Source organism: Phycodurus eques, chromosome 15 (assembly GCF_024500275.1).
Source record: "Phycodurus eques isolate BA_2022a chromosome 15, UOR_Pequ_1.1, whole genome shotgun sequence".
Classification (NCBI taxonomy): domain Eukaryota; kingdom Metazoa; phylum Chordata; class Actinopteri; order Syngnathiformes; family Syngnathidae; genus Phycodurus; species Phycodurus eques.
In genome coordinates this window covers 8,802,308-8,856,846 of record NC_084539.1, presented here as the reverse complement: position 1 = coordinate 8,856,846, position 54,539 = coordinate 8,802,308, and the positions used below count along the sequence as shown (strand labels likewise).

Here is a 54,539-nt window from a genome sequence, read left to right as displayed (position 1 = left end):
TTTTTCCCCCGAAGACGTCTGATGAGGACGTGAGCTTGCATATGACCGAGTGCAACGAGTACGTCATTTAGAAGTCAGGTGCATATATAGTTTTTAATAGTAAGATGAGAAAACATTGGATGTGTTCCGTTGTAATTATCCTCATTTACGTGTCACTCAAACTGAAACCTTAATAGCTGTTAAAAAAAAAAAAACTCTTTTAGGAGTAAAAGTTACTCTGAAAGCATCACAGTAATAATGCTGAGCAACGATAGCTTGCAAGTTTATCGTAAAATCACAACTTAAAATCATTTTAACGACCTGGAATCGCCAACGAGACTGGTCATTTGTTTTGCTTAAGCGCTAACGTCAGAGCTAATGTAACGATTAGTTTTGTATGAACTTCGCTGCTGCATACTGAAAAAAAGGACAAAATTGCTTAAGCACTCGCGTTGAAACAGAACCTAACTATTAGTTTCGTGCAAGCTTTGCTGATGCATACTAAAATGATTGGTAAAAGGTTTAGGACATTTTCTTATAAAACAATTTTTGAAAACGTTTGTTAGTTGTCCAATATAAAGCAGTAGCTGAAAAAAATTGCTAAAAAAAAAAAGGACAAAATTTGGAGCTCTTTGACCGCGATGATTTGTTGGCACAAAAAACTTAAACCATCAGTTACTGCACTGGCATAGGCAATATTAGTGGTTCTTTTGTGTTGTTTTAGCACCAACATCAGCGCTAATGAAACATTAGGTTTGTACAAACTTTTCCGCACACTTAAATAATCAGAAAACATCTAGGCTACTGTAAGTCATGCATCCCCAAAAGGTATTTGGCTCCAAAGGATTTCTTTAATTCACAAAATTTGGAGACAAGTATTATTTTATTTATTTATTTATTTTCACTCAACAGCGATGACTTGTTGGTTAAAATAACTTTGAATCATTTTATGGTCATTTACTGCTACGGCATAACCAAAGCTAGTGGTTCTACTGTGTTGTTTTAGCACTAGCGAGAGAGCCAGTGGAACATATTTTGTTGCGTACTGAAATGCTTGGCAAATGTTTAAGACATTGAAATATTTTATTATAACTCTGACAGCTTTTGTTACTGGTTTGAAACAATTTGTCGCTGTCCAATTGAAAGCATGGAACTCGAAAACAAAAAAACTAAAAAAAAAAAAAGTTTTTTTTTAAATTCAAAATTCGGAGGTCAAGCCAAAATGTGTTGGTTCAAATACAAACTAGCAATTTTAAAGGGTATTTACTGCTTCTTAAAATTTACTAAATGTATTTGACTGCGACAATTTGTTTGCTCAAATAACTTCAAATCATTTCTGTCATAGCTACAGCTAGTATGCCGGATTGCCCACGCTGGCAGCCCTCTCGTGTTGTTTTAGCAACAGTATGAGAGCTAACTATTGTATCATGCTTATACGGACTGCATACTGACATTTTCCACAAAATATTTTAAAGATTTAGTGCCTTTCTAAGTTCCCCCTTACTAATCATTGCTACTTCCTGGTCCACCACAATTGCATCTTCTACTCTTCCTTCTCTCTCATTTTCCTCATTCATCAACTCCTCACATTATTTTTTTCCCCATCTATCCAGCACACTCTTGGCACCAGGCAACATGTTTCCATCTCTATCCTTAATGACCCTAACCTGCTGCATATCCTTCCCATCTCTATCCCTCTGTCTGCCCAACCTGTATAGATCTTTTTCTCCTCCTTTAGTGTCCAACCTGGCATACATGTCATCTTATGCTTCTTGTTTGGCCTTTGCCACCTCTACCTTCGCCCTATGTCGCATCTTTGTATTCTTGTCACCTTTCCTCGTCCTCTCAGTGTCCCTTTTCTTCTTAGCTAACCTATTTCCTTGTATGATTTACCGTACTTTGAGGTTCCACCAGCAAGTCTCCTTCTCCCCTTCCGTAACATGAGATACACCAAGTACTCTCCTGCCTGTCTCTCTGATCATCTTGGCTGTAGTAGTCCAGTCTTCTGGAAGCTCCTCCTGTCTCACTTTGTCTCGAAAAGCTGCACAAAACTCTTCCTTTCTCAACTTCCATCACATGGTTCTCTGCTCTGCCTTTGTCTTCTTAATCTTCCTCCCCACCACCAGAGTCATCTTACACACCACCATCCTATGCTGTCTCGCCACACTCTCCCCTACCACTACCTTACAGTCAGTAACCTCCTTCAGTTTATACATCGTCTGCACAAGATGTGATCTACATCCGCTCTTGTACGTCACCCTATGTTCCTCTTCTGGAAGAAAGTGTTCACTACAGCCATTTCCATCCTTTTTTGCAAAGTCTACCACCATCGGTCCCTCCAAGTTCCTTTCCTAGATGGCGTACTTACCCATTACTTCTTCATCACCCCTGTTTCCTTCACCAACATGCCCACTACAATCTGCACCAATCACGACTCTCTCTCTGTGTCTGCTCAGAACTACTTCATCTAGCTCCTTCCAGAATTTCTCTTTCACCTCTAGGTCAAATCCTATCTGCATAGCCACTAATCACATTATACATAACACGCTCAATTTCAAGTTTCAGCCTCATCACTCGATCTGCCACCCTTTTCACCTCAGAGACGCTCTTAGCTAACGCTTCTTTTAAAATAAGCTCTACTCCATTTCTCTTCCCATCTACACCATTGTAAAATAATTTGGACCCTGCCCCTAAATTTCTAGCCTTACTGCCTTTCCACTTTACGCACACAATTTTGAGCTTCAATTTAATTGCTCATTGAACTACAGAAGAAAATGCAGAACAAGGATAAGCTGACTTTGGACAAGAGGCGTTATACATCTTCAACTGCAACCCCAATTTCAATGAAGCTGGGATGTTGTGTTAAACAAATCAAAACAGATAATACAATGATTTGCAAATCATGTTCAACCTATATTTAATTGAATACACTACAAAGACAAGATATTTAATGTTCAAACTGATCAACTTTATTGTTTTTAGCAAATAATCATTAACTTAGAATTTTATGGCTGCAACACATTCCAAAAAAGCTGGGACAGGGTCATGTTTACCACTCACCTTTTCTTTTAACAACATTTAATAAACGTTTGGAAACTGAGGACACTAATTGTTGAAGCTTTGTAGGTGGAATTCTTTCCCATTCTTGCTTGATGTACAGCTTCAGCTGTTTAACAGTCCGGGGTCTCCGTTGTCGTATTTTTTTACGCTTCATAATGAGCCACACATTTTCAATGGGACACAGGTCTGGACTGCAGGCAGGCCAGTCTAGTACCCGCACTCTTTTACTACGAAGCCACGCTTTAACACATGCAGAATGTGGTTTGGCATTGCCTTGCTGAAATAAGCAGGGGCGTCCATGAAAAAGACATTGTTTGGATGGCAGCATATGTTTCTCCAAAACCTGTATGTACCTTTCAGCATTAAGGGTGCCTTCACAGATGTGTAAGTTACCCATGCCATTGGCACTAACACAGCCCCATACCATCACAGATGCTGGCTTTTGGACTTTGCGTCCATAACAGTCCGGATGGTTCTTTTCCACTTTGCACCAGTCCATCTTAGATGAGCTCGGGCCCAGAGAAGCCGGCGGCGTTTCTGGGTGTTGTTGATAAATGGCTTTTGCTTTGCATAGTAGAGTTTCAAGTTGCACTTACGGATGTAGCGCCGAAATGTATTTACCTACATTGGTTTTCTGAAGTGTTCCTGAGCCCATGTGGTGATGTCCTTTACACATTGATGTCGGTTTTTGATGCAGTGCCGCCTGAGGGATCGAAGGTCACGGGCATTCGATGTTGGTTTTCGGCCTTGCCGCTTACATGCAGTGATTTCTCTAGATTCTCTGAACCTTTTGATGATATTATGGACCGCAGATGATGAAATCCCTAAATGCCTTGCAATTGTACGTTGAGGACCATTGTCCTTAAACTGTTCGACTATTTTCTCACGTACTTGTTCACAAAGAGGTGAACCTCGCCCCATCTTTGCTTGTGAATGACTGAGCAATCCAGGGAGGCTCCTTTTCTACCCAATCATGGCACCCACCTGTTCCCAATGAGCCTGTTCACCTGTGGGATGTTCCAAACAGATGTTGGATGAGCATTCCTCAACTTTCTCAGTCTTTTTTGCCACCTGTCTCAGCTTTTTTGGAACGTGTTGCAGCCATCAAATTCTAACTTAATGATTATTTTCTAAAAAAAATAAGTGAACATTAAATATCTTGTCTTTGTAGTGTAGTCAATTAAATATAGGTTGAACATGATTTGCAAATCATTGTATTCTGTTTTTTACTTATGTTTAACACAACGTCCCAATTTCATTGGAATTGGGGTTGTAGTTGTCAGCTAATCGCAGGGCCATTTACACTGACATTCACACCTTTGGATAATTGAGTGTCTTCAATGAACCACACATGCATGTTTCTGGAATGTGGAAGGAAGCTGGAGTACCCGGAGGAAACCAACAAAAGCCGAGATTCAAACCGAAAACCTCAGCGCTGTGAGGCAGCGTATGTATTGGATGATGATAACTACAAATAAAAAAATGTATTTATCATTTTTCTCTTTATAAATAAGACACCAGGCTGTCCTGTAACTGCTATGGTGTTGATTGCAACAAAGGATGCAATAACCACTCTTGTGTGATGCCTCACAGCAATAAACTTAATATACACTATGGCTGATTGTCTATGAATCAACCCTATTTATTAAAAAAAAACAGGCCAAACACAAGTTAATATTTTTTTATGCGCCTGTTCACTTACTGTCGCACACTTGTTGCATCAGTTTCTGTGGTCTGAATAAAAATTACTAACGTCTCCATTTCTAGTGTGAATAATAAAAAGAAATATTTTATATATATTCTTCCAAGGGTTGTCATGACCGTCCCGCTTATGATGAATCGTATTTTTTTTTTTCGCAGATGGCCAACTCTGCTAACGGTTTCCATGGGTTTGTGTTTTATGGACATTTAGGAGCAAGGGAATTTCTACTGTAATTCACTGCTGGATTACACTTCTGTTGATTAGCGTTTGGATGGTATGGCAAATTCAGTGCCAATGATTCCCATGTGAACCTTTAATTTATTTAATATTCAAAAGTCAGTAGCACTAGTTGGACATTTTTGGGAATGGGAGGGAGTTCTAAATTAAATGATTAATGATTTGTTGTTAGCTTAGCAGCGCATCAACATTGCAAAACATGGCAGCGATAGCAAAAGCCATCGAACCCTTTGAACATGCAACATAAAATGCAGTTTTCCAAATTAGCTACGACAGGCTGGCGAGTTTTCCGGGCAGTTTTGGTTTCTTTGTGGTCTAAAGCCGCCTCGCCGAATGCTAAGCTAAGCAACCGAATCGCTGGCTAGCCTTTGAGATTTAGCATGCAAACATAAGAGAGATGTCATGTCACATTTCCTGAAGCCGCTGGTAGCTGGCCACAAGGCAGCGCATCAGATGAACCGCGACGACCCAGCTTTAATTTATTATCAGGGTCCTCACTGCCGCTGCTAACTGCTACCCACTAATCGCCTTAGCCCATTTGCAAGCTAAAGTTCTTCTTCTTTTCTTTTTTTTTTTTTTTTTTTAAATGGAAAAAAAAAATAAAAATATTGAGTTTCTCTGGACGTATTTAGCAGCGTCCTTAGTTCAAAGCACATCCTCGCTGATGTGCACAACTTCCAGTACAAACGTAGCTGCGCACAGTGTGGAGAAATTTTACAAAAACACTCAGAATTGCCAAATTAGTGACTGTTTCTATATTTAGCAACTTTTTTGACCCCTTTACCAATTATTGTTCAATAAAGCCATCACCGACTTTAATTGCTTTAACAGGATCATTTTGACAGTGTTCCGCATATGACAAGAAAGCAAAAGGAGCGATACAGCGACATGTTGGATGTGCTTCCAAACCGCAAATATTGTCCTGAGGTTGCCTTGCCTCCACTGTACAACTCTACATGTGAAAGTGTACAAATGTGTGTTATATACATTATTGGCATCCATGAAGTTTAAATACTGAAGAAAACGAATCAAGTGAAACAACATTTCCCCCCCTCCCAACAGGATCCATAATGCTGTGGGGCTGCTTTGTTGCATCTGGTACATTTCCATTTATTTTGAAGATATTATACAGGTTATGCAAAAAATGAAGGGGTGCCAACAATGGTGAGCAGGACTGTATATATCATGGGAAGGATCAAACTTAACATTTAAACATTCTTTCTCACCAGCTTCACATGTTTTTTATGACTAATGGAAAGGTATCAAATGATTACAAGCAGTATAAATTGGACCGCAAAGGTCTACTTTACGACATTGTACTCCGTGTTTAAGTATTTCTTTGAGCCAAAATGCTGCGACACCGTGAGTGAGTTCACGAGCTGGTGGCCCATCTGGTTTGAGTCACCCCCAAAACCCCCCTAAAACTCCCCTTCCTTCTCCTTCGCATGATGTCAATAAAACGTCAAAGCGGAGAGGCGATCACTTAAATTGGGCCTGTCAAGCGATCGTTCTTTACTCGGCATTCCGGCGGGGACCATTCGTCTGAGATGATTTGTAGTTTGATTAAGGTTACCGCAAAATGCCATGTCCCATTACAAAAAAAACCTGAGCTTTCTAGCCAATTACTGAAGGGATACAGTAAAAAAAATATTGAGCAGGGAACGAAAAGTGAAGATTTGGACGTCAGATTTATGTCGCAACATTAAACTTTAAACCGTGGCGGTTTGAAGAAATGTCGTTGACATTTCGTCTCTCTTATTGCCCATCGGATTTATTGCGGAGTCTAAACTGTGGCTCTTTCTGCAGCGCATATTAAAGGAGACAAAGAGTATTTATTTCAGCCATTTTTCACTGCTCACACTGTCCCCCTCTACTGTGGGGTGTGTGCTTAGGGAATGGCTAATACTTACCTTGGGCTCAGATGTTTCAACCCCAAATCTTGAGTTTTACTTGAAAGTGCGAAGCGCATCCGAAATCCGTTAAGGCAGTAAAAGCATACATTGTATTTTGACTTGTAAGAGGCAGCACTTTATCACTGAATTACACTCGTCAAACCACGTGCAGATCTGTGCATGTGCCGCACGCAACGGACACATTGTCAACCATGAATGCTCCCACTGTCCCTGTCTAAAAATGTGCCCAGCTACCACGTATGTGCCGGTTATCGGAAGCTAAGCGATACACGCGGTTAGATAACTTTAATTTGTGTATCCGACGACACTGCAGCTCTGCTGAAGGTTTGGCTTTAACGTGTGTGAGCTAAAATGGATTGAAAATGTTATATGACAACTATAGTGATTTTTCTATTGTTGTCAATATTCTCATGACATAACATATACATCAACAACACCATAGATCTACTGTTTTCACCAAAGCTTTACTGTTTGAACTGTAATTTGTTGACAGACCATTTTTATTGCAAAACAGAAAGGAAAAGACGTCCCTGCATAGCACAAATTAAAATAAAAATAAAGTAGAATTGTTCATGTAGTACAGTCTCCTTAGGAAAAACTGTTTGCATGCAGTGCTTTAGGAATTACAGTGCAGGCTTCCTGCACCTGACGTTCCTGGCTGTTGGGCCACAAATTCTCATCCAAAGTCAAGATTCACCTGGTAAAAAAAAAGTGTACTGGAAAGTCTGACCGAAATCGATAGAAAAATGCTTGACATATTATCACAACTTCTTCAACCATTTTGAATGTAAAGACTTATGTGATGAACAAATCTAACCCTAAATATGTTTTTTTTTTTTTTTTTTTTTTCCAGAGACCCATTACAATACATTTCGCTCAACATGAAATAAGCAATTGATCCCGTCAGAAACAGTACAGAATTGTACATAATCATTTGCATGGATGTTGAATAGTGTTTGCAACTTGTTCAAATCAACGATAAACTGCTAAGCCACGTATTTAATTTGCCCAGCTGTGGAATACTTGTTTCATAACGCTCAATGTCGTTTGTGCTGTATGTGTGCGCATGCATGCATGTATGTGTGCGCTCTTTTGATTTTTTTAGCGGTAATCTGTGCCCCCCATCGGATGTGCTCTGGAGTCGACTCTGGTAATGATGTGAATCGATTTTTTGAGCATGATTGTCCTCTTTGTTGAAAGCGCCCCCTGACCACTGTGCGCCCCCACTCCACAAGTTGTTCCGCCGCCTCTGTTTACCAGCGACCGTTTTGCGCGGTCAAAAGACGACGTATTTGCCTTTGCCTTCACTTTATTCTTGATTGCTCTGATTATGAGGTAATAATCTTGAATTACCTGTCAAACTGCAGTCTTATAAAACACGGCCGAGCTTTGAGCCGAGTCATCTTGGTCGGAGCTGCTTCGTCTTTGGCTTTCTCTGGTGGTTTGACAACCACTATTCTCAGAAACGCTAAATATGGTAGGAACGATAATTCACATTTGTAATACCAAACTGATTTTTTGTTTTTTAACCACTCCAACTTTTTTTCAGTGTAGTGTGAATAGGAAAAACAGCGGATCTTTGCCTGGTTAGCTACAAACTCTGGGTGGAGAAACGCAGTGAAATTGTGACGTCACAATTGGGCTAAAATCTGAACGGTTTCAAAAGTGGGGTAGACACATATCGATTTTTTGCATTGCAACTGATTTTTTAAATGGGAGGTTGATTGGTTGATTAAAGGAATAGTAAAATCTTCTGTCTAGCAGAAAACCATGGAGGTGAAAGTCCAGCCATCGGTTCGTGCCCTTTAAGGTCAAGCGCTCTTAGATTATGCAGCAGGACAACAACACCAACCATACCAGCAAGTCGATCTCAAAATGGCTCAAACAAACAAAAAAGGTTGTAGTGGCCAAGTCAAAGTCTGGATTTGAGATGCTCCAGTATGACCTTAAACAGGCAGTTCAGGATCAAAAACCCTCTAATATGACCGAGTTAAAACAATTCCGTGTATACCAATTTGCCAAAATTCTCCTTGTCCTTTTTATCATGGTCAATGACTTGCGACACCAACACTCAAAACAATCAGTTGCTCCCCTATTTGTGCCAGGGAACAATGCAAGCTTTCTAACTGGCTATCGTTCTGTTTCATATCACCACACACATTAGGATTTGTTATAGTAAATATTGACCAGTTTTAACATTTACGATTGTTTTCCGAGCAGATCGAGAAGGAAAAATAACTTAACACCCCCCAAACCCGGGGCTCACTCAGGATAGAGACTAGAGGCATCAGATAATCATGCTTTTGCGGACATTGATAGGGAGTGGAGGAAATGCTCAGATTCGGCCCAATCATCGGTATACATGTATCCTGCTTTACCAACAGATTTGTTGGCCTCGGCAGCTCGCCAAAAGACGGACGTGGTTGTGTAGTTTCACACTTGATGGAATACCAGAGCCCCAACTATTTGTACGCAAGCATTTCAGAAGCCGATGTACCCTTCTATAGCCACCAATGCTGTTGTATTTGTTAGCATTTCACTTGATCGCTTCGCGATCGAAGAGCGGTTGCCCCCAATTTGCCGGCACGTTTCCAGACAAACCTGGAACAAAATGAGGATACATGGAAAAGGTCACACACTCCCAAGTGCTCCCTGCGGGAAAGCAGGCGAGTCCGCCGCGCCTGCTCTGGAACGCAGAGGGCCTCGTACGCACTTCGCAATCTGACAACAATTACCGCATGGATGTCAGCGTATCATAATGCCACTTGGAGATGGTCCGCAGATGATTTGGAACTGGAAAAGCCATCCAGAATTCCAACGTCTCCAATCAATCAAGTCAACGTGACAGCAAAGCTGCATCAGGAGAACGTCGACACCTGATTAGCCCGCCTTTGGATCTGGGAATACTTGTGATCTCCCGCAGAAGCACAACTTGAATACTCGTATGTTTCCATAGGAACCTTGCTAACGTCGTAAAGATGTGGTCTCGTTTTACTGGCAAGCTTGAACATAGTTTTTTTTCAAATTAGATTGTTCGAATGGAGCTCTGGAAGAAACTTTTCTTTTTTTTTTCATAACAGCATGCACGCAGGCCCTGGGAAGAATAATGGCAACATTTAGGGAATGATAACCGCTTTGTTGCCTTCAGGCGCCGTTCGTATTGAGTTGCCGGATAGCCAAGTCACATGGCTGGATCTGTTATGAGAGGCCTCTTGTGATTGTCTCGTTTTCTGTTTATGTCCCTAGCGAATGACTTGCATTGGCAACAGACACTTTGATGAGCTTGTGAAGCATCTTATATTCAGGGGGTCCTCGGTTTACAACGGAGTTCTCTTCCTGTGGCAGCGGGGTAAACAGAATTTGTATGCAAGTCAGAACATGCTATAGTCTATCACTAACCTAGGCAAGTAAAGCAGTAAAGTCAGAATTACAATAAATATTTTTTATGAGAAACACTTTAAGGCTATAAATATAAAGCAATCCAATAAAAAAACAACCTTCATAACCTTGAAATGTAGCATGCTGGGATCGTCTTTGTCAACAAAATCATAAAAAAATGAACAATTCCTGATTTTCAAAACTGAGCTTGTCATGACAGGCTAGCATAGTACCTTTGATCATGTGGCACAAGTAAAACAATGTAAATGCCAGCATATTGACTAACCTTACCCTATATGCATGGCCTAAGTACTTCTTCGAGTGTCTTACCCATGCGGACAGTCGGAATTTGAACCGATGACCCTTCAGTCACTGGACAACCCGTTCTACCGACTGATCCACAGCTGCTCAAATATTCTTAGAATTCTGTCGTCCTCCACGAAAGGAGACTGATTATCTTTTATATTCGATCAAAGATGTTTGCAAACATTTGCTTCTACTTTCGAAAACAATGATCAATATTCTTGCCTATTTTCTGACGTTACGGACCAAACCAGTAACTGAATAATAATCAATTTGTTTGTGCATTTTCTGCACTCCCAATTTGAAATAATGTCCTGTTTTTCAATTTAAAAAAAGATGGAATTGTCTTTTCATCCAATTAATCCCCCAAAATAATTGCGAGATGAATAGATTATTAAAATAATCGTTAGTGGCAGCCCTATTGTGGTTGAATACTCTTTCGTCGTATCATTTTTTTGCTGCGGTGAATGCCTTGTGAGACACGTTATCAAACACTCACCGCAACCAGTTGTTCCTCTATTTGGATTCAGTTCGCGTCCTAATTGGCCATTGTTCTGCTTCATGTCACTATCACAGAGCCTGGAGCTCGGCCCAACTTGGAATTGATAACACACATAAATACTGAACAGGTCTAAGACCTGACCATTTTCCAAGCAAATCGGGGAGGACAAAAACTTGCTGTCGGTCTTAACACACCCCACACCACAGGATAATTGCTCGGGATAATCTTTTAGAGACACTCGATAATCAGAATGCTAAAATTCAGCCCGATTATTGGTATGCGTATACCCCGCTCAGTTCTGTAAGAGCGACGTCAGTGCAGAACTACGCCCAGTATGATGCAAAACCAGCCAACCTCTATGTTTATCTACACTCCCATAGTTTATCCAAATATTTTTGCACATTTTGGGTCAAAACAGACGCTAATTTGGAAAATACTTGTCTCACAAAAATGTTGTTTTTACATCTTCACGAGTTGAGTCAAAGAATTGTTGCAAACTGCATATCATGCATCTTGAATACATAATAACATTTCCTCATGAGAGGTTAATGCACAACTACTGTTGTACTCATAAGTTTACAGACTCCGGCAGGATTTGTAAGATGTGTACCATTCTTTAAAGAAAACACAAGGCAAAACACATTTTATTTTTAAAGGGATTCAAATTAAACTGGAAGGCATTTCAGAATAGCATAATCATTAAACAAAACAGAGCAATAAAGAAATAATGAATAACGGTCAATATTTCACAAATTCCTCTAGGATAGGTAAATGTATGAGCACAACTGTCGTGTATGTTTATCCATCGATGTTCTATAGCGCTTATATCACAAGAGGCAATGTAAACCCTGGACCGGTCCACAGCCAATCGAATGGCACGTATCGACACTCAGATTCGCAACCATAGACAATTAAGAATGTTCAATGAACCTAACATGCATGTTTTTGGAATGTGGGCGGACGCTTAACTACCCGGCGGAAACCCACGCAACCAAGGGGAGAACATCCACCCAGGAAGGCCTGAGCCAAAACTGGAACCCAGGACCTCTTGGCCGAGAAGCACACAGGCTAACTGCAACTATACAGTATATATATGGTACCTAAAACATCACCCATACAGTTAATTAAAGTTTTATGACAGTTTGAGCCTGGAATGAATGAATTCACTTGACTACTTCCTAAAAAAAACATAATTGTTTTCATAATTAGAACAACTTGCAAATCAGCCAACGTGGTGAAAACGATTGGGTTGGGGAAAGAACATTTTTCATCGTTGTTATCATTACTATTGCTGCACATTTCAACTTAAGCGTCTGCAGATTTGGAGAAATCTCCCTCGCGGATTGCGCGTTGTTTCATCATCATCATTTGTCTGACAAAGACGTTAATAAGACCCAAATGTGACTCGTCAATCCCAGCACACCTCGAGACGTGTGTCGTATCAATGGCGTGGAACAGGAAGTGCATTCGCCTAAAAATGAAGCAGGCTGGGATTCGTATAAAATCAATTCTGTGACGTCGGTGAGCCGCGATGCCGTCCAAGTTGAATCAATAAGGTGAGCTCATGGGAAGTCCCGGACTCTCCCGCATTCGACAGACAGCGTTCTCCCTGCTGGAGTCGCGGGGGCTTTGCTTTTTAGAGGGTTCTAATCCTGGCCACATCCCCTCCCACCCACCACCACCGCTGTCTCCACACACCCCCGCTGTCTGCTGCTTTACCCTCATTCCCTCGATGATGCATCGAAAACATGCCCGGTGAGAGAGTCCAAGCCTGCAAAAACTCTTTCCTCCTGCTGCCCGGCCTGGGTCATGTGACCAGGAAGTGTGGCTCCCCCTCCGTTTCCCCTCCTGGCAGAGAGGAAACATTGTAGCAGAGAGGGGGGGCGGGGGGGGGGGGGGGGGGGGGCGGCGCTGGGCCCCGTGACGTCGGCAGTTAAAAATAACCGGCATATTTAAGGCGGACGAGGAATCCCGGAGCAGGCAGAGGCCGGACAGCCGGCAGCCTGGCGGGAGCTCGCTCGCTCCGCGACGTCCTGTAATGCCAACGGAAGCCACGGCGCTTCGTCATTTAGACGTTACAGCACTTTGTGGTCCAGCATAATTCTCGTTCATATGGGTTGCACATCAGACACAATACGACAATACGCAACTCCTTCGACATTTTAATTGCGCATTTCCTGAAATGTTTGTTTTAATCACCCATGCACACGGCAAGATGGGAAAATGTGATATGAAAAATGTTCCAGTCATCAGATAGACAAACCAGCTCAAGCATGCGGACGTTTGCGCGCTATCGCTTGAAAAACAAACAGAATTGAACAGGAGGAACGCGGCCTCGTACCCACTTTTCATGGTGGCTACTCTAAATGATCCTCAAAAATCGAGGCCATGCTGTGCTCACAATAGTGGGCATCGGTAAAAAAGCTTGCAATATAATGTCACCCATCTGTCGAGGATACTTGCTTCTGACTGGGGTTCATTTGGGCAAATCCCCTCATACGAGCCCTGGAATTTACTCAAAATGGCTGCCTTCCTGGCCACTTCCGAGCATGGGTTCTTAAGACGTCTTTGCGCGTCCTTTTTTAATAAACATGTCTAGCGGATTTCAGGCCGCGACGTGAAACTGACTTCAGGGCCTTTTTTTTGTTTGTTTTGTTTAAACTTTCCAAATCAGACCCCCACAGCTTGATTCAGGCCCGAAGTCCTGCTAGTCACCGAGGAAGTTAAAATATGGATCTCCTCAAGGCAGCATCTTCATTATGCACACAAAGTTGAATCAATATGTGAGTGAACGGAGCTTCCTTTTTCAGGGCAAATCCTGAAAAACGATGATCAAATGTTGACTTCATGGCAAATTACTGTCGCCCATCTGTTTAGTAGACTGTACCTGCTTCCGACTGAGGCTCCTTTGGACAAGTTCCTGGAATTTGCCCAAAATGGCTGCATCAAACCAAACTGTTTACCTTCCTGTATGTTTCCGGGCACGTGTTTTTGAAATTTGTGTGCGTGTCCTGGCTTGAAAAACGTGTCTAGCATATTTCATGCTGCTAGGTGAAACTGGCTTCAGACATCATTTTAACTACGGTTCACATTAAAGATTAGTCAACTTTACCACTCCACAATGATGTTTAGAAGTCGACGAGCTTGCTCATGAAGTGATTTTGGCTTGAGAAGGCACCGGAGCCACTTGCTACAACAGATGACTGGACTGTCTGAAAGAAATGAGTCCATCACCTTCATTGATTTAAATAGATTTTTATTTCTAAAAGCGCAGCTTTGCTAAATGAGGCACAACCAGGGTAGGGGGGAAAGTCAGGCGCAAGCAGGATTTTGAGCAACCTTTTGGCCTGCACTATCAAAGTGGAAAGAGAGCGAAAAATTATTCCACTGCATAGGGGGAGGTGTGTGATTATTTGCATCTATCCATTTTCTATACCGCTTATTACGGTCACAGGTGTGCTGTAGAAACAACGCAATGGGCCCAGAACGAAGACAGGTTTCCCCAGGACGCCAAGTTGTGCAAACGTTACCTGGCATCCAGCACGACGACTGCGAGGATTTTTCTCCGGCCGACTTCACCCAGCCCATGTCAGTGCTCCTGTGTACTCACATGTATGTTCTGCGTAAATTTGGTGTATGAGCTATCAGTTGTCCTAGACATATACGTAGTTTGTTACAAAGCATTCTCTCCTCCTGTAATTTTTTTCCCTCTCAACTTTCATCACATTAGTCTAGACTTTAAAACAAAACAAAAAATCATGCAAGTCATGCAACCCCCGGTTTACAGACAGGAACCCCACAACTGGATTCTAATTTCCCTTAGCAATTTGGAGGAGCTATGAAAATCTGCAGTAAGGTTGTTACAGTTTAATGGTCCATGGTGAAGCCCAATCTGGGGCACCACACTCCCAAGTCGGAGCTCATCAAAGCACGAGCCCTGGAATTTGCCCAAAATGGCTGACCTACTACTCAATTTCGAGCATGGATCCTTCAGGCATTATTAGGGATCCTACTTGTGTTCTAGGCAGAATATTTCTTATTCAGTTATTTCTTTAAGTTTCAACTATCTTTTTAAAATTTGCATTTGGCGTGTACTATTAAAGTAAAAGGGCTGTTGAGAACAACATACTTCGCTTATGTGTTGAATCTTAAGTGGACTGACTTTTTTTTTTCATATTTACATTTCGCATTCACCAAAGGGGCTGTTGAGGGAAGAATAATGTAATAATTGACATCAGGTTATGCAGAGTAAGTGAACGACAAAGCGGAAGGGGTCACCAAACGTCTATTTTTTTTTTTTTTTACTATGCCAACTTATTTTGAAACTTGTGACTGTAAAACATGAGATGCAAGGAAACATCAGAAAATTATATATTTGCATGCACACCTTTGTCCATGATTGTTAAACTTGCCACATTAAGGTGGACTTTCTTTTATTTCTTTTACAGTGATTGACTTCTTTTTACACTTGTGTGATGCCATATGAATCACCTTCGCATTATGCCTTTGTCCTTCAAGTTGAGACTGAGTGATTTGTTTTCATTAATAACAGTGGTAAAAAATGTGATTTGAAAAATGAGTTTTACTGTGGCAGCACGGTGGACGACTGGTGAGCACATCTCCCTCACAACTCTGAGGATCCGGGTTCAAATCCGGCCTCGCCTGTGTGGAGTTTGCATGTTCTCCCAGTACCTGGGTGGATTTTCTCCGGGTTTCCTCCCACATCCCCAAAACATGCATGGTAGGTTGATTGAAGACTAAATTGCCCGTAGGTGTGAATGTGAGTGCGAATGGTTGTTTGTTTGTATGTGCCCTGCGATAGGCTGGCGACCAGTTCGGGGTACACGCCTCTCGCCCAGAGTCAGCTGGGATAGGTTTCAGCACCCCCGCGACCCTCGTGAGGATAAGCGGTATGGAAAATGGATGGATGGATGGATGGATAGCGTTTCACATTTTTACAGAGTTTTATTGGTAAAATGGCAAGAGCAATGAATTATTTCTATTTCCATGACTTCCAATGGGGTTGAAATGTTTTGTATAACAGAAACAACTCGAGTTTTTACGGAATCCTTCATTCGGTAAAGAGACTATAAAAAGACAGCTTTAAGCTTTACATAGCGTGACAGAGGAGGCCTGAGCGAAGCAGCGACTCAGCTTTCACGAATTACTGCAAGAATGACAACTATTTCTAATCATTACTGAGCGGCATCCGGACCGGCGTGGCCCAATGCTTGCTTGAATATCTCCAGTCCTAATCAGCCGCTACTCAAATTCACTCGGTGACCATCGACACCGTTTACAGTTCACCTGTGAAAGCGTTAGAAGGGAGCGTTAGCATAATTGCTAACACCTGAGCTAACTTAAACTGATAAGAGATCACGCGTCGTGTCACAGGTAATGAATGGTAAATGTTACACCTCTTAACAGACTATTATTCATGTCACTATACTAATAATAAATAACAATAATAATCAGGGGTGGGAGTAAGTCACATATGTTAAAGTCACAAGCAAGTCTCAAGTCTTAACCAAATCCCAAGTCACTGTGTGTGTGTGGGGGGGGGGGTCAAAATCAAGCAAGTCGCAACTATAACGCACCTGGCATCTTCTAGCGCCGACTCTTTTGTCATGCCCAAAAATATTTCCGCACTTTTTTTTTTTTTAATCTTCACAACTGACTGCTAGCAATGCCGCTTCACTTCTGCATTCAGCGGTTAGCTTTATATTAGCACGCTACTTTTTGCTCTGCTCTCGCCTCATTAGTAAGAGAGCGAAAAAAGAAGAAAGTTTTGCTTGTCTAGGACCCAAAACGAAAGATTCGGACAATTATCATAAACCGTGCCACCCCTACTTACGTTACTTAGCTGTACTTAAACGTTCCCAACATTTTTATTTTTAATCGTCCCAATCCAGGCTATGAAATGTAATGTTTGACCAGCTAGCTAAACTGTTAAATTAGCTTACCTGTCTTTGTGAGTTTTGTAGTGACGGAAGAAGCTCGACAACATGGAGAACTGTGCGCGAATGTGCGCGAGTTGCAAGCCATGCAGGTTGCCGTTCTCTTTTTGCAGACTTCGTCGACAACATAATCCTTGATTCCAAATTATATTATCTTTGGAGCTCTTCCATCATTGTTCAAGCAGGTAGCTACGTCACACTGGCAAGCGCGCAAAACAATGCAGACTGGCACGAATGACCACACCAAAACATTTCTCTTTCTTTCAAAACAAAAACAAAAAAGGGAAACTGTCTTAATTAAAATGCAGATTTCGAATTCTAAACAAGATTTGTCAAGTCATGTAGTTCAAGTCAAAGTCAAGTCAAGTTTCTTGGCTACCAAGTCATAAAACTGGCAACTCGAGTTGACTTGAGCCAAGTCAATTGACTCGAGTGCCCCCCCATCTCTGCTGATAATAATAATAATAATAATAATAATTAAAGCTGCAAGCAGTGTATGAGCAGGCCTTCACACCTTTTTTTCCCCCCATGGTGAATCCTCCAAATGATTGTCAAATGTTGACGCCATGCTCCAGACACATTAACCGGCATAGCTAGAAAAAAATAAAAGATTGGCAGTTTAGCAACGCCCAACTGTATAGGAGCTCGCATGGATCTTTGAGACTTTTTTGTGCATCCTGTTACAGTAGACCTGTCTACCCAATTGCATGTTCATCTGTGTAACTGGCTTCACGGGGGCTATTTTTTATTTTATTTTTTTCAAATTTGCCGGAGTGAGCTTTGAGGGGTTTTGTTTGGGACACATCAGATCTTCAGCAGGAAACGCACTCAATCCAAGATTGTGGAGTTTTAGGTCATGTTGAGGCGCCTGAAAAGGAAAATGTATTCATTGAAATAATAATAAACGCAACAGTTAGAATCTAATAATGACCTCAATCTCTCCATATCTCATTCCTGCACAGCGTTATCATCAGTGTGAATTTATGGTCAATATTTGGCTTCATACACTTTAAAATATGATTAATGCTGGGTGGGCTCCAGAATTCCAAGAGTTAGACAGAGCCAAGGCAACACGACGACGAACGTAAATTATCACGTTGATGATGTGAGTCGGCATCTGCTCTCTTGGCCAATCGGGATTGCTGATGCTGTAGTCTTGTCACAACTCCTTACCCCACAACTTTCCAGGATGAGACCTCTGCTAAGAATCAAAATCCGAATTTCCTTCCAGGTATTTCCTTCTTTGATTTGGACTCAATTTCTTTTAAAGGACAGTTAACAGTTTCGTGTGAACTGACCTTATTGTTGGATCCTGTTGAACAACTTATGCAACAAATCAATCAACTGGAATCCTCCAGTTGTCTGGTGGGATACATTGCGGCTGTCCACAGCCATGCATTTTTTTAGTTTTATGTCAAAACAAAAACTATACAGATTTTAAAGACTATATGACCAGAGACGGGAAGTGTGGTGCTCAACTCGGGACTTCGTCAGTGGAGTCTTTTGTTGTTCTCATGCTTGTGTGGGTTTTCTCTGGGTACTCTGTCTTCCTATCACATCCCCAAAACATGCATGTTAGCTTCATTAAAGAGTCTAAATTGCACACGGGTGTTAAGGCTTGTTTGACTCTACTGTATGTGCCTTGTGATTGGCCGGGGACCAGTCCAGGGTGTACAACACTTCTTGCCCAAACTCAGTTGGGATAGGCTCCAGCTCACTTGCGACCCTAGTGAGGATAAGCGGTATAGTAAATGGTCAGATGGACTAGATTCTTGTCCGACACAATTATTATTATTGTTATTACTACTATCATTATATTATATAATTATTAACACAGTCCTTCTTAGGAAGCAGGTCCGATTTTACAAATATATCTCCCATAGGCAATAATGGAATCGTCATCATGAAACCTTTATCAATTACTCGGGCCCGACCGATATGGATTTTTTGAGGCTGATGCTGATTCCAATATTTGCCAGAAAAAAATTCTAAATGATTAATAAGCCAATTGATTGAAAACAAATGAATAAAATAACTTTTTTTTTGGTCCCTTAACACAACAACAAAGATTTTAATTACACGCAGAACATTTGACTGGTTTACAATATTCTGTCCTTTTTCAAGTTTGTACAAAAACATGCAAAAAAAATAAAAGAAAAGAAAAAGAAACCTTAACGGATGAATTGATCTTTAGCGTTAGGCCGGTTTCATCAATTCACTGATTCCCGCCCAATTTCTAATATAGCTTTCCCCCCCCCCCCAAACAATTGCTTAATGGTGGTTTATCCCTGCTTATTCAAGGATGTTTTGGGTTTAAAAGCGATGTAAATGTTTTTGGGTCCAATTATAATGGACGTCAATTATACACAGATTTTCGCTATTCGCGGCAATCCTGTCTCTATCCCCTGCAAATAGCGGTGTTCCACTGTATCTCAGTGTGGGGAGCTGCAACGGCTGTGCTAATGCGCAAGGCAGTATCTTGCTTTGGCGGAAAAAAAATACCGGCTTTACTGTTAAGAAGCGAACCGCTCTAAAACATTCAAACAACAAAAAGGTTGCCATTAACAGCTACTTCACTTAACAGTCATTCATTCCTCACTGCGCTTTAGGAAGAAAAAGCCAAACCAAGTAGGGCTGTAATGAAACCAAAGTTAAGATTAATATTCAATTTCTAACCCACGTTTCAATACAATATTAAAACAAAATTTTATAAATAAAATATTTGGATAAATAAAATTACAACTATATATTGGCGGCACAGTGGACGACTAGCTAGCACACGTGGCTCACAGTTCTGAGGACCATGGTTCAAATCCCGGCCCCGCGCCTGTGTGGGTTTACTCCGGGTCCTCTGGTTTCCTCCCACATCCCAAAAACATGCATGGTAGGTTAATTAAAGACTCAAAATTGCCCGTAGGTGTGAATGTGAGTGCGAATGGCTGGCGACCAGTTCAGGGTGTACCCCACCTCTCGCCCTGCTAAGCTGCGAGCTGGGATGGGCTCCAGCACGCCCGCGACCCTAGTAAGGATAAGCGGTACAAAAAAATGGATGGATGGATGGAAGTTTATATAGTATAGATATTATATTTGCAATACACATAATGTATTAATAATATAAACACATTTGTCAGAGTGGACTGTATTGTCTTTTGTGCCCAACTTAATTTTAAAAAAGTAGCCATGATTTGTCTTCTCCTCTGGTCCGTTCTCCTCACGTAGTTGACCAGAACCAACATTAGCGGTAGCCACAGTTTTGCTCACTCCTGTCCACGGAAAACGTAGTCACATGGCACGCAGTTAGTGGGGTCTTGCTGAAGAAAATCATCTTCAATTTAGGCTGATGTTTCTTTAAACTAAGTTAAAATAATAATATTATTAATTATATTCATTTTGTTAGCACTGTGACTGTGAATCTAAATAGATTGGAGGTAAAAACACAGAGTTGGAAGGGGTGTGTCACGGCTCTGCCATTTCAAAGACGACACCGTTCGTTCTTCGGTTTTGTTACTGTGTAGTTACAGGCTTAAAACTGAGCCATTGCGGGGGTCCCGCGAAACGTCACGCATGATGGCGGGTTTGAACTCGACTTTACAGGCCGAGTATCCCCTGGAAAATTGTACTTTATGTGACAGTTCCGCTGTATTCACGTGTAATTGTACTCAGTGGGACAGACCAAGCCGCCGTCATTGTGTCGAAAGGGGGATGGAAACACCTGCAAGACAGTGGTGTCATTTTCTCAGCCTTTATCTCTTTTCACTCTTCCACCTCAGTCCTGTGCTTATTATTGCCATGCAAAGCATGGGTCATTTTCCAAAAAAAGCATTATATGGACGCATAAAGAAGCGAGCTACAATGGCAATAGCCCACATTGAGCTAGTTTTGGGAATATTGTCGGGGTTAAAGCCATTACGTTGTGTTTACAGGAGGCATCCTAATGGGATGTTTAGATAGATTACCTAATAGATCATGTGTATCCCCGCGGGATATGTTTTTCTCGTCCGCAAAATGTTTCCTTCCCACCACTCCTTTGTGTTTGTTTACCAACAAAAAGTGGCATGCACTTAGGTAATCTTTAAAAACAAAAATAAAAATAAAAAACTACAATGCTACTTCCAGTGTGACCTGTTGGAATGACAGCATGTTTGTTGACATGCCCAACGGACAAGATCCTGATGCGAGCAGGATGAGCGGCGCAGACCTTTGTTTGCTCTCAAAACTTGGCCGGTCGTAATTGCGTTGCATAGAGAGAGCGAGAGAATGCGCGCGTGAGAGAGAGGCTTGTGTTAGCTCACTAGCTTTGAGCAAACACAAGCACTTCAAAACCAGTTAAAACGCAGCAGTGAAAAGCGCTCGCAGCCATATTGATAGCTCTCCGGGTGAGTGTTTCCTCATGACAGATTTTCAAAACTGGCGATTCGCGTTATTCTCGTGTTTTTGCAGGTGATGGGAACTAGGATTTTGTCTTATGGTACAGTATCAGTACCCAAGCAGTATTATGGCTGTCCGATGTCCAAGAACTACTAAGGAAGAGTGAGCATTGTCTTTTTTAGGTGGTGGGAAATGTGGAATGACGATTTAAGGAGGGGTGTTTGTCACAGGCAATATCGCGATATCACGATGTATCGTTTTGTCGTGACACAGTATTGATACACAAGCGTCCAATATCGGTATTATGGTTTTCTGATGACCAAGTACGATTTTGACCCATGTATAATAAGTAATGAAGATATTAGTAATCATCAATAGTACCGTATGTTATAGTTTTTGCTAACAATACAGTGCCGATACATGAGGGTCAAATATCGATATATGGCTTGTGAGGACAAGTTAGCATTCTCTTCTTTCTTAAGTGGTGGGAAAAAGTGGAGGAAGCTTTAAAGTCGGGTGTCTGTCACAGACAATATGTATATCGTGATACTTCATCATTTACAACCTAAATTCCAATTTTTCTTCCATGAAATTGTAGTCAATTATTCGCAATAGTCTACACTCATCATTTTGTAGCATTTCTCTTCACCCAACCATATTTGGATGTAGGTTTTTGTTTCAGTCCAATAAGATTTCAGCCTGTGTGCGCTGCCAGGTCCCCGATGCAACTTAAACTACATAAGCAGAGGACCCTAATCGGAAGTTTGAATTCGCCTCACGGGGCCAGAGCGCTGGGCCTCGATGGCGCCAGCATTTTTCCGTCCTCGGATTGGGTGGTCAGAGCGAAACTTGTTACAGCCAAAACAAGCTAGCAAAACCCATCTGTAGCATTCTGCACACATTAGTACATGTATTAATCAGCATTCACTGGTGAGTAAGATGCATTATTTTTGGGAGGGATTGCTTTTGTCATGTTGCTATTGATTCTGAACATCTGCAAGAAGAGGTGAATTTGAGCCCGATGAAGGCCCAGGTACCAAATGCAGAGCCAGCCTCTGGTTAATACCTAGAACCGCTTGGTGTATTTTGAGATGATGCCCGATGCAAACACGTGCCAACAAGGCAGCTAGCGGCAGGTGACCCTCCTGACACAATAAGAGACTCTTCCGGTGAATAACTTCTGACAGGTCTTCAGTCACTTGTCACAGGACCAAACGCGCAGTGCGCATGGGCAACTGTTGCTAACACAAACAACGCTCAGCCTCTCTCGCTGCTCGTGTTTTGCTCCCAGTTGCCGAGGCGACGGGGTGGAGCCTCGGCCGGCGCTTTAAGAGGCACGGCTCGGCCGGCAGCTCGCAGTCCACACGCACCCAGACGCGCTGCCACCGCCGCTCCTTCCGCGCGTGGCCAGCGAGGGAATCCCCCACCCCCCCCAACCCCCAGCCCCTACAAACACGACCGGCGCCTTCGTGTCTTCCCACAACCAAAATAATAACTAACCCACGCGTGAGGGGCTTCTTCTTGCGCAGCATGCCTTGACACACAACGGAACGGCGACTTTTGACCTCCTCGCTTCATTCAAGTTCGAACAAAACTTCTCATGAATGAGGGGACATTTTTTTGAAGACCACCACCAAGGAATTACAACATCAGTTCCACCACTTTTTTTTTTTTTTTTTTTTGTCTATCTTTAGGCAGCCTTCAAATGACGTCGAGATGGCTTTAGGAGGGACCCTGCTGCCATCCATTTCCACCTTCACCAGCCCCGCTGTCAAGACCAAAGCCATCGGAAATGCCAACCTAGTGAGTACAAGCCTCCCACTACTACTTTATGGGTACAACAATCTACTAGAGACATGTTATACTTTTTCCAACTCAAGATCCAAAATTCACTCCCTGTGACAAAAAAAAAAAAAAACTTACTAAACTATATCATATATTGAAATAACATTATTATATACAATGAGTGCTTAACACATTTATGAGAACACCAATGTAAGGTTGGACAGCATTGGTAATAGCCCAAATTCTTGTGTTTATGTTTCGATCACAATTAACGCACCAGTCTGCAGAAGCCCTTTAACTCGAATGATGATATTTCCTGTGCTACAATAACTCATTGTTTTACATAAAATGGAATAAGTTGGAAAGCACAAAGTTACTAAAATGTATATCATACATTGACATAAATAGACTAATGCCATATATGTCACAGCAGGCCGAAATAAAATAGAATTGGTCACAACGCAATTTTTCTTTTTGGTTTTGTTTCTACACTTGATAATAAACCAGTCTGTAGAAGATCTTTAACCCCCTCCAAAAATGATATTTTTCTGCTAAAAAAGAACAAAAAAAAACAAAGTAAAACATTATTTCTCAATTAAAATTTCATATTGTTGCTATTTAGCTGCATAGAGAACAGAAAAATGAGTGTTAGTGGCTTATAACCACAAAAATGAGAGAAAGTCCGCATTAAAGCACTTCACAATGCTGGATGTTTGCGTCTAGTTTTTCATGACAGGTGGTCTAATAAGATGTTCAGCACTATTTATAAAATAAGATATGTCTGACTCAAAAAGCCTTTTGCCAAGAAATGATGAACAAAATACAGAGCAGGATGAGCTTGGACTAAAAACAATCATCATGAGTGCAGACTTTCAGCTTGAAGAGGTTTCACAAAATAGAACATTTACCATTTAGCAATTAATTTCAGGATTTATTTAGCTAGCACTAAAGTGTACCATCGGATTTTGACGTGGTAACCTTGTAACATTCAAGAGCAGAGAAAACATCTACAAAAAAACAAATCATGTTCTGGAATCATTGTTTGGAAAAAAACAATGACAACTTGTATCAGAGTGGCAGTAAAAGAAAAGCGGGGATCCAAAGCATACCACATCATGTGTCATGCTGCACTGTGAGATGTATAGATCTATACTCGCTGCCCTTGGATAATGACACTAAACATACTGTATGGATTCGAATGATCCGTCATATGGAGTAAATTCCACCTTCAAGGACATCCATTTCCCCAAACTGAACTCTGAAAGAGCCATTCCAACCCAATCGGATACATTTCTAGACTCAGACTCTCAGGAAAAGGTACATTATTGTACTTAAGGGGGTACAATAGCTTGTCCCATGGTTAGCGACCCCTACCTACCTCTAGAGAGTGCCAAATGAGCTGTTCTAATCAAATCTGATTTCTAGACTTGGAACCTTGATACCCCTGTCAGTGTGTACCTTAAACTGTCAGGAAAAGGTAGATTGTTATACCCTAAGGGTTCCATGGCTTGTCTCATAATCATGTGTGCCTCTGCAACTTACCACGAGAAGGCCGGATGAACTGTTCCAGCTGAATCTGATCTATTACTAAACGTTGAACATTTAAACGCTTGTCAATTTGACACATTTGACTCACAAAAAGGTAGATTGTCATGCTTTAGGGGGTAAAATGAGATAGCTGGGTCAACCACATCTGATCCAGTTCTATACGTGAAACCTTGATAACACTGTTGGTTTGTTCCTTGGACTCTTGGTAAAAGGTAGATTGTTGTACTTTAGGGGTACAATTTGTTCCAGTTTTGGTCCACTTGATACTTGAACTTTAACACTTGCGAACATGTCTGACTCAGGAAAAGGGATGAAAAGTTACTTTGGGGTCAAGCAATCAGCTCCTTACCTTAATGGACCTCGCATATTTCCGAGTCTGGTCAAAAGACTTTCTGATGTTACTGGTGTACTATTCCAGTCATTAATAGCTATGTACCTTTCCTCTAGAGATGGAAGGAGGAGCTGTCCCAACTTAAGAGACTCAGTGTGCCGACCGGAAATTCGGACGCAGACCATCCTACTAGTACCAGCGCCACAAGCCCCAGCATGTCCAAGAAAGACACTGAGCCAGACCTAGACTTGGACTATGACTTCATTCTGTCCAATTCCATGCTCCAGCAGCAGCAGCAGCAACAGCAGCAAGAGCACGACGATGTCATGGCATGCGGTTCCGTCCAAACCCTGCCGCCCAATTCGCCCGGTTCTTTCTCCTCCTCGTACTCCCTGCTCCCGTCCCCTCAGGGCTCAGCAGAGTTGCTCTACACCATCCCGGACATCAGTGACGTCTCGCCATCCGGGGGCTTTGTGGCGGAGCTCATGAGACCTGAACTGGACCCGGCGTACCTCCACTCCACCAGCCTGCATGGCAAGTTTGTGGTCAAGACCACAATGGCCCTGGGGGAGTACAACCCCAAGGCTTGCGTTAACGTTGCATCAGACCGCCCCCCTTCACGAGCCTCGCCACCCTTTACGTGCCACCGGATAAAGCAGGAGGCCCCCAGTAACTGTACCATCTCGCAGCCGATGGAACTGCACCGGCAGCGGCCCGCCCACCTAGAACTGCACGGCTTCCCTGGAAACGGGGGGCACTCCGCCATGACGGGCGGCGGCCGCCTGTCCTCCTCTTCGTCGCTCTCCCCGGATCACCCACTGGCCCGTGAGCACCAGGTGTTGGGCCACCCTCACTCTCAGATTCCTCTACCTCCCCACGGATACCACCACAGCTCGCCACAGGGATACACCGCCTACCCTCAGCCCACCGCTATGCAGCAGTACCAAGGTAGCGGCTCACGCCATGTCCAACATCCGTGTATTAGTTGGAGGAAAAGACACGCAGACACTAACAAAGACCAGATTGTCAAAGAAATCTTTTTTAAATAGAGCCTATACAATATGGTGGGTTGTAATTACAGCCTAAAACAAGCGCTTGAAAGGGATTAAAACCGACATCCCACAGCCTTGGACGCAAAACCGTCTCTTAATCGTAGAGCTGGAGAAACCAGACCAGATGTGAAGCAAATGAAACATTGTTTTTCTTGTATGGCTATGACTTATTTTCCACTGGATATCTGTAATTCTTACACCACCTTGCATCAAAATATCCCAACACCGTGACCTTCCCCATTTTCTTTCCCCCCCCCCCCCACAGACCCCCTCATGGTCTCCAGCATTGACTGCTTGCCAGAGGAGCCCAAGCCCAAGCGCGGGAGGCGCTCGTGGCCCCGGAAGCGCGTCGCCACGCACACGTGTGACTACGTCGGCTGCGGGAAGACGTACACCAAGAGCTCGCACCTCAAAGCGCATCACCGCACGCACACAGGTAGCCAGTCAAACATGGAGCCCTTTAGTTTAGTACTTCAAGGAAACTTTTACAGGGCCTTACAGCCGTATTACACCTGTATACGGGCTTAAAATTATTTTATCATATGAAAAGAAATGGTAGGAAAACCTTGGTGATTTCAAGCATTTAAAAAAATGCCATCACATTATACTGCATACGTCTAATGAAAAGCAAGCATCTACAAATGTTGCTTTTTAAAAATATTGATCAGAAATACAAATACAATTTAATTGGGTATTTTTTCTGATTTGAAGAGACATGCTTTTCATTTGACAGCAACAATTTACACTGAATATCTAACAGGTATATAGTACTATAAAACTAATTATGCAAACATTTAAACACTTAAATGGATATCTTTGTCCAATGAAACGTAACTACAGTACTTAGTAAAAAAGTACTTAGTCACCAATTGTGCAAGTTCTCCCACTTAAAAAGATGAGAGAGGTCTGTATTTTCAGAGGTATACCTCACCTATGAGACAAAAAAAAAAAAAAAAAAAAATCAAGAAAAAAAACTGATTTTTAAAGATTTATTGGGAAATTATTGTGGAAAATAAGTATTTGGTCAATAACAAAAGTTCATCTCAATACTTTGTTATATACCCTTTGTTGGCGTTGACAGAAGTCAAATGTTTTCTGTAAGTCTTCACTAGGTTTTCACACACCGTTGCTGGTATTTTGGCCCATTCCTCCATGCAGATCTCCTCTAGAGCATTGATGTTTTGGGGCTGTCGCTGGGCAACACAGACTTTCAACTCCCTTTTTCTATGGGGTTGAGATCTGGACATTGGCTGGGCAACTCCAGGACCTTGAAATGCTTCTTACGAAGCCACTCCTTTGTTGCCTGGGTGGTGTGTTTGGGATCATTGTTATGCTGAAAGACCCAGCCACATTTCATCTTCAGTGCCCTTGCTGATGGAAGGAGGTTTTCACTCAGAATCTCACGATACACGGCCCCATTCATTCTTTCCTTTACACGCATTCGTCCTGGTCCCTTTGCAGAAAAACAGCCCCAAAGCATGATGTTTCCACCCCCATGCTTCACAGTAGGCATGGTGTTCTTTGGATGCAACTCAGCATTCTTTCTCCTCCAAACACGACAAGTCGTTTTTGCCAAAAAAGTTATATTTTGGCTTCATCTGACCATATGACATTCTCCCAGTCCTTTGGATCATCCAAATGCGCTCTAGCAAACATCAGACGGGCCTGGACATGTACTGGCTTCAGCAGGGGGACACGTCTGGCATTGCAGGATTTGAATCCCTGGCGGCGTAGTGTTACTGATGGTAGCCTTTGTTACATTGGTCCCAGCTCTCTCCAGGTCATTCACTAGGTACCCCCCGTGTAGTTCTGGGATTTTTGCTCACCGTTATTTTTATCATTTTGACCCCAGGGGGTGAGATCTTGCGTGGAGCCCCAGATCGAGGGAGATTATCAGTGGTCTTGTATGTCTTCCATTTTCTAATAATTGCTCCCACAGTTGATTTCTTCACACCAAGCTGCTTACCTATTGCAGATTCAGTCTTACCAGAAACAAAACCGGAGATCTGCACCAGGCTGGCGTCTGTTGACAGCTCTTTGGTCTTGGCCATAGTGGAGTTTGGAGTGTGACTGTTTGAGGTTGTGGACAGGTGTCTTTTATACTGATAACGAGTTCAAACAGGTGCCATTAATACAGGTAACGAGTGGAGGACAGAGGAGCCTCTTAAAGAAGATGTTACAGGTCTGTGAGAGCCAGAAATCTTGCTTGTTTGTTGGTGACCAAATACTTATTTTACCGAGGAATTTACCAATTAATTCATTAAAAATCCGACAATGTGATTTTCTGGATCCCCCCCCCCCCCACACACACATTTTGTGTCTCATAGGTGAGGTATACAAAACAATTACAGGCCTCTCTCATCTTTATAAGTGGGAACACTTGCACAATTGGTGGTTGACTAAATACTTTTTTGCCCCACTGAATACACACACACACACACACACACACCTGGTTACAATTGTGAACATTTCGTCCATAACTGAAACAGTTTGAGTCATTACAATAAATTTTCAAGTTTGCTTGTACACATTTTTATAAGGATGTGTACCAACAAGATACTACCCCCCCATTTAAGATGGTATATTAGGCTCCAAACAAAGACTATTTTGTTTTGTAATAACACAGAGAGGAAATCTATGGAAACCTACGTTTTTTTTAGGTTGAAAACCAAATTCAAACAGTTAATGCACTTATAACTCTGAAAATATGAAACATAAGTGCTTTTAAAAATTTCAAGCCAAGTTTTTCTAATTTGTAATTTTTTGTCATAGCAAATGTGAAAATTAAATTATGCCATCGTGAACATTTAAGTAACATTTTAACAGTATTGACTGCCATACAAGAAGTCAACCCCTTTAAGACGACCAAAAAAAAAAAAAAAGTGAGGAAGCATGGTTTGGAGGGCGATACTGCCACCCGGTGACATTTAATAGCTATTGCTACAGTGGTAGCCGGGTAGTGTATGATGTTTTTTTTATTTTTATTTTTATGTGTAAGAAAGTAAGTTACTTTTAAGACGTTTTTTCTTCTAATTTTGAGGGTTCCAAATCATAATTCATTATAAAAGCTATGTCTTTGAGGTTTCACTGATCCTGAAAGCAAATACAGCACATGTATATCTAATACAAGGATGTCCAAACCTTTTCCAATGAGGGCCATGTACACAAAATGGAAGGAAGATGGAAGTGAAACATGCTACATTTAATCCAATATGCTGTAGTTCAACATATAACAAACATATTTAAAAGGTCAAAACGGTCTACATCTGAGCTTTGGTACCAGTGACTGGGGAAACAAGTTATTAGTATTCGGCTGACATCTTAATCGATCATAACATTCAACTTTTAAACTTTTAAAAATAAAAAGTCTGGTATGTTGTAACATTCAACGTTTTTATGAGCACTTTAAATAATCTTTTTAATTATAAGAATTAAAAGCATCGTGTTATTTTTGTAGTCTTAGCACATTTCAATTCTTTACATATTTAAAATACAAATTTGAAAAATTGTGTACTATCATGTAACATTCAACATTGATGAGAATCAGCGCCTCCAAATCTGAGACCATAGTCCTCAGTCAGATAAGGGTGGCGTGCCCTCTCCAGGTCGGGGATGAGATCCTGCCCCAAGTGGAGGAGTTCAAGTATCTTGCTCACGAGTGAGGGAAGAATGGAACGAGAGATCGACAGGCGGATCGGTGCAGCGTCTGCAGCGCTGCGGACTTTGTATCGGTCCGTTGTGGTAAAGGAGGAGCTAAGCCGAAAGGCGAAGCTCTCAATTTACCGGTCGATCTACGTTCCTACCCTCACCTATGGTCACGAGCTGTGGGTCATGACCGAAAGAACAAGATCCCGGATACAAGCGGCCGAAATGAATTTCCTCCGCAAGGTGTCCGGGCTCTCCCCTAGAGATAGGGTGAGAAGCTCGGTCATCCGGGGGGAGCTCAGAGTAGAGCTGCAGCTCTTCCACATTGAGAGGAGCCAGGTGAGATGGTCCGGACACATCCCACCGGGAGGAGACCCCGGGGACGACCCAGGACACGCTGGAGAGACTTACGTCTCTCAGCTGGCCTGTGAACACCTCGGGATCCCCCCGGAAGAGCTGGATGAAGTGGCTGGGGAGAGGGAAGTCTGGGCGTCCCTGCTAAAGCTACTGCCCCCGCGACCCGACCTTGGATAAGCAGTAGAAAATGGATGGATGGTATTTTTAAATCAAACGTGAGATATCTTTTAACATTCAACTTTCCCCCCCTAAAAATATTAAAGCCATGTCCTAGCTTGTAACAATGGAATTAGAATTTTAAAAAGTAAATACTTTAAAAAACTTATTTATAATTTATTTGAAAGTTGTTTTCATTCATTGCTACATTAAACTTAAAAAGCTACAAAACAAAGATTTTTGCAACGTTTGACAACTTTTTGTATTAAAAAAAAAAGTGCAATCGCTCAGATTTGTTTTCGTTTTTTAATAATTTTTTTTAAATTAAAAGAACCAGTTCAGGGTGTACCCCGCCTCCTGCCCGATGATAGCCGGGATAGGCTCCAGCACGCCCGCGACCCTGCGGCTCAGAAAATGGATGGATGGATGTATTTTTTTCATTAGAAAACTGTCAGATTTCTATTATGTTTAATTTGTTTTACTTTTTAACAGTGTGATATCGTGTAACATTGAACCCTTTATTTTTTTACACAGACAAATAAAAAATGTATCTGTTAAAAAAAATTTGCCCCCACATATCTTGTCACATTCTACATTTTAACTTGTTCTCATAACCTTGTGATGCGTTTCATTTTATTATTTAGAATACGCTGAACAGAAAACATCCTGCGGGCCACAAATGGCTCCAGTGGCTGAATTTTGGACGCCCCCGAGATAATGTATGCAGGGACACCTACAACCTGGTCACCACTGACCTCCATTTTCCACTTTTCCACTAGGAGAAAAGCCTTACCACTGCGACTGGGAGGGCTGCGGCTGGAAGTTTGCACGCTCTGACGAGCTGACGCGCCACTACAGGAAGCACACAGGCCACCGGCCGTTCCAGTGCCAGAAGTGTGACCGGGCCTTCTCCAGATCGGACCACCTGGCCCTCCACATGAAGAGACACTTGTGAGGACACGTACAAAAAAAACAAAACACACATTCAAATGACATGCTGTGGCGTTCACGGCTAAAGACAATCAAGACGAGACCTGCGAACGTGGGTCGGAACGGGACCAAAAACTGGAAGTAGTCTTTATTTATGGGACCAAACTCAAAGAGGACCAGTAACTGGAATCTGATGTGGAAAATCTCCAGAAGCCTTCATTAAATCACCAACGACACTGTATTAATCATGCATAGCTATATTGATACATATTCACATTACACCTGTCACTTCAGGTACAATGTTAATTAATTTATACCGACTGGTGCTCAGTGACTTTACCCTACCAAAAAAGGTACCAAAGAATCGGTGACAAAGTGCCATATATTTAGTGTTTCTCATCTCTTCCACACTCAAAAATCAGGTTTTGGAACGGTGACGGCAATCTGAGAAAGCACTGCAAGTTGCATAGTGCAATAATTTATATGGAAACCTTCCTATTTTTATAATGGAATGAGTGACTCTGAACAAAAAAAGGTTTTTTTATTTTTGTTTTTACATAGCCAAAATAAAAAAAATGTAATATAATCTTGATCTTTGTACATTTGTAGATAAGAAAAATACTTTTGTTATTATTAAATGTTTTGTATTTTACAGTATAATAAAATGTATTTCAAATAAGGTAAATTGAATTTTTTATTATTCCAACATACACTTATGTAAATTCAGACTTCAAAGACAATATTGGGTAGTATATGCCTGAACTTCATTAGACTGGCCTAAACAACAAGTACGGAGTTGCCAAAAGAAGTTTGAAATGATCTGCAAATAGTCAGAAATTGATATATTTTTTTACATTGACTACACTTTAAAGGTCTGCTTCCATAACTCCTTTTTGATTTAATTTTAGTCATCTTTGATGTCCTTTTATCAGTTGAATGATAATTTTTGCCGAAATGCATAAAATGTCCCTTTTGAAGCTATTCAAGTTGGTCTTTTCCGCCTGGCATTTGAGACGGTTGGATTTCTCATTATTCGACACGTAAATGAGCTTTGCTCTGATTGGCTCGCTCATCTTCAGCATTTGAATATGGAAAAGAGCTTGGCATTGAACGGTGCATCTCATGCATTCATAGCGACGTCACATCCTTCAATGTCTTTTCCACCCACCCCTCCGCTCAGAATCCCTTGCGGCCGGCAACCAACCCCATTGCGATCATTACTTGCTCGCTTGAAACCCGGAAATGCCTTGTTGCTGTTCAGCTTAGTTGAGTGGGCAGGTACGAATATTTGTATGAATTAACAGGTATGAATATTGACAACTACGTCACAATGTCAGCGACTTCAAATCCACCCGTTATACAAGCCTTATGCCATTGACTTTTGTATTCAATCGACAAACCGCATAGACGTCAAAGGTAAACCATGTCAGACTCATTTGTTGCTGTAATTTAAAAGAAAAAATACATTTTGCCATCACAGAATTTAAAAACATATTTTATTATAATTTGACCACTAAAAACCTGTAAATGTACTGGTTTTAAATTTTAAAAGAAAAACTATTTTTTTTAAACAAGAAAAAGTATACTGTAATGTCAACGTTTGCCACTAAGACCTGTAATTTTTAGGTTAAAAATGAAAAATTACTTTTGCCATTTTTTATAAATGTTAAATTAAAATAAGGTTCCTAAAAAATTACATATACTGTTGCCATTTTAAAGACGATTTTTTTTCATCAAAATGTCAATTAATTTTATTATTTCATTCACAGCAGTTTTAGCTTACAAACAGATCTCATAGCACAAACCACCAAGTTAGTGATGACGGACTCTCGTTTGAGATTTGATGCTTTAGTCAACACACCTCAAAAGGAAAGTTTCAACACTCTTAAACGCATTAAAAGTCTCATTAGAAATCAAAGTTGACCCATTTAGTGACTCACCAGTTGTTGTGGCCTCTGGTGCCCTCTGTCGCTCCCTTTGTAAAGCACAACACTGCAGACTCATCAACTCATGGGACTATCATAACACCTAGACTAATGCATTGGAAACACATTGAAAATGTTGAATCATATCAACAGGTAGGTCAAGGAGATAGTAATACAAAAATTATCCAAAATAGTAATGAAGAGGTTAAATAGTTGAACTGGAGGTCATACACAGTAGAACACATGGTATTTATTTAAGATTAAATGACTTAATTAATATGTGTATAAAGCACATAACTCCAGCTGGTTCACATGCGAATAAGGTTTGTGTGCATGTGTGAGGGGGGTGGGGGGGACAAAAAAATGGTGTCATGATTATTAAGTTAAGAGTTTGTAAAAATAAAAAATAAGATGGTTATGTGTAAATTATACAGCCATTTCAAACCATATTGATCTTCCTTTACATGGAAAAAAGTGTCATTACTGTATTCGGAAAAAATGCAGAAAGATTAGATTACTAATCAATCAACACAGTGGTAAATAAATTCATTTTTAGGGGGTTAGAGGCATGTAAATGGCTTATATATTTATATTCAATAGCGCCAATCAAATGTAAGAAATCAACAACAACAAAAATTAAAAGCAAAAGTCAGATCGTCTCTCAATCGTCATCAAAGTTCTGCTGTAAAAGGAAGTTGGCAGCCAAGTTCTCATTCTTCTCGCACGCGAAGTAAGCTTGTATCACCAGCCCCTCCGGGAAGCCTAAGGCTTTTAACTGCAACAGACACATGGGATATGCACAAATAAGATGTAAACACGCCTTGTGGAATCTCCAAAGTGGAACGAAACTTTCCATGAAACTTAAAGCTGTGAGCAGAAATTTGGCGGTCCGCGATAGCAAAGATCCTGTCAGCAAACCCCTGCCCCAACAAGCGTTTGGCGGTCAGTCAGCACCCCCACCGGTCGACAAACGGCATCACAAAACAGCGTCCCAAAAAGTCGCTAGAAAAAAAATGATTGCTCGAGAAGTTGGAAAAATTTAGCTACATTGGCAACACTGGATATTCTATTCTATACGGTAGATAAACTTTTCTTATTTGCCATCACTGCTACCCTCTTGAAACTGAAAAAAAAAACTAAATCCAGAGGAAAAAGCAACCAAAGTTAATCGCTTTTCATAAGTCAGGCATACATTTTGTAATTTAATTCCAAATTTCGAGGTTCCACTGAATGGTGTTAAGGCGTGGGCTTTCCACCCGTGTGCTCACCCTTTCGATGGCTTCCTTCTCCTGCGGGGTGACCTGAATGTAGCTCATGTTGCTGCCGCTCTGCGAGTTGCTCTGCACCCCTCCTGAGCCCCCGGAATCGTCGGCCATGGGCCCGGGCGACTCGGGGAGAGGCTCGTTTAGCATCTGAATGAAGTGTTCCTGGTGGTTGCTGATCTCCTGCGACGGGGGAAATAAAACGTTAGTAGTGGAGATGTAGCGCTAGCCTGACTATCGATCTTATTTCATTTTGTAACCAAGCTTGTAGTCAATTTACTTGAATATCAAAGTATTTTAAATTTATGATTCCACCACACACAACAGCAAAAGTGTACTGATAACACTAGAACAAGAAATAGATCTTATTGCGAGATAGGTGAGGGTCTGTTGTAGTATAAACAGCGGATAATATTTTTATTTCATTTTATTTCATTTGTTATGAAAGTTAAGACTTATCTCTGGCTTTTTTTTTTTTTTTTTTTTAATGAGAAGACAGAAAAGGTGTACCAGTGATGCCAAAGTGTGACCATATCCATAGAAACAGGACTAGAACTTACTGTGATATAAGAAATGGTCTGCCTGCTTATTGAGACTAGTTAAGACTTCTTATTTGGCTTTTTTGTGCATTTTTCATGATGGCGCCAATAATGGGAAAAGTGTGACAATAACCACAAAGACAGAATATCTTGGTGCTTAAATATGTAATGTTAAATACTCTTGTTTTATGCTGTTCGTGTGTTGCTGCTCCGTGTGCATGAAAGTAGCAGCTGTTAAAAGGTTTATAATTATCGTAACAAACATGCTAATTTCTGCTAGCCCATCTATCGCATTCAGCATTATATGTTAGCATTGAGCGAGCAGAATTTGAGCAAAATTATCTGACAAAATTATATGGTTTAGTTTAACATTTTGGTGTTTAAATATACAATGTTTAATTTTGTTTTGTGTGTCAGTTTTACACTAAACAAATAAACAGCTTGAAGCAAGCACGCGCCGTGAGGACAAGCGGTAAGGAATACATTAAAACGTGTGTTTTAATGTTTACGTGTACTTTAATACATTTACATTTATTTAAAATATGTAGGTGTAATGAAACCATTTAAAAATAAGTTTTATATAGTCTATCGTGGATTTTAACCTATGGCGGGTGGGTCTGCAACATATCCCTGCGATAAATGGGGGTTCACTCGACACCGCTTATGCCTGGATCAGACGACAAGACAAATGTGGTCTTTCACGATGGCACTACAGTCCCCTCCAAAAGTATTGGAATGGCAAGGTCAATTCCTTTGTTTTTGTTGTATACCAAATACATTTGGGTTTCAGATCAAAAGATTAATATGGAGACAGAAGTTTGGAATTCTAGCTTTTGTTTCATGGTATTTACATCTAGATGTGTTAAACAACTCAGGACAGAACACCTTTTGTTTGAAGCCACCCACTTTTCAAGTGAGCAAAAGTACACAAACAGACATTATTCAATCAACTTAAAGTGAATAACGTTTAATATTTGGTGGCATACCATTTACTTGCAATAACTGCATCAAGCCTGCAACCCATTGACTTCACCAGACTGTTGCATTCTTCATTTGAAATGCTTTTCCAGGCCTTGAATGCAGGCTTTTTCAGTTCTTGTTGGTTTCTGGGGGTTTCTCCCTTCAGGAGATAAAATGCATGCTCTATTGTGTTACGGTCTAGTGATTGACTTGGCCAGTCCTAGAACTTCCAATTTTTCTCCCTGATGAAGTCCTTGTTTGTGTTGGCAGGGTGTTTTGGGTCATTGTCTTGTTGCATGAAGTTTCTCCCAATTTAGTTTGGATGCATTTTTCTGTAAATTGCCAGACAAAATGGTTTTGTAGACTTCAGAATTCAATCTGCTGCTCCCATCATGAGTTACATCATCAATAAAGACTAGTGAGCCCGTTCAAGAAGCAGCCATGCAAGTCCAAGCCATGACATTACTTCCACCATCCTTCACAGAAGAGCATGTGTGTTTTGGATCATAGGCAGATCCTTTCTTTCTTCATACTTTGGCCTCTCCATCACTTTGGTAGATGTTAATCTCATCAGTCCATAAATCTTTGTTGCAAAACCTTTGTGGCTAATCTCTGTACTTCTTTCCAAAATCCAATCTGGCATTCTGATTCTTTTTGCTGATGAGTGGTTTGCATCTTGTGGTATGGCCTGTATATTTCTTCTTGTTCGAACAGTGGCTTGTGATAGCGTCACCCCTGCCCTGTGGAGGTTGGCAGTGATGTCACTGACTGTCGTTTTTTTTAAACTTTAGTTAACGTTGGCCGACCTGTTCAAGGTCTGTATCTCAGTACACCAGTAGTTTCCTCTTTTCTTTTTTCAAGACAGTCCAAATTTGCCAATGTTTGTGCAGTAGGTCTGATCAATTTTCCTTGTTCACTCAGCTTCAAAATGGTTTGCTTTTCTCCCATAGACAGCTCTCTGGTCTTCATGTTTGCTTAACAACAAATGCAGTTTTCACAAGTGAAAGCCAAAGCCAAACACAAGCACCATCGAATGTTTAAGCAATCATTCTAAAAGGCAACACCCAGTTAGTCACATGTTCCAATACTTTTGCTTACTTTAAAAGTGGGTGAGTTCAAACAAAAGGTGCTCTGTCCTGAGCCGTTTAGCAAATCTAGATGTAAATACCATAACATAAAAACTGGAATTCTGAACTTTTGTCACATATTCATCTTTTGATCTGAAATGCAAATGTATTAGCATACAAAAAAAAACAAAGGAATTGACCTTGCCGTTCCAATACGTTTGGAGGGGACTGTAATGTCAGACTATTGCCATAAAATGTTGCTTTATCTTGGTAAGCCACTGGCACCACGACACAACATTTATTATGATACCACTATATTCCCATCATTTACGATTACTGGGCATTAGCTTGTCAAATCAAACACTGTTGGGTAGGCGGGAGCAGAAAACGTGTCACTGGTCAACGTGACCGGATACACCCATTTCAATGGTAACGATAACCAATGTATTGTACTGTGTTGGGGGGGGGAACAAAAAGAGGAAAAAACGTGGTGTCTCACCATTGCTCGAGAGTGGAGAGTGGAGCATTCAAGTAGAGCTTGAGGTATGTTCACATACTTTTAATATGAAACGGCTCGCAAGGGAACAAAACGTTATGTAGCCTAGCAAGCTAGTGTTAGCACTGATGTTTTAAGTAAACATGCTGGCATTCTGCCCAATCATTTTCTAAAGTTTCAGTAAACATTGGTTCGTGTGCGTGTAAATGTTGACAAATGTTGGCAACAGCGCCCAAGTATGTTGACGACGACGAGCAAGGGAGGCGAAGCACCGGTCGCAATTGCAATCCTATTGGTTGACATCAAGGTGCGCTGTCGGAGAGTTGTCGTTGATATATCACACTACACAGACGATATCCAAAACAAAACAAAACAAAAAAAAAAACATCCTGGACTTTTCATTTTGCCGTCTTAGAGCTATAGTAGGGCCAAAGCGTGGGTCGTGGATTATGTCACACTACAATAAATTTTGTCGTTGCAAACAACCTATGTTGGGCCCGATCCGGGAAATCCGCCGCAATGGCTAATCGTACAACAATATCGGGGCTAAAATCCTGTACTCTGATGTAGGCATTAGTGGAAAAGGGGGTTTAAACACTGCATGTGTATTACATATAAGTGTCTGTACTTACCTGCAGCAGCTCTGGGTTTTCCCTACCGATCTCTTGCAGCAGAGCGGGAAGCAGTGAGGCGTTCTGCTGGATCAGGTGCCGCATCATGTGGAACTGAGGCTGATTCCTTAAGAAATTCAGCGGATTATCTGCCAGAACGACCATTAAGTCAATCCATTACGTTAGGATTTAACAAGAAATCAGTTCAGCTGCAGAGTGAGCTACCTGTATCCTGTGAGGCACCCATGCTATCTGGGTCATTTATATCCCCAGTGGGTCCGGCTGGAGTTCCACTCAATGCGGTGTCAGACCCTCTAGCCAGGACCTGGTCCCTGCCTGGGATACCCTGCGGAATGAGTCATGACATGTTTGATATCTGAACTGTACAAGGTATAGAAAGACGTTTAAAATACTTGTTTGACAGAGACAACTGCTTGCAACACAACATTGCAACACAACAGATGAGTGTTGGGTTTTAAAACTACAACCTGGTCCCAGTATTACAGAATACGTTTAAACACAGGCAGCGTTCCGCCTTTATAACATTTCCGATACTACCTCCATAACGCAGAAAATATAGATGTCGCCTCACCTTTCCTACTTGTGCCATTTCTACAGAACAGCGACATGAGAAAAAAGATGCAAAATTGCCAGGGCAACATAGTCCACCCCCTTGTTTCTGCAGTAACTGAACATTGTTTAAGTCAGTGAACAAGAGCCTTTTCAGGTAGTGTCAAAGAGCCTTTACGCACATATCGTCCCGCTTCTGATGCTACTGGCAAAAGTGGAAAAATAACCAAGTCAACTTAATACCTGCATTTCATGTTGATAGAGAATGTCACAAAAAAGCTTTTCAGGGAAATATGAGAGGGCCTAACACATACATTATACCGCCTCTGCTATGACTTCCGAAGGCGGAAAATTGGTGGCTCGACTTCTCCCCCCTCATTCCATGTTGGAGCTGTTTGACACGGAACGACACAAAAGAGAGGCAGAAATTGCCAGCTTTTCAGGCAGTGTAAAAGGGTCTTTTCACACAAACAGTGTCCTCTCTCTTTTACAGCTCGGATATTACCTCCAGGTCGGCAGAAAATTGCCAGGTCAACTTCTCCCCCTATTCAGTGTTGGTGCTGTTTATATGGAACAACTTTTAAAGGCAGTGTAAAGTTGACTTTACACAGATGGTGTCCTGCCTCTATTACGGCTTTGATACGCAGAAAATGGTTGACTTCGCCCCCCCCGTTTTGTGTCAATGCCATTTCAAACAACAGTGACACAGAAAACACTTTTACAGAGTTTAAAATGTGCTTTAAGTTTACACAAATGCATCTTACAGCTCTGATATTACCTCCAAAGGTGGAAAATTCCCTTGTCGACTGATTGTCAGTTCTTACCGAGAGCAGGTACTCCACGGCTCGGTCGGGGTTGTTGAAGCTGGCTCTTAGCGCCTCCACAACCTGCTCTCTCTCATAGCCCATCAGCATCATCTCTGTCACCATGGCATCGTACGACGCGCCCGACACTGCAATGGCAACAAAGAGCACTTTGGAGGTTAGACCGAATCTTTGGGAAATCATGTCTTACATGTCATACATATCATACATATTTTGGGACATGGATAATGTTGACGTCAGTGTGCCATAATAGACCTCATTTCAGCCAGCATCAACTGATTAACGAAGTATCGTTGCTCTTCTTTGACTGGTGTCGTGCACTTCAATCCATCTGTTGGTACTAACTGAAAAAATGGATCACTGATTGAAGATGTAGATTGCTATCTTAGCTTTTCACACTAGCTGGCTTGCTTGTCAGGACACAGCTAGAGCTGGTACTGACCAACCTTTTGTGAACAATCCATGTTTGTGATATTACACACAACAGACTGAGTGAAGATGTAGACTGCAACATTACCTTAACAATTTTAGTCTATTGCAAATAACACTGAAATAAATAGAAGAATAACGAACTTATTTTGCCAAATTTTGGTGTGACTGGACTTGTGCATTTAAGCACAGCTTTTTGCACTGTTTGATAAAAATGAGCACTCAGAAAGGATGTAAACAGTGCTAACATTAGCTTCCGGTACCAGTTTGACTCTCAGATGTCATCGATCAACTTCTTTGAGCTTAAGACTGTTTTGCTTTCGAGTCCATATACTGTATTTCCACGACCATAGGGCGCATTGTATTAAAAGGCGCAGTCTAAGTTATGGGGTCTATTTCTGTATTTAACACACACACAAGGCACACTGTATTATTGGGCACAGGCATGGTAAAACATACGCTAGCTTAAAACATACGGTAGCATGCATGCACACCTTTTAAAAAGGCAGCGGGAGCAAAACTGAGTTCGGTTGTACTTTATTGAAGTATTTAACAATGTACTCATGTTATTTTTTTTATCAATCCTCATCCACAAATCTCATCAAAGTCCTCATCTTCTGTATCCGAAATGAACAGCTGAGCAAGTTCTCCAACAAACACGCCGGGTTCCCTCTCGTCATTGACAGTCAGTCTAATTGCCGGGGGGGGGCTGTTCAGCACTGATGCCGGCTTTCGCGAAAGCTCGGACAACAGTCAAAGCAGATACCTTAGCCCAAGCATCCACAATCCATTCACATATGGTGGCGTAACACGCCCGGCATTGCCTCCCAGTCTTAGTTGCACTTGGTTTTTCACAGCGGCTGTGAGATGGGCGTGCATGGAGTCACAGATCAACAGGGACGGTGACGTGTGGGAAAAAACATCCGGTCTCTTTACGTACACCTCACTCAGCCACTCTCTCATTTTCTCCTTGTCCATCCAGCCTTTTTGATTGGCCTTAACAATGACTTCGGCTGGAAACTTTTCCTTAGGCAGCGTCTTCCTCTTAAAAATCACCGTAGGTGGCAGTTTCTGTCCATTACCATGGCAACCAAGCACAACACTACAAGCAGACTTCTCATGCTGCGTTGTGCGTATCGCTACCGTGGTTGTCCCCTTCTGTTGGTGATGTGGTTGGGCTGGATGTGTTTGTCGGCAATCTTTTTACTGCAGTAGGAGCGGAAGATGGCCAGCTTTTCCTTGTAATCCGCCAGAAGTTGCTGCGCCACGGTAGTCCTTGCCCGGATGGATAGGTGCCACAGTTTCATAAAATGAAAGCACCAAGACGGACCTCCTTGAAAATGTTCGATTTTAATTTCTTCTGCAAGCGTTATTGCCCTCAGTCGAATGGTGTCTCTAGAGACGCTTCTCCCGGCTGGTCTTTGCTCATTAATCCATTGCTCGAGTTGGTCTTCCAACTAGGGCCACCTTGCCTTGTTTCCGCGGAAACTCAGCTTCATCTTCTTGACTTGGCGAAGCTCGTTTTCCTGCTTCCTCCACTTGCAAACCATGGATTCGTTGATCTTGAATTCTCTCGCAGCTGCTCGATTCCCATGTTCCTCCGCATAACTGACAGCTTGCAGTTTAAACTTTGATTCATAAGCGCGTCTCTTCGTAAGTGCCATTTTCGGGGGTCCTTAGCCAAACCGATGTTTTGCACAATGCACACCCCGGCGCTATATACCTACTGGGCGTGTGCCTTTAGCGTCCTCCTTCACGCGCACCCTTCTCCCTTTACGTCCGCATGCTGTACTCAGTCACGTCCGCCTTTCCTCTATATAAGCAGCGTGTCGGCAGGAAATGCTCCCAGTCAGTCAAGCGGAGCGCTCATCAAAGTCACACAACATTTACAGATTTTGGAACTCTGTGCACACATAAGGCGTGCCGCATTATAAGGCTTTTAAGACTTTTAAGTGCGCCTTAGGGTCGGTGAATATAAGGTACTTGTGATGATTAGCAAGAAGGAGCAATGAGTGAAGATGCTATGTAAACTTCTTGTATTAGCCAGTTAGCTACCATGTGCATGACACGTGTTCAAAAGGTAGAGTGTTGTGTGTTACATTTAATGTCTTTTGGGCTGTCACTACCAAATCTTTTTAAAATCAATTATCTTACAGATATTTCACCGCCCCCACCCCCCAATTTTTTTTTTTTTATTACTACTGACATGCATTTTATTTTCATTTTGGTACTGAGTGTATGGTATAAACTGTACAGAATTTGAGACAACAAAAAGTGCATGTGGTAAACATGGACAGTGGCCAAATGATTCTGGGCGGCGCAAATACGCTTTTATGAATAGTTTTTATTGTCTCAAGACAGAAGTTTTTGCGTCAACAAATTTTTGTGGTCGGCTTAGCTGACCACATTAGTGGTTGATTTCATTTTAAACTTGCGTGACAGTTAATAAAAGTTATATGATGGCGACAGTTGGGACTTTTGGTTCTCACAGGAATTTTTATTTCTATTTTAAACAAAATAGAGATCCACCAGCATCAAGTAATAGACTGTGTTCAACTTCAAAACAAAACGTGGTCTTACCAACAGTTGAACCTGCCTCGTCCATTAGGTTCCCGAAAGTCTCCCAGACACTGCAAGAGAAAGCAGACTACTTTTGTGAATGCCACAAAACGCAAGACATTACTCCCATTTTCACACAGTTACCCCATAGCGGGAGCAGCCTGGTCAGCAGCCGCAGCAGCAGCAGGTCGCCTCGCTTCTGCTTGGCCGTCCGCTGGAAGTCGTGTTGTTTGATTGTGCGAAGTGGACGACGCCGTCGGAGGGGGTGCCGTGCTCGCCGTCGACGCAGCTGGTGACGGCTGAGATGGAGCGGAGGCCTTTTTAGGCTTTATTAGGACACAAATGCACATTATTTACACAGGTTAAATTTTTTTAGAACACTTGTCTTCATTTGGGGTACCAGTGAGCTGAATCTTAACCCAGCTAACTTTGGGAAAGGGGCGGGGTCAAGGGTTGGGCTTCGAGAACCGATTGGAACAGGGACTAACATTCCAGTTCTCACGGAATCACCGGACTTGAGATAAGGTACGTAATGTGACGTCAAATTCAATGTTTACAACTCCTGTTGGAACGCTACTTTGCTATCGCCGTGACCACGAAAGTAGCTTAACTACTGAAAATCTATTTCATGTTGAAATAGTTACGCTACCGAGAAATGTAGTTGAACTAGTAGTGTCGCTCGTATCCAGCACTACTACGTTTGGTTGTAAACATAACGTTACCTGCAGAGCACAGCGTGAGACCTCTCGCACTTGTTTTACGAGATGAAAACCATCAAGCCTCAGGCAACCAATTCCTAGTAGACTTTACGCCGATCTGATCGGTGTGATCTGTATCGGCCGATAATTAGCATTTTATGCTGATCAGCTTTCATGTCATAATTCGGAGTTCCGATCAATGACGTCATCGATCGGCTCCGCACAAGACATTTAACGTTGCGTCGCCGTTGCGTATGAATCCAAAAGCTAGTTTATTTTTAGCCTTGTCACGTGTCTTGTGGCGCAGTACTGCAACTATCTGACGGCCAATAAAGTTTTCTGTCGGTTCAAAAATACGTCATGGGGCTGGGACTATTTTGCGGTGTCTCAGACAAACAAGATGGTTGAATGCCCCCTAGAGGTGATTGATGTTTTAACTTGTCTAAAATGCTAGAGAATAATTTTGAGCTGGGATGGGCTCCAGCACGCCCGCGACACTGTGAGGATAAGCGGTACAGAAAATGGATGGATGGATGGATACAGTACTCAGTATACAGTACACAAGTATATACAATAGATGAACAAGTCATAAAGTACACGAGTATATACAATAAATGAACAAGTCATGTAAACGGACACATTGCTCCAACTTGTGATCGGATTGGTGATCGGTTATCGTTTTGTTTTGTTTTTTAACTTGGTGATCGGCCCCAAAAATCCTGATCGTGTAAAGCCTAATTCCTAGCCTTGCGATATCCGGTCTGCAGCCCTACAACAGACGTATCTAAGGATTACTTACTACTAAGGATTTGTATCGATAACGTATCTCCTGCCTTTATGAATGGCTATCCGGTCGTATCGGTTTATTGTTCCCAACCCTAGTGCGTACCATTCAAAATAAAAGGCTACATGCTTAAAACAGGAAGTCAAGTTAAAACTTGCTCATAAACCATTTGACGTGATAAAACAGTCGCAAATAACAATTTTAACAATACTATATTTAACTTCTAGCTGAAACAGTAATTAATGAATATTAAGTCAATTCGGTTAGTGCCACACACATTGCCTTTTAGTTCACAGGTTTGACATTGATACTGGTTATAAAGAACGCTGAGACAAATGTTCATCTTAGTTTATGCTGCAGGCTGCTAAAAAAATGGATGTTCATAATTTGGATACCCTTTATTTAAACCATGCAAACTTTTTTTGACCCAGCCCCCTACAAGAATCGGAATCGAGAATCGTTTGGAACCGGAATCGAAATGAAAAACCAGAATCGGGAGCGGTATCGCTTAAATTCAAACGATGCCCAACCGTAGCGGGGTCTACCCTGGATTGGTCGCCAGCCAATGGCAGGGCACAGAACAGCCATTAACAATAATGGGCAATCCTAGAGTGAACCAAACATGCATGTTTATGGAATGTGGGAGGACCCAAAGTACCTGGAGAAGACTCACCCACCATGCTGCCCTGATTATTTTTTCATTTATCACATTATTACAAAGAGAGATAAATATATCCCCTGTACCTTTGTCACCATGACGACCACAAAGTTCAGCTCATCAATTTTGTATTCTTTGAGGATGGAGTCATCGCTGAGGATTTGACCTGTGGGACAAAATTAAACAGAAATAAACATCATTTAAACCTCAGGTTGCGTTGGAATTTAGTAGCCAAATGAAGTATTCGTGACAAAAAAGACAATATCATAGAAATGTCATAAGTAAGTCATACATATGAATATTTTTACTTCCGACCTCTCAAAATGTTCAGCAGCTTCAGACCTATCCATAACTATAGTTGTTTTTTTTGGTATGCCCTCTTTGGACAATAAAAGCAGTTTTGTGTTATGACCATAACTCTAAATATGCCATATTTTCAATAAATAAATTTCAAAGTAGAGTATTTGATATGAGGTAATTAGAGCCTTGAATGAGGCAGTAGGTCATAAGAACATATTTTTTTTAATGCATTATCGTTTTGGAGAAATGGCTGTTTTTTCAAAAAAATTCCTTAGGACGCGTTTGTGGCAAAAAACACACAGACACTTAAATGTCATAACTAAGCCATATATGTTTTTCTTTTTTTACTTACAACCTCTCAAAATGTTCAGCAGCTTCCAACCTATCCATAAATATAATTTTTTAATGCCCTCTATGGACAGTAAAAGCTGTATTGTGTTATGACCATAACTCTAAACATGCCATATTTTCAAATAAAATAAATTTTAAATTGGAATATTTTATATGAGGTAATTAGATCCTTGAATACGTCAATAAACCATAACACAGATTTTGATGCAATTAGAAAAATGATGTAAGCCTGCAGCCAAAGTGAAGGACGTAAAAATAAATTGTCCACTGTGACAGTGTGGCCCCCCAGGACCACCCTCATTCCCTGGTTTTCCTCCCTCTGTGCTCCAGCAGAGGGAGAAAAAAACCTGGTTCATGCGTACCAAGGTGTTGAGATTTGAAAAGACCAGGTCTCGACCAATGAGAGAGGGGCATATTCAAACCGGTACTCTCCACTTGAGCACTGAGAGAGGAGCAATCCAAACGTTCTAAAACTACACACAAAATATAAAAATATACTTATATTGGCACACTCAGACTTTGTAAGTAATGCGTTGAAATAAAACTTTTGTTTGTAGTCGTCTCATATAAAACCACGTTATGTCACCTTATCGTGCCATTGCACATGCACATACGCACTGACGAGTGAGGCCATAAGGACTCCGCTCTCGGCCAATCGAAGAGGTCAAATTCAAACAGGACCTCTCGACCAATGAAAGAGGAACAATACAAACAGGTTTGAAAATAAACATGTACAAAATATACTAATATCGGCACACAAAATATACGTATCTGCATAGTAAGACTTTGTAAGTACCGTGGTGAAAAGACTTTGCAGCTGTAACATAAAAAAACGTCATAATAAACGTAAAAAAAAAACACGTGACACGCGTCTCTCGGCTGGCGTGGGAACGCTGCTAGGTTGGCTGCTAGCAGCGGTGTGGAAGGTCCAGTGGTCATGACCCAGCACTGCTTTCGTTCTAACTGATCTGTTTTTATTGCTTTTGTTGATCTCATTTATTTCGTGTGTGTGTGTAAGTTAACTTGCTAGTGACCCACCGATGTGGTTTGCGAAAAATGTTATCCATGATTATAACTGAGCGTTGTAACACTGCTGCCGCTTCACCAACTGTCATGACGTGGAGAGGTTCACCCAGCCGGGTGTCGCGACTTCTTGGATCTCCCTACAGACATCGATCGCTGGTGACATACAGCCGAGGTCCGGAGACGTGACACAAAAAGCATAATCGAGATGTGAAATGAGAAAGAAGAGCAGCACGACAGGCGAAAAACGTCTTCCGCAAAGCGACCACCGATTCCCCTCCCACCTCAACCCCCGTTTGATGGTGCACTAACAGTATGTTGTACTTTATCACATTTACAACCATAAAACGATAAGATTACTAGTTGGAAGAAGTGGGTTGCTATAGAATCAGGACGTAGGAGCGATACAGTATTTTACAAGATGCTCACTTATTTGAAAGGCCAGTGAGAGGCACAAAGATGTACATTTTGGCTACAGGCTTTGCTTTTTTTATCCACAGGTAAATTATAAATATAATTACGTATTCTTGTAAAACACAATATATTTACTTTCTAATGAACATTATTTGAATGGTTTGTGGGGCAACCCGGAAATGCATGTGTATGTCTCCACATTAACAAGTACTGTAACACCGCAGTGGTTAGAGAACGTATTTGTACACTGGATATTGAACTATTGGCAGTTTCTTTCGCCCGTCTTATTTACCTCACTGCAGCTCTATTATACACTATGTTGGTGTATATTCACCCGCAGGGGAGAGGGGGAGACGGGGACAGTTGGACTCGGCACAGTCTATGTCATATCGAAGTGACGGACTCCTTTGTTGGAATGCTGAATTCCAGGAGTAGGGGGCGCCATAAATTGCAGATAATAGCTTTAACTAGTGCTATTTTTCTTATTAATTAAAAACATATTAAGGTGGAACCTTGATTTAAATGCGCCGGAACCAATTAACTTTGGATTTAACGGACAGAAAAACAGTGCTCGGTTGGAAATCAAAATGTTCCTTTGAAGTGGACAAAGTCTGTTAGCTCGAGAATTGGCCGCTGTTGTTCACTCGTGCAATCAACAGAGAGACTGGCACCTGCATTTCTGGGTTGTGCCTATGTTTTCACACATAAAACTAGATTAAGCTAACCGACGAGCCTATGTGGTGGCCATGTTGGATGGGGAGATATTCCCATTGAAGGTAATGCATGGACATTAGCTTAGCATTGCTGTATGCATGCAGCTCAAAAGGGGCGTGTTGTATCTACCAATTCATATCTATTGCTGTTGTTTACTCACCCGCTTGTCGTGTACACATCTCTCAAACATGCTATATTGACTGATACAGTATACAGTTGTTTTTTGTCAAACTCTTCTCAATGACATCCAATTGTAACGGAGGTGGGAAAAGGAAACACGTTAACCTTACGGCTCAAGAAACTAACCCCGACTTGCCACCACAACTTTCTCCCACCAGCTGCACGCCATTATAACCCCTCCCAAGCACTAGCGATCACAGAACTTTCACAGAAGTATTAGACAACCACACCAATGTTTAAAGGTAAGTTTAGGTCAACTTTAAAACTTGATACATCTTCAAACTTTACATTTATTTACAATAATTTAGTACGGTAAAAAAAAAAAAATAGTGCTTCAAATTAATAGAAGACTCCTCCCACTTATTAGTTTGTTAAATCGGACAATTTTGTTTGTTTTCTGGGAGCCTGGCAAGGATGACTAGCATTTTTATTAATTTTAATGGGGAATGATGAGTTGAGATAAGAGTGTTTTGAGTTACAAGCGATGTCACGGAATTAATAAATCTATTATGTCAAGGCACCACTGTTTTTTCTCAAAGCATAGCAACAAATAATACATTCACTTCAAACTGCAAGTGCAACAAAATACCATAGTAAGAACAGAACAGAGTACCAGCATAGATTAGTTTTTGTCCAGCAACAGGAAAATTGTCCTTGCCCTTCTCTTGTTCAATCCTCTTCTTTAATGTCGTCACCTGTAAGCAAAACACGGCACACTAAATCATTGTTTTACCATTTTGTACAACAGTATATGCCCAGCCGCAACGTTAGTTAGAGCTACACACATCTAAAGGCATCCAATACATGGTACAAAGTGTACTTTGTAGCTATAAACTGAAGCTGAACACTCATTAAACGTTGGAATCGTTGAACCTAAAACTCAGTTGAAGTCACTCTTGATGTTATCAATGTTTTTTGTCACCTAGGTATCCTCTTTAAGTTGCTTGTTATTTTAATAAAATCACAATGATTGCAGAATAACGTTAAATAGTCGCTTTGATCTTAACGTTACGCACTACATTCACAATGGCGGGACACGGGTTTTATTTTACATTGTAAACAGTCGTGGGCTATGGCTAAATGCTGAGAGGACATTTCAGACAGGACAGTGACAATCGTGACTCTCAATTCACATTAAACGTAAGCTGTAGGAATTCTGAAAGTCCAAACACGCACACTATTATTAATTTTAAACAAACCATACAAATAGGTGTTTTACACTGAATGTTTAAAAATAAATTTAAAAATTAGTCTTGCTTCCAGCACATACCAAACTCCCATGCCGCCCCCTCCTCCTCACATGATATCATGGATTTTGACACTCTTACCGTCTCCTCCTCGTCGATGTCGATTTTGAACGTCTGCTGTTGTAAAGTTTTCAAAGTGATCAGCATTTTGGCGGTGGTTATTATCCACAGACAAGGTATAAGGGAGATCTTTTAAACTTGCGGGAGTCTGTGATGCTTTCGCTGGCTCATTACAAACTGTCAGCCGCCATACCGTTTTGGTGCCACTCTTCTTCTACGCTTTTGTGCACTCTTCTTCTACGCTTTTCTACGTAGAGCGGACTTCAATTCAAATGTAAATTACATTAGCAATAAAAACGCGAATATATAGCACAGCACGCATATATATAGTACAGTATAGTTACAGTTAAAATACTGGGTGTGTCAATCGTTATTTAAAATAAAAACGTCTAACGAGTTCGTTGTAATTAAGATGTCTGGTTGGTAAGGATAAAGTGTTGCGTTCGATTACAGTTGGACATCTAAATACCCGTGTGGTGTGTGGTCATCTTTGTCCGCTCAGGTAAGAATTTAACCACGATACGCTTGTCTTTATACATTACTGTTTAAGAGGCGTGACGTCAGATGTACGTGTTTTTTTTGTTTCGTTAGATGCCCTTCGAGTGTGACGTTATTACCATCCAGCCATCCATTCTGAGTACCGCTTATCCTGTTCAGGAGCGCTGGAGCCTATGCCAGCTGACTTCGGGCGAAAGGCGGACAACACCGCGAACTGGTCGCCAGTCACTCACAGGGCGACCTTATTAACGTATTTGTATATTCCGAATTCTGAGGTACCTGGAACATAGCATGTAGTCGTCTCTCTCAACACGCGCGCACACAGACAAAGTTTTAAGTATATTTTGGTGCGTTTTGGCTTCGTTTACACGTATTCTGCATTTAGGCCATTGCGTGAACCAATCTAATGAAATAGAATCCGGATTGGAGTTTGTCTCACGTCACAATCAGTGCTGGTTTCTCGTAAAAATGTTTTTAACGTGTTTTAATTTTAAATATATTAATGGACACAGAATATATTTTAAAAAAAATACAGCTATGTGCTTTTACCTGCTGCTTGACTTTTGTATACAGCTACAATATGGCCACTTTCCAGGTTCCAGAAGTGTGTGTGTTGGGGTAGGGGGTGTCCATATTTAATTTTTGAGTCCATTTGATTTAAAAACGATCTGATCAACTTGAATTGGTGTTTTATGCTTGGACTCTAGTCAGAACAATCTATCCATAACTATGTATTTGGCATGTATTGATTGGCCTACTTGTGCTCAGTGGTGAGGGAATCACTGATCTAAAGTCACACATGGTACGAATTCATGAATCTGTCAGTCTTTATATAAGCCTCCATCCATCTGGCCTTTTTCTGTGGCAAGGCTTCATCTTCGCCCTCGTCTGTCCTGGCACACCCTCATGTTGTGTCCTTCTTTACCCCTCGTCTGAAGCGGTAAAGCGGGAGATTAAAAATCTGATCCTCTGCGATCTGGAAGTAGTGCTTAAGATTTGACATCCAACGTGAAAACGAGTCTCGGAAATCCCCCCTCCCCAAATCCAGCTAACATGCTAAAATTAAATGACATTTGCACAGAACAAACAAGGACAACTAAGTGTTATCTGATAACTTTATTATCAAGTTAAAAAAAACGAATTACAGTATGTACAGAATATCCAGAGATAACATGGAATCAAATTGTAAACAATCATCCTAGGCAACGATCACAACCCACCATAGGGATTTAGATTGAAACGGGAAGAAAAAGGCAGAGGACAGATTCTAGCGTCAACCTATGGATCAAAGAAAAACAAAACAAAAAACATATGTACAAAGTATCCAGTGTGTTGTCAGCAGGGACTCAACCTTTGGGTCAAGTGGGAGTTTTTTATTTTTTATTTTTTTGTTTTAATTTTTTTTTTTTTTTTTAAACAGTCGGAATCAGACTGTGATCACAAAATGAGGGAGAGGCAGTCACAAACGATTCAAAATCATCACAGAAGCCCCCCCCCCCCCCCCCCCCCCCCCCACACACACACACCAAAAAAACCTTCAAGTTCCTCAAATTCCCAGATTGTCCCGACATCTGGTTTTCACAATGGGAGGAAGTCCAACCAGGCAAGGAGAACTCTGTCCTGAACCAACAGCTACGACGCTACGATTAAGTCGGGAAAAGAGGAGCGCAGACAGGCTGATACATTCCCGCCTTTTGCCAACTACGGACACATGGTGACGGATACAAATGTTTAGGATTAACAGGAACCAGGTTGACTTGTGAAGGAGCTATGCCATAAACGGAATGGGGGTACAAAGTGACCCGGCTATTTACCACCTTCAGCGGTAGTATATAAGCCGTACCATAAGTGGGAGGACGCGTGTAACCCCCCCCCCCCCCTTTACATTGCCTGCATAAGGCAGACATTTTTTGTGTGTATATAGTGCCGTGAAAAAGTATTGGCCCCCTTCTCAAATTCTTGCATCGTATCTCCACTTTAAGGTTTAAGATCATCAAACAAATGTAAATATCTGACAAATATAACCCAAGTGAACTAAAAATTATATTTGTAAATGGTGATTTCATTTATTAAGAAACAAATTATTTCAAGTTACCAGGCCCTGTGTGAGAAAGTAAATAACCCCCTTACGAAATAATGAATTGTGGTTCATTTTTACTGATCACACCCAAACTTGATTACCTCCAGACATGTTAAATAAAAAAAATAAAAAATCACTTGCCCCGACAAAAACAAGTGGGGCAAAAGATCTAAAAAATTATCCTAAGAAATTCCAGAAATGTTGAGAAATAAAAGTAATTGACATCTGTCAGTCTAGAAAGGATTACAAAAGCCATTACTAAAGCTTTACAATTCCAGCGAATCATAGGGAGAACCATTACCCTCACATGGAGGAAACATGGAACAGTGGTGAACCTTCACAGGAGTGGGCGGCCGATAAAGATTACACCAAGAGAACAGCAATGACTCATCCAAGAGGCCACAAAGGAACTCAGGACAACTTCTAAAGAACTGCAGGCCTCCCCTCCCTTGCCTCAGTTAAGGTCAGTGTTCATGACACAATAAGGAAGAGACTTGGCAGAAATGGCATCCATGGGAGAGTTCCAAGGCCAAAACCACTGCTGACCAAAAAGAACAAGGGCTCGTCTTACTTTTGCAAAAAAAACATCTGAATGATTCCCCTGACTTTTGGGAGAACATACTGACGAGATGAAAGTTGAGCATTTTGTGTGTGTCTCGTTACATATGGCGTAGATGTTGCACAGATTTTCAGAAAAAACATCCTACCAAGAGTCAAACATGTTGGTGGTCATGTGATGGTCTTGGGCTATTTCGCTCCTTCAGGATCTGGACAACTTGCTTTGATTGATGGAAGCATGAAGTCTGCAGGCGGCACGGTGATCGACTGGTTAGAGCGTCTGCCTCAAAGTTCTGAGGACCGGGGTTCAAATCCCGGCCCCGCCTGTGTGGAGTTCGCATGTTCTCCCGGTGCCTGAGTGGTTTTTCTCCTTTTTCCTCCCGCATCCCAAAAACATGCATGGTGGGTTGATTGAAGACTCTAAATTGCCCTTACATGTGAATGTGAGTGTGAATGGTTTGTTTGTATGTGCCCTGTGATTGGCTGGCAACCAGTTCGGGGTGTACCCCGCCTCCTGCACGATGATAGCTGGGATAGGCTCCAGCGACCCCTGTGAGGGATAAGCGGTTCATAAAATGGATGGATGGATGGATGGATGAATTCTGCACTTTAACAAAAAATCCTGAAGGAGAATGTTCAGCCATCAGTTTGTGAGCTCAACTTCTGAATGGCTTAAAAAACAAAATGGTTTTGGTGCAAGTCCAGACTTAACGCAGACCTGACTCGATGTAAATGCAGTGGCATGACCTTAAAAAAGGCCGTTAATGCTGGAAAATCCTCCATTTTTTCTCATTTCAAACAATTCTGCAAGGAAGAGTGAGCCAAAATATCTCCACAGAGATGTGAAAGACTCATTGCCAGTTACAGAAAATGCTTAATGTGAGTAGTTGCTGCGGAGGATGGCCCAACCAGTTCTTAGGTTTAGGGGGCCATTACTTTTTCCACCCAGGGCCTGAAATGAAATCACCATTTAAAAACAGCATTTTAAGTTCACTTGGGTTATATTTGTCTGATATTTACATTTGTTTGATCTTAAATTTAAGTGGGGAAACTAGACAAAAATATAAGAATTTTTACTCTGCTACTTTTTCTCGCCACTGTAAACCGCACCAACCCGGAATTGAGGTACGATGTTGACCCGGTCTGTCTTGAAGGTTGCATCAGACCTGCAACCAAGGTGGAATGAGGCATGCGTGTAAAGCCCTTTTTACACTGCCTGTGAGAGTTGGTTATTTTTCCGCGGCACTGACATGGAATGGGGGTACGAAGCCAAACCTGCCAGAAGTTGAGATCCCCTTTTACACTGCCTGTAAAAGTTATTTTCCCACCTTTTTTTGATTTGATTATTCGCTGACATGAATAAGGGTACGAAGTCGACCCTACCACTTTCGCCTTGGAGCTCCTATTGGAGCTGTAACTGAGGTGTGTAAAGGCTCTTTTACACTGCCTGTAATAGCCGGTATTTTTTTCCACCTTTTACCCCTTTGTTCTGAATAGACAGAACTGACAAGAGTGGGGGACAAAGTTGACCCCACCAGTTTCTGCCTCGGAGGTCCTCTTAAAAGTGCCATAACAGAGACTTGTGTGAAAAGCCCTTTTCCACTTCCTGTACAACTTAAACATCTTTTCCGCAATTTTTCCAGTATGTACATACCGCACTGAAATAGGATGGGGTAGTAGAAGTCAACACGAAAATGTTCTTCCTTCAAAAGGTAATATCAGCCGTAAAATAGGCAGAACAACCCCTGGCAAGTACCCCGTTTGCGGGATGCACTGTTATTGTTTGTTGCTGGCAATATGTAGCTATGCCGAACGGTGACGATATGTGATGCAACGATTCCAGCTCTGTGTGTGAAAGATGCTTTGTCTCATACAGCTCAATGGAAATATTTAGTTGTTAATATGTAGTAACTTAAAGCAAGAGTAGACTTACTTATAACACGGTACAAACACACTGATCTTCCGATGCAATCCCCCCACGCCTCACACACACACACAATTGTTAACGGAACTTGTACAGCAGTCTGGGATGAGTCAACCACCATATTTATTTTTTCAAGCGTCAAGCAAATTGCAAGTTTAAAAAAGGGGCAGGGTGCTAGTGTATCCTTTCCAAACTACCACAGTTCAAACACGTGACAAATACTTTTGTTTTCAGTACACGGATGCTAACTAGAGTTCCGACATCGTAAGCGCAGATTTCCCTTTTGTCTGCTAACGGAAAGACAACAGCAGCGCAACACAGCAGGCTTGACAACTAGTTAGTTGACGCATGATAAAACTTATCAAACGTGCTCATTTTTTATTTAACAATGTTACTCATTTTGGAATTTGACAGAAGTCTGATTGCTATATTTTGTTTTCTCATAATAAGGCTTAAGGGCATTCAAGCAGCAACTTTCAACACAATTACAATCTATGCCTTTTTTTTCCTTTGTTAACCCTATTACTTAAAGAATCACGCAGACAATGATCACAGAATAAGAAGAGGGGAGTGACTATCATTCAAATGGAATTACAGTAAAAAAA

The 54,539-nt window shown here is 41.5% G+C and overlaps 2 protein-coding genes across 2 annotated transcripts; one reads left to right on the top strand and one right to left on the bottom strand.

Moving 5' to 3' along the window:
• The first annotated feature begins 14,549 nt into the window (after positions 1 to 14,549).
• On the top strand, positions 14,550 to 31,877 carry klf4 (Kruppel like factor 4). The gene is made up of 5 exons (XM_061699246.1): positions 14,550 to 14,676; positions 23,009 to 23,202; positions 25,180 to 26,011; positions 26,381 to 26,551; positions 31,053 to 31,877. Exons 1-5 carry the CDS (start codon positions 14,550 to 14,552, stop codon positions 31,226 to 31,228), a joined length of 1,500 nt encoding a protein of 499 aa, XP_061555230.1. The 3' UTR covers positions 31,229 to 31,877.
• A 1,018-nt stretch (positions 31,878 to 32,895) lies between these two features.
• On the bottom strand, positions 32,896 to 49,146 carry rad23b (RAD23 homolog B, nucleotide excision repair protein). The gene is made up of 10 exons (XM_061698304.1): positions 48,896 to 49,146; positions 48,181 to 48,262; positions 44,672 to 44,751; positions 42,590 to 42,771; positions 42,467 to 42,516; positions 39,458 to 39,585; positions 38,289 to 38,409; positions 38,085 to 38,212; positions 34,397 to 34,573; positions 32,896 to 33,903 (listed from the first exon to the last, which is right to left on the bottom strand). The coding sequence occupies exons 1-10, from the start codon at positions 48,959 to 48,961 to the stop codon at positions 33,790 to 33,792; spliced, it is 1,128 nt and encodes a 375-aa protein (XP_061554288.1). The 5' UTR covers positions 48,962 to 49,146; the 3' UTR covers positions 32,896 to 33,789.
• Between the last annotated feature and the right edge of the window lie 5,393 nt (positions 49,147 to 54,539).

Coding starts and splice junctions, on each gene's coding strand:
- rad23b (XM_061698304.1), bottom strand. CDS start 48,961: ATGCTGATCACTTTGAAAACTTTACAACAGCAGACGTTCAAAATCGAC. Junction 42,517..42,589: donor CAGGCTGCTCCCGCTATGGG/GTAACTGTGTGA, acceptor TTTCTCTTGCAG/TGTCTGGGAGACTTTCGGGA. Junction 33,904..34,396: donor AGAAGGAAGCCATCGAAAGG/GTGAGCACACGG, acceptor TGTCTGTTGCAG/TTAAAAGCCTTAGGCTTCCC.
- klf4 (XM_061699246.1), top strand. CDS start 14,550: ATGGGCCCAGAACGAAGACAGGTTTCCCCAGGACGCCAAGTTGTGCAA. Junction 23,203..25,179: donor CCATCGGAAATGCCAACCTA/GTGAGTACAAGC, acceptor CCTTTCCTCTAG/AGATGGAAGGAGGAGCTGTC. Junction 26,012..26,380: donor CGCTATGCAGCAGTACCAAG/GTAGCGGCTCAC, acceptor CCCCCCCCACAG/ACCCCCTCATGGTCTCCAGC.